Below are 72,089 nucleotides of genomic sequence, written 5' to 3'. Positions count from 1 at the left end.
CAGAAGGTCCAAGCAGGATCTGATCCTGCAGCACAAGGGGTGGTCTGAAGCTAAAACCAGTGACATGAAAAGGGAAACAGCACAGTGGTGCCACAGTACAGCAGGGCGGCATCACAGTGTTGCAGAGTGGTGGCAGAGCATGCTTGATTTCAAGAGAGAGCAAGCGGCAAAGCAGATGGAAAATGCAACAAAGCCCATAACGGCAGTGAGCGACCAAATGGAGGTATTGCACTTCATGCTGGAGCTGCACAGAGACTCCCAATGCAGCAGTTGAGAGTCCCCTGAAGACAGGTTGCCCACCCCCCATCACTGTGGTCCCCAAGTGCAGGGAGGAAGAACAAAGGCAGCCTGCTGATATAGCTCCAAGGGTCACTGCAAAAGGCTATTCTGCCATCTTTGACCATGCTTCTTTTCCCTGCCACTTAAACCTCTCTTCCATCCAAAATTTATTTTTTTGAGTTCAGTGTGATTTTTTTTGGCATGCATGAATGGTAGGGTATGCAAATCATTGTTGGGAAAAGGGTGGGGGTGGGGAGGCCAATAGCACAGCTGCCCACCACTGCGCCAAAGTCAGCAGAAGACTCGCAGCAGAGGCACCTGGGTAGGGTGTGGGGAAAGCCAAAAGCACAGTTGCCCATTTTTTCAGGAAAATAACCCTCCCTCCCCATACATTCCTCTGTCTGCAACTTAACTTTCTCCCTCCAAGTAGAAGCATTTGTGTAAGGCATAGTCTGATTTATTACTTCACATTTAGTGGGGAGCACAAATGAGTTTGGTGAGTGGGGGTTGGTTGTTATTACAGCAGAGAAACACATCACCGTCATATGCGTGACAGATCATTCATGAAGCTGTTTTTTAAAGCGTCCCTGATTGCTGCTGCTTCCACATGCTTACTGGTGAATGGCTGTGTAGGCAGCTGTGAGTACACCTTGCCTATGGCCTCAGCCTCAATATTCCAGGTGTTCAAGAAATTCTCCCACCTGGATTCACAAAAGCTACCCAAAATAATGCAAGCTGTAATCATGGTGGGGTCATCAGTTTCTTAAAGGTCCAAATGAGTCAATAAGCATCTGAGCTTCACTTTTAAAGGGCCAAAGGTGCATTAAACCACCATTTTGCTTTTGCTGAGTCTGATTGAAGTTTTCCTTGCTGTGGTCCAGTTTCCTTGCTATGGTCCAGGGCTTCTGTGCAGAGTTTCATAAGGCAAGGGAGCAGAGGGTAAGCAGGGTCGCACAATATTACAACAGGCATCTCCACGTCACCAGTCTTGATCTTCCAGTCTGGGAGAACAGTCCTACCCATGACCTTTCTGTACAGTGCAGAATTTCTGAAAATGCATGCATTGTGAATTTTCCTTGACCATCCCACAATTGATGTCGGTGACATCACCTTTGTGATCTGCCAACACTTGCAAAACCATGGAGAATGACCCCTTTCTGTTTATGTACTCAGAGGCCAGATGGGCTAGGGACATCAAGGGAATGTGCATGCCATTTATTGCCTCACCACAGTTAGGAAACCCCTGACCAGCAAAGCCATCCACTATGGCCTGTACATCTCCCAGGATCACAGTCTTGCAGAAGAGATGCCAACAGATTGAGTTGGCTGCCCACATCTCTGTGGCCCCACTGTAGGCCTGCCCACCCTGAACTGCTTTGCCACAGGCTGGTAACTATTGGGGTTGCAGACTTCCAGAGAGCAATTGCCACTTGCTTCTGAACTCCTAAGGGCAGCTTCATTCTTGTGTTGCTGCACTTCAGAGTGGGCGCCAGCACATTACAAAGTTCCATAAAAGTGGACTTGCACATGGGAAAGTTCTGCAGCCACTGCTTCTCATCCAAGGACTCCAGAACGATGTGGTCCCACCTGTGTGTGCTGGTTTCACGAGCCCAAAAATGCCACTCCACTGTCAGCAATGCATTCAGGGCAGCTAGCAGTTGTGAGTTCTTTGACCACAGTAGAAAACCTTCATCATCATCATCATCATCAGCATCATAGTCAACCATCATCTCACTTTGTAATAGACACAAAAATTGCATGACCGTTTGAGAAGTTGCCGAAATGGTTTGCATAATGACTTGAAGCACTTGAGGGTCCATGATTGCATTAGCACTGTTTCCCATTCATTTTTGCATGGTTACTGGGTGCTCTGAATTCTGGGACAGTACTTTGCATTCAGGGATAGTGACATCAAACACCCACAAACACCCACAAACAACTGGGGCTAAGGCACTGTGGGATAGGTACCCACAATGCATTGCTCATGTAGTTGAACTCAGATAAGGAAATGGGGATGCGGAAGCTCGACACAGAGAAACAGGGGGGTCAAATTTCCAGAAGGTTTGTGGACACTTAAATTCAAATTCATAATATTGAGGTTAAGAAATCAAAAGTATTAAAAGTCAGAATTATTTCATAAAGTAGACATAGCCTATGATAAGAAAGGCCTGGTAATTTTCTGTAAAACAGTGGGGTGATGTTTTTTGTGGAGAGAGTGCAGGGAACACAGAAGAAACACAGCCCAGCTCTCTCTGAGACAGTGGTTGCATTCAGTACAAAGGGAGCTGTGAGGAGGCATGAGGAGAAGGAACCAAAACCCAAAGAAAGGATAGCAGTGGTATGGAGAGGGTCCTACTCCACCTGCGTATCTGAGCAGAGGTGTCTGGTGAGGGAGGCCTGGGAGGGGCAGGGAAGGCTGGAATAAGCCTCCTCCACATTAAACCCTGCTTTTCTCTGTGCTTGCTCTGCCTTCACCTGGCCTTTCCTCACAGCTGAGGTGGCCTGAGGGACTGGAAAGGTTGGAATGCCAGCGCTGGCAGCAGGAGTCCACACAGCCCTTCTGCCCCCACCATACTCACCAGCAGAGGTGGGAACAGTGCAGCCTTGGAGCCCTAGCTTGTGCTGCACTGCTTCTTCCCAGGGAGTGGTGTGGCTGTAGAGCTGTGTGGGGCTGCCCATAGTGTGCTACTCCCACCACTGCCAGTGACTTCAGGGGAGGGGGTAGCATGAACTCCTGCTGCTGGGACTGGCCCTCTGGCCTCACTAGTATCCCCACTAGCTTCTGGTTAGCCTGTCAGGGATCAGTGCCACCCTCTACCCTGCACTCACCCTCAGTGACAGGAAAGCACAGCCAGGGGGGCTCTGCTCACGTGGCTCTCTGGATGTGCTGCTCCAGGGGAGGGGATGATACCATCCTGCACCCAAGCAGGAAGCAGAGCAGTGTGGCTGGAGAACACTTTGCTGCACTTCCTTTGTTCCTGCTGCTGGTGAGTGCAGGGGTTGGGAATAGGTGCCTGCTGCTGGTGCCAGCGCTCTAACCTTGGTTCCGCCCCCTTCCCTCCAACCCTGGGGATTCATGTGGCCCTGCATGCCCCCTGCACATTGTCCCTGTGTCCGAGCGTCTCACAAAATCTAACCTATTTTTCCTCCTAGACCCTCAATGAGGTTGAGCTTGACTGTTATCCAGTGTACAGATGGGATTTCCAGATTTTCAAAGATTGAAGATTAGGTGCTTTGTAAACACCACTAGATGACTAGCTGCATCTTTGGGTGCCCCAAACCCTTGCAATCTTGTGCCTAAAGTAGCAGCCTGAGGTCATAAAGGAAGTCTACAGTAGGGGAGAGGAGGCAGAACCCAGCTCTCTGAGAGCTAACACTCTGTCCACTAGGTCTGTGGTTCAGGCAGGAAAAGAAAAAAGATTCTGAGAGATGGGAGCAAACCTGAGCAGTCCAGTTCTCAGAGACTCCAGCTCCCAGATGGTTAGGAAGGATGTCACAGCTGACAGCATGATAAGCAGCACAGAATTCAGGAAAGAGAGAGAGAGGGAGTCAGATGAGAGGAGATCCCTTAACCCACATGGGGTGGCAGGTTCTGCCCCTTACTGAGCTGTAGACCACTGGCTGCTGTGCCATTTTATATGTTAACTGAAAACCATTTTGTTCTGAATTTGAGAAAAGGAAGGAATGAAAAAGTGTCATGTGATATCAGATGTTTAGGCCTCAAATGCTTAGGTTTTCAGTTGTATCTAGGCCAATTCCAGAACAAAGAGCAGAAATTGCATCCACAGAGTTCATAATCCTGATTGTAATTATTTGTATTATTCACTGGGCACCATCTGCGTGGTCAGGGCTGCTCAGAATATGTCAGGAAATATAGTCCCTGAGCCAGTGTGTATAAAATGTGTATCTCTGGATCAGACGGCTCAGATATTTTAAGTCTTAAGTGTATAGTAATAGAGCATTTGTTAACAGCTGTCAGTAGAGTCACTTATGGCAACAGAAGTTTAACAAGAATATAAGAACTTAAGAATGGCCATACTGGGTCAGACCAAAGGTCCATCCAGCCCAGTAGCCTCTCTGCTGACGGTGGCCAATGCCAGGTGCCCCAGAGGGAGTGGACCGAACAGGTAGCGATCAAGTGATCTTTCTCCTGACACATACGTCTCTAGCTTCAGACAAACACAGAGACTAGGGACACCATTCCTTACCCACCCTGGCTAACAGCCATTGATGGACCTCACCTCCATGCATTTATCGAGCTTTTTATAAACCCTGTTATAGCCCTAGCCTTCACAGCCTCCTCTGGCAAGGAGTTCCAGATTTTGACCGTGCACTGTGTGAAGAAGAACTACCTTTTATTTGTTTTAAGCCTGCTTCCCATTAATTTCATTTGGTGTCCTCTAGTTCTGATATTATGGGAACAAGTAAATAATTTTTCCTTGTTTACTTTCTCCACACCACTCCTAATTTTATATACCTCTAGCATATACCCCTTAGGCTGCTTCTATACTCTCCCCCTCCTCTGGGAGGGGGGCATGGCAATGAGGCAGTTTGAAGCAGCTAAAGAGGTGCTGACATGCGTATTCAGTGCCTCATTAGCATAATGGCAGCCGCATGAATTTTGAAGGGCAGACTTTGAATTGCAGATGGACAGTGTCGATGGGGGCAGCTTCAACAGAAGTGTCCCATGTGGACATTCCCTTACTCCCACAAAACTAATTGGGAGTAAGGGAATGTCAAAATTAGGGGGCTTATTTTGAAGCTGCCCCGATCTACACTGTCAGGCTGCAATACAAAGTCTCCCCTTCGAAATTCGTATGGCAACCATTGTGCTAATGAGGCACTGAATATGTCTATCAACGCCTCATTAGCCTACTTCAAACTGCCTCATTACCACGCCCCCTCTGACATGAGGGGGTGAGTGTAGAAGCAGCCATAGTCTCCTCTTTTCTAAGATGAAGTGTCCTAGTCTCTTTAATCTCTCTTCCTATTGGACCCGTTCCACACACCTGTTCATTTTAGCTGACCTTTTTTGAACCTTTTCTAATACCAATATTTCTCTTTTGAGATGAGGAGACCACAACTGTATGCAGTATTCAAGACGTGGGCATACTATGGTTTTAAATAAGGGCAATAAGATATTTTCCATCTTATTCTCTATCCCTTTTTAATGACTCCTAACATGCTGTTTGCTTTTTTGACTGCTGCTGCATACTGCATGGATGTGTTCAGAGAACTCTCCACGATGACTCCAAGATCTCTTTCCTGATGAGTTGTAGCTACATTAGCCCCCATCACACTGTACGTGTTGGTGGGGTTATTTTTTCCAGGGTGCATTACTTTACATTTATCCATATTACATTTGACCTCCCACCACTTTCTTTCAGAAAGAAGAGCTGCCCAGAACTGCTGTGCCTGATTATATTTCTTTCATGCCTGCAGTGGTCCTGACAGACTTTTGAAGTCTCAATTTGTAACTCTGGTCTAAAAGCTGGAATTTTGCAGAGATGTTTTGTTTAAAATATTCTATGAAATATAACTATCTCTGCACTATTTTGTTTAACTAGCTTTTAAACAGACGTGAACCTGCACTGTTGCCAGCTCTTATTATCATGAGTCTCATCATATTTATTGTTCTCCTCAGCTCCACAGCTCCTCCAGTTAAGTGGACATGTGGTGGTTGCAGCCTTCGTTCCTGAAGAAAAAAGAAATTTCTAGTCCTCGTGGCTGTGCAAAAAGCTTAAAAAGGACAATATTGCTCTCTAAAGTATCCCAAAGCAGAATGCACATAAAAAGAACCAAAATATTTATTACGCAGGCTATGTTTACAGTACCCCCCCTTTTGAAAGGGGGGTGCTAGTGTAGATACAGCCACAATCTCATAATTTTAAAGCCAGTCATGATTTTTGACTCCTTGGGACTGTCAATGACTCGAAAGCATCAGTTTCACACAAGTGTAAAGTCATTTTCTAGTTAGTTGTAGAGGGGTTCACACCCCTAGAGCTCCAGACAGGTGCAGAATAAACTCAAGGGAAATTGCCTTAGGAGGTTATTTTCAACAGGCACATTATCTCTGCTAAGTTTGGTGAACTGCAATAAAAAGTAGTAGACAGTAAACTAGATTTTTCTACAATTATTCCAATTGTATTTAGTCAGTAGTAAATAAAGTCAAAGTATTTATTAAAGTTTAAACCTAACACAAAATGTGACAGCATGTTTCCATTAGAGCTGAGTCATCTACTACATAGTTGGTTTTTAAAAGTAGGGATGAAATACTTCTAATACTCCTCTTCTAATTTCTGAGTTATCTGTAAAACAGAAGTTTTCAGGTAACTGAGTAGGCCCTGGATCAGGGTTGCCCTCCCCACCCGTTTCCATAGTCTGAAATGGTACCCTATCTAGAATGCTTCGACAAGGTGTTCAGAGAGTGAGGAAAGGCTCGTGTGGGGAAGACCTTGAGACCAAGAGAGTTACCTCTGGCATGGAAGCTGGGAGAAACCCTGACCAAGAAGGGAGGGGACTGCAGAGTTCTCCAGGAAGAAGGGAGAAGAAAAAAACCCTGTGAAGGTATAGGAATTGGGATTTTGAGTCTCATCTGCAGTTGCTCTCATATTAATAAATCTAGCCCCTAAAGGAAGAGAATTTTGAGCAAAAAAAAAAAATGAAGGGAAATTTATTTGACCAGCCCAAGAGAGGCAAGCCATAAGATGGCTCACAGGAGGTGACCAGTGCACACATATGTTGCAAAGATTCAGTGTTTTAGCCCTCATTTCACTCTTCACATTCCCACTTCCACTTTGGATCACTACCCATCCTAGTGAGACAATTACATAAATGGCTATTTGATAGAAACATTAATATATTAAGATATATTAAGATAAAGAGTAGCTTTATGGAGTTTCAGTCAATGAAACCCCAGTGCTCCATGACTATGTACAGATACAGAGCAAAACAGAATAGATAGGAATATTAGTTCAATTACATATATACCACATCTAAGCCGTGTCTACACGTGCACGCTACTTCGAAGTAGTGGCGCCAACTTCGAAATAGCGCCGTCACGGCTACACATGTTGGGCGCTATTTCGAAGTTAACATCAATGTTAGGTGGCGACACGTCGAAGTCGCTAACCCCATGAGGGGATGGGAATAGCGCCCTACTTCGACGTTCAACGTCGAAGTAGGGAACGTGTAGTCGTTGCGCGTCCCGCAACATCAAAATTGCAGGATCCTCCATTGCGGCCGTCAGCTGAGGGGTTGAGAGACACTCTCTCCAGCCCCTGCAGGGATCTATGGTCACCGTGGGCAACAGCCCTTAGCCCAGGGCTTCTGGCGGCTGCTGCTGCAGCTGGGGATCCATGCTGCATATACAGGGTCTGCAACCAGTTGTCGGCTCTGTGGATCTTATGCTGTTTAGTGCAAGTGTGTCTGGGAGGGGCCCTTTAAGGGAGCAGCTTGCTGTTGCCCAGGAAGTGCAACCCCGCCCTGTGACCCTGTCTGGAGCTGTTCCTGGCACCCTTATTTCGATGTGTGCTACTTTGGCGAGTAGACGTTCCCTCGCAGTGCCTATTTCGATGTGGTGCTGCACAACGTCGATGTTGAACGTCAACGTTGCCAGTCCTGGAGGACGTGTAGATGTTATTCATCGAAATAGCCTATTTCGATGTCGCTACATCAAAATAAGCTATTTCGATGTAGCGTGCACGTGTAGACGTAGCCCTATTGGCCCCAATCCCTAAATGGCCTGCTCAAGGATTGAATTCACAAACCTGGGTTGAGCAGGTTAATGTTCAAACCACTGAGCTATGCCTCCCAACTTTGAAGAGAAATCATTTCACCTTGACAACACTAGTGTCCAAGATACCTTTTGAGGTAAGAAGGAAAAAAACATCAAGCTTAAAATGGACCATTACTTTAAATTTCCTTTTGGAAAAGCTGCCTCCCCATTTAAAATAAAAGAAATAATCTTTAAGCAGAGAGGTGAGCACATTTGAACAGTCAATTCATAGCCCTCTAGAATTTGGAAAAGGCAGGATCTGGTTTTGAATTTCATGGCTTGAGCACATTTCGAAACTTTGCACTACGGAGGATGTCCTCCAGGAAGTGTAGAGGTTCCACACTTCCTGTACGCACTTCATGGTGTTGTTTTCCTGTCCGGTGCTGTCTGCTGGGTAACAAACAACAAAAAAGGTCAAAACAGGGGAGACCAGTTACAGTCTACAATAAGAGATTAGGCAGTTTTATTACTTTTTTTTTCTGAGCATAGTTTCCATCCCAATCACCTTGTCACCAGTCTTGCTTGTTACAGAGATCAAGGTAGTACGAATGAGTGAGGAAATCTTCAAATGTCTACTACATAGCTTGTTCATCTACAGTTGAACCTTGCACAAGCCCTCAGAGTCAAGGGAAGCCCTGAAGACTGATGGAAAAGGATCAAACAGTAGCTTAAACTCTTGATGCTCCATTTACAGTCTCTATATTTTTTTCTTTTTTTTTAAACTTTTGCTTTGTTTTCTCATTATTCCACTCACCATCTTACCTCCCTTTCATGTTTAGAGTGTTTCTTCTTGCATTTGCAGAGGCATCTCGTTAATGCTCAGAAACCAGCTATAATGCTGCTCATTCATTCCCTCTGCTTAGCCTCAGAGGAGGAACCACCTACTCCATGGATGTAGTCAGGTTTCCTCATCGATTGGCCAAATTAACCACGGATCTAACTGAAAAACAGAGATGTGAGATGAGAATGACTATTAGTATTTGGGTTATGGTAGTGCTCCAGCTGAGATCAGAGCTTGTTTTAATTAGGCACTGTAAAAAAATATACAGGGAGACATTTTCCGCATCGAAGAGTTCACAATTTAAATAGACAAGGCAGGAGAAGCATTGGAGGGGAAAACAGAGATGAAATTACTTGTCTGGGGTCACATAGCTGGTCAGTAACAGACCTTGAAACTAGAACTCATGTGTTTAGTCTTCCTGTCTAGTGCTTTATCCGCTGGATGGTGAATCAGCCCTCACACATTTATAACCCTGAAACATGACTAGATATCCATAGTCAGATGAAATACATCTCGACAACCTTTAATAAAATCCTTGTGTGAAAAAACTGGCGGTAAGAAAAGGGCTTTGAAAGTTAATACTCTATAGAGGACAGGAAAATCCTGTGGTAGACATTCTCTTTCACTCTATGTCTCATAGTGTGTGTCTATTCTGCACACAAATGCTTGAACATATTGCTTTCTGTGTTTGATTAGGCACAGCTGGGTGATGTATTTTTGATCATGGCATGGTGCAAAGACATTCTTCCTTCTTATGCAGTGAGAATAAATGTACCCCATGTTTCCTTGCTCCGGCAGGTTCATTAGAGGCCTGAACAAATTGAAAGCCACTTGTTTTCCCTTGGCCCTGAAATCCCAAGGGCATTTTGGTATTCATCACACTATGATTTTGCAAGAAAAAAACTGTATTCATAATGTTCATATTCCCACATTTCTCATTTTCATTGGATCAACCCTGCACACTGGTTCAAATGTAAGAAAAGTTCTTTAATTTAAAATAATATGAGAATAAATGATCAGCTACACAAACTTGAGGGTTTGACCTCCATGATCTAGTCCAGGGGTTCCCAAACTTCTCAGCATCATGTCCCCCTTTTGATTTTTGAAAAGCCCTCATGCCCCTCCACCTCATCTTTACCATCATCCAAGCCCCCTTTTAGCAAAATATTCAATTTATAATTTAAAGTAAATACACAAATTTGATGTAAAATGTTATTTAAAATTAAAAATAAGCACAAATAGTTTTCCTTGGCCCCTTCTGGGTGCCTGGTGCAGCCCTAGCTGGCCAGATGCCTGAGCCCCATGCCAGCCACCAGATCTGCTTGCACCAGTACCTGTCTGCCCGAGCCCTGTGCTGCCAGAGCCGTTCACCCACCAGCTGCTGGGGCCAGCCGCCCGCCAGCCCTCCAGCTGCCCAAGTCCCGCAAGCCAGATGCCTGCGCCGCCTGCCTGAGCCCTGCACTGCCAGGGCCAACTGCCTGCCCACCAGCTGCTCAAGCCCCACGCTTCTGGGGCCAGCTGCCAGTCTGAGACATGGGCCAGCCACCCAAGCCTCCCACCTGAGCTCCATGCTGCCAGGGCCAGCCCGAGCCGCCCAAGCACCACAAGTCAGCGGTCCGAGCCACCCACCCATCAGCCACCCAAGCCCCACCCTACTGGGGCCAGCTGCCCATCCACCAGCTACCTGCCCCAGCCATAGGCCAGTTGCCCAAGCCACCCACCTGAGCCCTGGGCCAGCCGCCCAAGCTGCCTACCTGATCCCCATGCTGCTAGGGCCAGCCTGAGCTGCCCAAGTGCCTTGAGCCAGCTGCCTGAGCTGCCCACCCACCAGCCACCCAAGCCCCACGCTGCCAGGGCCAGCCACCCACCTGCCAGCCCAAGCCGCCCGAGCGCCACCCTGCTGGGGCCAGCCTCCTGCTTGCCTGCCAGCTCCTGGGGCCAGCTGCCCGCCTGGCTACCAGCCTCCTGAGCCCTTGCTAAGCTCCACGATGCTGAAGCCAGCTGCCCAAGTCCTGCAAGCCCTGTGAGCTGCCTGCCTGAGTCCCTCCCCTTCCCCTAAGCCAGGCACCCCCAGCCCCGCATCTAACCTCATCCTACTGCTCCTCCCCCTACCCCAGCAACGCACGCTCACTCCCCTTTACAGGAGGCAGCTAGCTCCACGTGGGTCTTCGCCAGCTGCCTGTTTTTTATGGCCATGTCTACACGAGCCCCAAACTTTGAAATGGCCACGCAAATGGCCATTTCAAAGTTTACTAATGAACCGCTGAAATGCATATTCAGCTCTTCATTAGCAAGCGAGCGGCCGCGGCACTCCGAAATTGACGTGCCTCGCTGCCGCGCATCTCGTCCAGACAGGGCTCCTTTTCAAAAGGAACCTGCCTACTTCGAAGTCCCCTTATTCCCATGAGCTGATGGGAATAAGGGGACTTCAAAGTAGGCAGGGTCCTTTCGAAAAGGAGCCCCATCTGGATGAGACACGCGGCAGCGAGGCGCGTCAATTTCGAAGTGCCGCGGCCGCCCGCATGCTAATGAAGAGCTGAATATGCATTTCAGCGCTTCATTAGTAAACTTCGAAATGGCCATTTGCGTGGCCATTTCAAAGTTTGGGGCTCGTGTAGACGTAGCCTATAGCGGCAGCCAGGTCACCTGCATAAAATGGCAGGACCTGAGAGCTGGAAGCAAAGGCCAGCTCTTTCTTGGGGTGGGGGGGAATGATGAGGGGGGCTGGGTCACCTCTCATCCCCCCCTGGAATTTCTTCATGCCCCCCCAGGGGGGCACATCCCTCAGTTTGGAAAACCATGATCTAGTCTGAAGCTCTAAAAGACACATCCAGCCCATTTCCACCCTGGCAGATAAAAGGGTATTGTTCAACTGTACAAGCAGGGCTACATTTATGATTTGGATAATAATAGATTACAGCTAATTGCGGGCTGCTTGCCTGGCTGTGTGCCGAAGGTGAGCCAGAGGCTTTTCACAATTGCCATCCGCTCTGTATTTAGGGACTGTTCTTTGTGTGGAAGCATAACACCCCAAGGAGACAGAGAAGACCACACACAGGGTCCTGTCCACCCTTTCCTGTGGTGTATCAAGGTGGCAGAGAGTGGATGAAGGCTAGCTGTACCAGCCCTGTTTTTGATGTTCTGCAGCAAACATTCAGATTCAAATAGATCTTACTGAAGACATAAAATAATCCTTCATGTTGTGCAACAACTGTTGCTGACTCTAAATATCAAGGTGAGCAGTTTCAGTAATTTTCATATTACACTCATTTGACAGCCTGTGTGGCCATCTGCCCACAAGACAAAGAAGTGGCCATTTCCAGCAATGGGCTAATGATTTGCAATATTTGCAGTGTTTGCATTTTCATTCCACAGTGAAACAGCCTCCCCTATATATTTTCACTGCTGTTACCTTAATCTCTTTCTTTCTGCTCATTAAGGTTATAAATTTTCTAAGCACACATTCTTACTCTAAATGTCTTTATTCAGTGACCTTTATAGCTATTTTAAAATCTGATTATTTCTTATTTAATTTAACTGCATTCAATCAACATGTCCACCTTCAGTTCTAACAATTAAATCCCTCTGCTGGGAGAGAAAAAAATATATCTTCTCCACTGACAGCTCCAGTGTTCTTTGCCGCTTATAAATGATGCATTTTTTACAGTCAGTAATGCTGAGATTTGGACTACAATAAACCGTCTGTTAGCTATTATATATTTATAATTAATAAGGCATATGTTTCAGAGGCTTTACAGCTAATCTACAAATAAAAATCCTCTCCTTTTAAAACACATTTAGCTTTTCTGTCACCTATCCATTGGATATCCTTCATGCAATATTCTTTCTCCTGCTAAACAAAATTAAGATTGTTGTCAAAGTATTTCATGCTAGATAGATAGTAGAGCTGGAAGGGAACCTGTATTTCCATTCCTTAAGATTTTTTTTTAAAATGTTCTTTTATTATGATCAAAAAGCTGAAGTTCTGAAATTTCCTGTGAAATGAAGCATTTTTGTTTCACACCTGTGAATATCAAAATATTTCATGTTAATAGCATATTTTTAATTCATTTTGTTTCAGCTTTTGTCATATATACTATTTTAATATTTCATATGTCATTAAATATAATAGTTATGAATGCAGTAGAATAAAATTAACGTCGTAGGCTATAGCTACACTACACTCCCCTTTTGCAGGAGGAATGCAAATGAGGGAGGTTGAAAACGAAAATAAAGAATTGATTTACAAATCTTGTGCTTCATTTCATAATCTCATGAGATCACATTTTCAGAAGAGGCTTTTCTGAAAACAAAAACAGACGTAAACAGGGTTTCTTCAAAAAAAAAATCAGAAGAACCCTTCTTCCTGAAACGACATAGGAATAGGAATAGAGATCCTGTTTTAGACACCACTATGGTCTATTTCAGAGGCAAGGAAGTAGAAAGACTTAGAGAATTTATAACAACAAATTATGAAGTATCATTCTTTCAGGCCGAGGCTACACGAGCCCCTGCCTTTCGAAAGGGAGATGCTAATGAGCCACTTCGGCAGATGCTAATGAGGTGCCGCTCAGATTTTCAAAGTGTCACTTTCGAAATGCACACCACCAGTGTAGACAGGGGACTTTCCAAAGGACCCCCCAGATTTCAAAAGCCCATTCTTCTCAAAACCAAAGGGGAAGAAGGGGCTTTCAAAATCTCGGTTTTTTTTCAGAAAGTCTCCTGTCTACACTGGTGTAGTGCTTTTCGAAAGTGGCACTTTCGAAACGTGCTCAGCCGCCATTATGGTAATGAGGCTCTACATATTCACAGCAGTGACTCATTAGCATCTGCCAAAGTGGCTCATTAGTGTACCCCTTTTGAAAGGCAGGGGTTAGTGTAGCCACTGCCTCAGAGTGATCTCACAAGCTATGTCTACACAAGCATTCCTCTTTCAAAAGAGGCATGCAAATGAGGGAAATTGAAAATGCAAATGAGGTGCAGATTTACATATCTGGCACCTCATTCGCATATTCTTATTTTGAAAGAGCTTCTTTCATGAAAAGAAAAGCAGTGTAGATGCAGCTTTTTTGGAAGTAAACCCCCGTCTTCAAAAAAATTCTTCTTCCTATTTCTTTTTTAATCTAATATAAGTAAATTAGACCAAGTTATATTGTCATTAAGACTCATGCAGCTATAGTTACTGTATTTCTTAACACCTGGGCTATGCAGAGTAAAGGCACTTTGAAGCAGTGCAGGCACTTCGAAGTGCCTGCAGCTAAACGGCCTGCTGGCACTTCAAAGTTTCACACTTTGAAATTGCTTCAGAGAAGCGTTAGCCTAATGAAGTGCCTCATATTCATCGCAGCACTTCATTAGTAATTTCCCATCAACCTGATTACCATGCCCCCTTAGAAGTTCGGGGCAAGTGTAGACATAGCCCTAGTGACTTACAGAATCTGCTATTTTACTCTAACAGCATTTAGCTTCTCGAAAGCTCTAGTTTAAGTGACATATTTGTCAGTCTCTTCAACACAAGTATGTATATAGACAAACTACATATTAATAATCACATACTGGGCCTCTCTGCTTCTTGCTTTAGTCAGGTAAAATACTCAGTGAGAGCTACAAGTACACAGTGCTACTAAGCCTCAGATCTCCCATGATGGTGCCTAACTTATAGATTTAAGTGACTAACTTGACGTACCCAAGTGTGAAAATTTTGATCAGCACTATTTCCTTTCTATTTTATGTGCTTAGGGCCTAATTTTAAAGTGTACCCAGCAGGACAAATTTGCTCAGTAGGATCACTAACGTTATGAATCTCTCTGGCTAGGACTACACTGTAGCCCTATCTTGAAATAACTTACACAATTTGTGTTGTGCAAATGGTGTAAGTTATTTCAAGTAAACTTATTTAGAACTAGATGCTGTCCACACAGTGCCAACATTCGAAATAAGTGCCTATTTTGAACTTCCCACTACCCCCTCACAACAAAGGGTAGGAGGAACAAAATGCCACACACAAAATAGCCCTGCTATTTTGAGCACAGTGTTTGGCCATGGGGTTTCTATTTTGGGATACATTTGTGTCCCGAAATAGAAACCTCAGTTTAACTGTAGCCTAAGTGTTTACATCCTATTCACCACCCCTGAAAGTGTTTTTGAATTAACTATAAGATCTGCTCCAGTCTCAATGCTAGCTTTGAGAACACATTGAGGGGGAGTGTAAGGAAACAAAAGAGACTTCTATAGACACACACTAAATGGTTAACACTTCAGATCAGCCTGAACTCAACTTTTTTCCTCTTATTACTTCCCAACTTGGCTCTGGAGCTGAGGTCTGTAGCTTCATCCTGTCTCAGATTCAGAGCAGTCCTATCCATAGGATGGCTCTGGGTGGCTGCTTTAGTCAAGGGTGTCCTTAGGATTTATGGGCCCTACAGAGTACTATAAAACTGGTGCCTCTTTGCCCACTAAGCAGCTGTGGGGACAAGAAGAGAGGTGGGAGATAATGATTTTTAGCTATATGATTTTATAATCTTCAGCCACATACTAATGGAAGGATTATTCTTAAAGGGGATTTTTAACTAAAGTCCTATAACCTAACATAGTAAATTTAGAAACTGACAACGTATATGAGATTGGCAAATGTCTGTCAAATGGCTCCATTGCCACTTGAATGGCTCTTTCCCATGTTCTGCTAATAGGTCTGACAGGCTTTTTCACTTTTAAGTTAATTAGATCCTCTCCTGAAGATGTAGAGCCATAGGAAGGGGCAGATGGGTAGACATTAAGACCCAGTGGTACCCCAGATTTTCATGTGCTTTAGGCTTCTCTGTATTCTGCATATGGGGAAGGATGGCCATGGCCCCAGATTTCCCTCCCCAGGGTGGACTGGGGCATTACCTGGAGGCCTAGCGTGAAGTGGTAGCAGGGGTCATTCAACCCTCACACGCTACAGTGGCAAAACAAAAAGGCAATCCAGTAGCACTTTAAAGACTAACAAAATAATTTATTAGGTGGTGAGCTTTCGTAGGACAGACCCACTTCTTCAGACCATAGGCATCCACGCAAGATCCCACCGAACGAGACTACGTAGTATTGCTATTGTCTGAAAAAGTGGGTCTGACCCAAGGAAGCTCACCACCTAATAAATTATTTTGTTAGTCTTTAAAGTGCTACTGGACTGCTTTTTTGTTTTGATAGAATGTAGACTAACACAGATATTTCTCTGCCACCATCTCTGTGCCGACTGTACACCATTTCACTGAAGCAGTGGCAAGCAGAGCACCCTGGGACTGGCCCCTAGTTGCTCTGTGCCTCTGAATGATGCAGGGCTTGCAGGAGCAGAGGGGAGAAGGCTGAGGCTGGGGCATTTTGCTTCCCACTGCCATAGTAAAGGAGAGCACAGCAGGATGAGAGGAGCAGTGAAGCAGAGCAGGCTGCTGTGTCACTCCGGCTCCTACCACCACAGTGAGTGCAATGAGAGGGGCCCACACCCTGCTGCTATCCCATGCCTGCTCCCCCAGGTAGTCTTCGAGTCATGTAACTTGAGGTAGGGAGTTTGTGGAAAGGGACGCAATGCAGGAAGGAGGGGCCAGAGCAAGGGGAGGCAGGAGCAGGGTGAGGATGGAGCAGGGGTTTGGCTTGGTGAAGGGGGGGTGGGGGGCAGGGCCTGGAGCAGGGGGGTTGTTCCAGGCCCCATATGCCCCTAGAGATGCTTTGATATAACTAAAACAAATTAAATGTCTGAGAACCTCACTACAGGAAGGAAATTGAAAATAAAGGCTTCACATTCACAGAACTGGATACTATACTGCTGGAGTTGGAAATATTGGTCCATCTCAAATGCTGTGTTGCAATACCTCAAGAAAATGGCAGAAGTTAAGTTCGGAATCTGCAAATAGCAGGTAACGCCAATGGTAGGAGATGGGACTCGATGTGGGAAGAGCTCTGAATTGCTTCAGAGAAGTCTCTCTCAGGTGCCTGGCTGCTGGGTCTAACTCGCATGCCCAAGATCTAACTGATCACCATATTTGGTGTTGGGAACAATTTTTCCTCCAAGTTAGATCAGCAGACTGTGGGACTTTTACATTTTTTTCTCTGCATTGTGGGCCATAGGTCACTTGCTGGTTTGAGCTAGAGTAAATGATGAAGTCTCTGTAACCTGAAATCTTTAAGATCTGAAGAGTTCATTAACTGAGCCAGATGTTAAAACACCTATAGCTGAAGTGAGTGGCTAAGGATCTGTGGCCAACAATACGTAGATATGACTAGATGATCATGATAGTTCCTTCTGCCTTTATAGTCAATGAGTTGAACATAGATTGACAGTCTAGATTCCAAACTTGTGTGGTCTACTGCATTGTAAGTCAGATCCTGTGACTATTTTAACGTGTTATTTTAAAGTTTTTACCACACTTTTATTCTTTTCTTGACATTAATACCTTTCAATGCCTACACCTAATGCTTCATTCAAGATATTTATCATGCTCTTGGGATTCTCAGTTGTAAGCTTCTTATTACTTATAGCCAAACTCCGAGGCTATCTGTCTGCTTGGAGTCATGTAATCTTAATATTTCTATAATTCTGTTTTCTGTGCTGAAATTTACCCCTGAGAATACAGACCCAGATTCACTGAATGCTACGAATTCCTTAGCTACTTATAAATGAAAAATTAAGAACAGAAAATCAAATTTTAAGTTCTGATTCGATAGCCAGCATTTCAGGTAGAAGTGTCCTTCATGGTAATCTATCACTGTTTCTGGTGACAAAATTGAAATGGCTGGAATCCAGACTAAGGCTGTGTTTCTGCCAATCATTTCTTTTTTTTTCAGTCAAAACACGATTTCACTCTATAGCACTGAGCTGACTGGACGGCACTGAATCAGAATTTCTTTTTCTCCTGTTTAATGTATTGCTACAACACAGCTACAGGACCAATTTCACTGGAATAAGCTAGAAGAATTATTAGTCTTAGCAACAAAGTAGGCAAACAGAGCTGCACTGCTGTGATTTCACAACTGAAAGTTCAAAATGTAAAAAAGGTTACTCAAACATCTAGGTGCCAGGAAGGCAAACCTGTGGTTCACATGAGCTACAGGAAATTTGGGAGCAAGTTTAGATCTTTTCCATCCCAGGTTAGTAGCACTCAGGGGAATCAAAGTACTCTTGTTCTTCGCCTTCACAGAGGAAACAAAACTGTCATTTGCTGTATTAAATGTCTGTTGCCAGTACATATGCCTAAAACTGTGTGGGTATCAACGGGGATTAATTTCCTCTATACCCACTCTTCTGGTAGCATTTAGCCAGGAGCAAAGAAATGTAAAGCTTCAAAGGGGCAAAAGAAGTTGAAATAAATGGTTGTTGCATACTTCTTGGAAAACACATTTTATACCTCTTTAAAAGCTCTGTTCACCTTGCCTACACCAGTTGCATTTTAAACTTATTTCATATTAAGGTTCTTTTATAGCAAAGAAAAACTAGATAACAGAAGTGCAGGAAGAAATTAGATAGATCAGCATTTCTCAAAAACAACTTGTATGAACCATGTCAAACAAATGGCCAATGAAATCTTTGTATCTCTCCAAAAGGTATTGCGTAAGACATGTTTTGTAGAAAATCTTATTCTGGAAATGTTTACAACTTTTTCAGAAATTATTGGCGGACTATATATATCATACCAGTTACTGTGATTCCAACAGACCTCTGAAGGACAGTAAAAATATAAAGCTAATATATTAAAAACGTCTATTGAATGATCTTTACACAGGGTTTTGACACCTGGAGGGGGAAATGGGGATCACTGGGGGCCAAAGGGCAGGTGACATGGCCTGAGGTACATGATATATGCAATTATGATATGACTGAATTATATCACATGCCTCCATAGTTTATCTCATGGATAAATACATATTCCTGAGATCCAGTAAAACTTCTGTGATACAAAATTGGCATCTGCATCTGCAAAAATAATCGGTGAATACCTGCATCCATATCCGCAGATGTGGAATACCCAGGGATAGACAGTGTGTATCTGTGGATTTTGCAGGGCTTTACCTATTTGTTCTATTCAAACACAAAAGAAAGAGGCAGGCCCCATCTCAAAGAATGTACAAGATAAGTATGAGACAAGAGGTTGGAGGTGGATACAGACAGGATTGCAGGGAAACGTTGAGGTAATCTGAGTCAGCATGATAGGTAGTGGTCTTCATACCAATGGCTTAATGGTTATCAGTTCTTTGTACAGATCATACCAAAGGAGATTTTAAGGAGGTGTTTGAAGGTTGGGAAAGTAATAGCTTTCTGAGTGTTTATGAGCAGGTCCTCTCAAGTAGGAGAGGGGAGCACAGGAAAAAGCAGGTAGGTACTTATTTGAACATTGCTAGTAAAACCAAGATGAAGAATTGTGGAATATGAGTGCTTCACCACTGAGCAATGCTTTTCTGCAGTATTGTACTTTAATACTAGAGAAACAAAAACATACAGTGCAATAGCTGTGAAAAATGAAGCATGAAGCAGACAAGCCAGTCAGGATACTAATGCATAAGAGGAATAGACAGAGACAGAAAGAGAGAGAGAGAGATCCTCTGAGCAACAAATATAATTTAGTTCTCTCTGGATTCCCTTTTAAGTGAAGCCCTAAAGGAACCCTAGAAGGACCATCCCATTTATCATTATATGACACTTGGTTTTCACTATTTATAATCTAACTTGGAGTATTTAATAACTGTCCATTTTATCATCTTACCTTACAGGAGAAAGCAAAGCTTAAACATAAAAGACAAAAGACAGAAAGTATAATGGCTGTGATCTCAACCAATAAGAAATTAATGCATTTCTATACCAATATGTCCCCACTAAATAACTGGAAGAAGGAACAGACACACATCCACCAATAATTCATAAACTAGGTCTCCAGGGCACAAAGCTAGTAACTTTTACATTACAAATAGATGTGTACAGTGTACAGGAATTTTTAATAATTAGTTCTAATTACAGTGGATGCTTTTACAGATAACAAATCTCTGCTGGGAAAAATATCATGTGTAGCATTAATGTGATATAAAATCAATTGTATAACAATCAATACATTGTATTTAGAAACTGATAAGTGTGCCTTTTATGGTACTGAGCCAGTACTGCCTCTTTCAGCAAACATCCATTAACTTACTGACAGATGAAGAAATATGGTCTTTCTCAAGATGCAATATCCCTGCTTGTAGAGTTTAAGTAAATAAATATAGTTGCACCTGCTGGAAGATAGGTACGGCCAGTGAGAGCAAGCTGTCTGCCCTGTGTGTGGGTTGAAGTGAGAACTCCCAGCATATGACTTTTATTCACATACTCATAGGTTTATCCTGAGCTGGCTACAAAGCCTGACTTCTCTTCAACATATTATTTCTAGTTACTTACTACTGCTAATTTAACCATGGAACATGCTGCATGCGTGTAGCCTATCTTAAGCGTAGCTGCACTGCCTCAGAGATGCACCTGGAAGCATTTTGTCCTCTAGCGCTAGGGACAGAGTCATCTGTCACTTGACTAGAAATGGTGAGCATACCCACTCTGCTTGCTAGTGTGTGTGTGTGTGTGTGTGTATTATGGGATGGAAGCAGAGCAATGTCCATCTGTTCTTTATTCCTCCTAATTCACGTGCTCCCAAAAGAGGTATATGGATACAGAGTCTAAGCTTCTTTAAATGCTCGTTTAGCCATTCTGACTGATCCTTTTGCAACTACTTACAATGGTGGGGGAAATTCTTACTTCCACCTAGTTTCCTGTGTGGCCAAGCATAAACTGCCCCTTAGTTTGTGAAACAAAAGCTAGGAAATACAAATGACAACAAAGCTGTTGTGTAACGAGCTCAGGAGGTGACAGTATTTACCTCTGCCGTAAAGCGCACCTGCTGGAACATGGCAGTAGCTGAGGGTCAGTCAGAGTACTGTGAGTGCCTCTGTCCACTTTGCACATCTGCCATGCAGGTGTGGGGAAATGGGCCCTATCCTGGCTCTGTGGAACCCAAACATTCTGCTGCATTTACAGAAGCTTCAGGGCTTGTTTGTACTGGATCATCCAGGACATTTAATCTGAATGAACTAAGAGCATGAATTTGAAGTGGATTTCTTGAACTTCATTCAAACCCAATGCGGACACTGCCAGTCAGAAATTATTCAGTTTATCTTAGTTCACTTCCACATGGGACAGACTGCCAGAATCAGGCCCTACTGGGATTCCCAAAAAAGGCCTGATCAGCTATGGCAAAATCCTGTAGATGCCTAAACTCTCCCAGCACCTAAATGTTTGCTGTAAAAGTTCTCTGTGAGCCTATTGCAGCAGTAGAAACATAAGCCCCAGAGTGATTCATGAACCAGGGAAGGTTAAGTGTTCCTCCAACGAACCCAATTATGGGGCCTGATTTGGTATTGAGCTCACAGATTGTCTTCTACATCAAGGCCCATAGATGAGCTTACCTAAAACAGCAGGGGTCAAGACTTTAAGCCATTGCTTAGATATTCCAGTGGGATAGGAACAGACACCTATCTGCTCCAGTCTCCACTCGCTCTGTGATTATGTCACGTTCTGATGAGGCACTCCCCCAGCCTCTTCTGTTAAATCTTTTCCACTGTGGTCTCCTCTCTGCTCAAAGTAGGATCTTTGGCCCCCTGAGTCAGAATGTGTCTATAGCCTGCGGAATCTCCATTCCAAACGGCTAAATATAGTGCCCTGCATGTTGAATAGTAACAGAGAGGTAGTTGTGTTAGTCTGTTAGCTGTTTCTATAGCCTGATGATTAAAGTACTCACCCAGCATACTGGAGATCCATTCCCAGCCTGCTCTAATGACTTTTTAAAATTATTAATTCACAGTACAACATCTTCACCTAGAGAGACTGTGGCCACCTCCGAGACTGGATATCTGATGGCCCAGATCACTGATCAGAGCTATGATAGCACCCTGTTCAAAGTCCTTGTACCTTTCAGGGATATGGGGACATGAACCCCATCACAGATGAGTTCCCTAACCAAGTTACAAGGATGGTCCTGCTTTTTCTCCTCATGCTATCTTTCTACCAATTTCTTGAAAAAAATTGTGTAAACACCTAACACAAAGAGATTTACTTGCCTTGTGGGTGGTTGGCCACATTCTAATATGACTCCCATAGCCTAAGTGGTGGGGAGCCACTGGACTCAGGTTTCAAATAAATGCAGGGGGCAAATAATGAGAAAATAGTGATGGGAATGGGGGTCAAAACAAGTAGACAGAGGGAGACATTGAGCAGAGCATTCTGGGCAGTACCTACTGCACCTTGAAGGTATCCAGAGAGCCAATTGACATGGCCCAAAGGAGCTATGTATGGATGAGTGACTTTATGGATGAGCTGATGTAACACCCACAGTCACAGAGCACCTCCCTATCCATCATCCTTCTCCTGATACAGTGGACAACCACCTTGGTGAGTGCCAAGAGGAGGCTGACAAGGAGGTCTTGCAACTTTGTGAGACTGCAGATGGAAAGTGCAAAAATCAGGAGGAGTGAGGAAACGTGCATCTAGTACCTAATGAGAAGATTCTGGAGGAGCCAGAAAAGGGGCTACAACATGACACATTTAATGTAAACATGCTCCCGAGTCTCCCTCTCACTATAGAAGGGACAGGTGTCAAGAGAGAGGTGAACTGTGCCAGGCACATGCCCATGTTCATGTGTCCAGGAAAGAACCACCAACTAATGACCCCAATAGGCTGTGGGACCAAGGTGGAATCCCAACAGATCCACTGGGGTTCCTCTGAGTTCATGGGCGGTGGAAAATACCACTATGTGGTGTTGAAGTGGGGCAACAGGGCAAGGAAAAGAAAGGCATGAATTGGGACCACACATGTGTACTGTTGTTTCCTTGGCACAGTTCAGAGATCAAGTGGCTGCAGGTTCCACATCTGGCTGGGTGGTGAGGAGCAGGCTCACAGAGTAGAGTGTTGATGGTGAGTTCCAGAGGTAAGGGGGGGCAGGGAAAGCTCTCACCCCAAAAACCCACTTGAGGAAAGCCCATGATGTGGGTGGTAAGGGTGCACTCACCTAGAATATATGGCAGGGGGCACAAGGCGTGGAGAGCACTCTGCTGACAGCGTGCTAGAGGGCACACCCAGTCCTTCAGATCATAATCCATCATGTCTCTGATCCAGGTAGTACCTGTCTTTGCTTGAAGCTGAGACTCTCAAGCAGAGGATGGTGCCAAACTCCCTGAGAGGGGTAGGATTTAGCACACCTGCCTTTCATCATCACCTTCCAGGCCTAGATTAGGCAAGGAGCTGCCTTGTGTGCTAGCTTTAGTTAATTCCATTCTGAGGTGCCTGACTTGCCCTATTCATTGCATAAGAACCCTATCACCTCACTCAAGCATTATGAGTCCTCATAATTTTACAGGTACCTAACAGCTAGTGTGGCAATGTCCAGTAGCACCAAGCCCAGGTTCCCTTGAGAATCGCTCTGTGATTCCCTTTGGTTCATACAATGCCATATATTTTGACTATTATGATTTTTTAAAGATGTTGGACCAAATCATGCCACCAGTCTACATCATTTTTCCAGGCTTGTGCTCACTAGTGTGGAAGAGATGGAGAGAAAGACAGACAACCATCACTCCAGAAAGGCTTTCCATTCCAAGTGATGGTTAGCGCAATGCCATTGTTTTTGTTTCTTTCTACTTCCTAGTTTCTAGCTGCCTGCACAACTTTTCTCCTGGGACCATTGCTACAATTAAAACACAAACAAACACTAGAATTAGTGTCTTCTGGAAACAAAAGTATCATAGCATCACACTTTAAATAAATGATTACATTTATTTCAAAAGGGATATCTTTTGTGTGTATTGCCTCCAAATAGTAAAACAAAATTACGAGGAGTACTTGCGTACATATAATATGGGCAGTATACCTCCTGGACCAACTTTATCATATTTTTAGTTGTCATCTTCCCAGACCTATGAGATACTGTGAAAAAAACCAAAACAAAACAGCTATTTCAGTACTCATTAATTTCTAATACTAAAGATGTGTTTATAGGCTTAATAAATACATGAAATATTATTGAATCATAGAGCACCTAATTAGTTTGGTAAATTTAAAGTGCTGTGTTTGCACATTAAAACTAATTAATGATTATATGCATTCCTGAATTAAGGATGCTTCCTTTTGCTTTCCCTTTGATTGCAAAATTACATTGAAAAGAGAATGATGGGCTCTTATTTTAAGGCAAGAGTATGAGCTTACAGTCAGTAAATAATCCTACTGTCTATGACCTATGAGTCTTCTTTTGTCTCACAAGACTCATCAACTGCAATTCTTATTTTAAATCATCACAAACAATTCAAATTTTATCTAGCATTACACACTAATGGGGAGATTTGTCTCACCTTTGTGCATGAGATGTTAGCTGAATAGCTGATACCAACAGGATTCAAGCAATTAATTCCTTGAGAAGTAAAGGCTAGATTCTGCCTGGCCCAGGTTCTTACTGTATAGATGAATAAGAAACAGTTAGAGTTCCCGTATCTCCTTATGTGGTTGCATTAGCAGTACACATGGCTGGCAGCTGGTGGAGAACAGGTATGCATGCCAGATGCTACCCCTACCAGCCAATGAATAAAAATAGGTAGGATAGGGTAGGTAAGATGGGGTGAGGAGTAGGTAGAGCTACTCTTCTGATCATGACCCTATGGGCAAGCAGGAATTCATCACTGGTGTAACAGACAATTATTCTCCTGCAGGGTATTAGGAAATCCAAAGTAATAATCATACCTGCAAAGAATTTCTCTGAATCCTCCTTGGGTGAATCTAAATCAGTCCTTGGTTTGTGCAGTTTGTAGCTGACAATAAATTAGCCCTTTGCAGAAAATGCATCCTCATGGTAGAGGCATTTTCATTTACATCACTCGTATAATTCCAGCAACATACCACACACCATAAAAACAAACCAATTAAAGTAGACCGTATTCTTACTCTATGTACATACACACACATATTTCATTAACAGAACAATGTAAAAGGAAGTTAAAGTGACAAGGAATTAAGTTACTATTAAGTTGAAAATGGAAAGTCAGGCTCAAAATTCATTATGTAGAAAGAAAGTATGGTGTAATTAGGGTCCCACAATGGCCAGTGAAGGTCTGGGTTCAGTTCCTGAGTATATCAAAGATTTACTATGTGAACTCTGACTAGTTACATGAGGTTGAATTCCTCCAAATTCCCTTACTGACAGTGACTAGTACCTTAGGCTGCAAGGAGTTCTAATGATTGCCATTGGGGCAGGTCAGTGAATAACATATATTAACATGAGGAGAGGTGACATAATTTGACTTTAATGATCTCCTCATGCTTCAATTCTCAATCTTCAAAAAGAGGGGATAATAATATTTCCCTGCCTCAGAAGGACATTGTGAGGATAAAGTCATTAATATTGGTGGGATTCTGACATATGGCATCCATAGGAGCCCTAGATAAATAGCAGATTGTAGATTAAATATCTGATAGTGATTAATGCAAATACTAACAAGCACAAATTATCAAGATATCTATGAATGACATACAAGTCAACAGAATTTTATAAAGCACATTTCACACAGGCTGTATCCTCAGACTTCTCACAGTTAGATTACATGTTTACAGATTTAGAGTGAATACCCCCCTCAGATACACAGACAATTTTAAATTGTACTCTATTCTGAGAGTAGAATTGGTCTCATAAATAATAAATGGTTGCCAGTGGAAAAAAATTAAGAAGTACAGGCAAGGGAGCAAAGATATGCCCTTAGCTGAGATCTGAAACTTGATAGAGAGTCAGTGAAGCAGAGAAGCATAGGACAGCTGTTTCAGACAGCAGGAGCTGGAGAGGAGAAGATGATCATTCACAAAAGTGGCAAAATAATGTTTTAGAGACAAAGAAGTTTACTGCAGCATTAGCTTCGCCTTCATGATCTCTTGCCCCCTTAGCAGTGGTTGAGAAGGCACAAGGTTGGATTCAAGAGAAAAAACTTGAATGACTCCCGCTTCTATGGAGAGTGGTGCCCAGGGAATAACACTGATCAGCTGTTTGGGCAGATGCATGAAGATCCACAGAGATGGATGCAGGATCCCCTATGAATCATTGTTAAAATAATGAATTGGAGTCCATTATTGCTACTCCTTCCATGGACCTGTAAGGCAACCCATATTTCTGTTCCATGGGTGATAAATCATAACAGTTAATTTTCCCATCTCATTTTTTCCATTAGAAGGAGTGATATAATATTGCATGTATGAATCTGTAATATTTTGAGAGTCCATCAAAATACAGACTGTTAATATAGAAGACGTAACTGGTTATGGTGGTAGGATGTGCTAGTTACAGTGGATAATGGACTAAATATGAGTCAACAATGTAAGTGTTGCAGAGAAGGAAAATATGAATTAGTAATAATGAGAGTATATGTAAAACATGAGTGTGAAGGGGTGGACTGAGCCCTGATGCCCCCAACAGGAGTCCAGAGGCCTTGCCACATCCCATCCCAGTGAGAAGAGAAGACAAGAGGTCATCCAGGCAGAATAGAACATCTTTCTCTGCTGCAGCCAGTCAGGGCCCAGCAGACCAATATAAAAGAAGTTGCTGAGCTAGGATGTGGCAGTTCCTCTAAGGAGCTTGACCCAGGCAGATCTCAGTATGATCTGAGAGACCTGCAGCACTTTGGACAACACTGAGGGTGAGCTGAACTTAGACCTGGGCACAGCTCAGGCCCAAGTGACCAAACACTGGCCAGGAGCCTAACCCAAGAACTGACAGCACCATGGACAGGGCTAGTCAGATGCTATTCCCAGGGCTTTGGAGACAGTCAGGTAAAGACCTTATATGGCAATCCTTTGCCACAGAGGGGCACTTACAAGTGGGTGACCCCAGTACAATCAGACATAATTATTTCACTCTAAGCCCAGTCCAACAACACCACCGTCACACTGGGAGGGGATGAACTGGAAGATCTGGAGCAGTTCACCTACTTGGGGAGTATTATGAGCAGAGATGGAGGAACACATAAGGGTATCAATGCCAGGGTAGCGAAAGCAACAGACTCACTCAAGAGTCTTCATCCTATATGGAGTTCACACATAATGTCTGTGAAGACAAAACAGCAGACCTTCAACACGAATGTGAAGAGTGTACTCTTGTATGAATGTAAGACCTGGCATACTTAAAAGTCTTTAAATCACAGGTGATAGTCATTCATAAACAGATGCCTGAGGTACATTCTTTACATCAAATGGCAAGATTTGGTAACAAATAAGGAGCTTTGGAACAGAGCAGGATAAGAACCAATTGACACTGAAATCAAGAGAAGAAAGTGGAGATGCCTAGGCCACACTCTCGGACTATACTGGCTGATGGTTTTCTGTCAAGCTCTCACATGGAACCCTCAAGGTAAACTCAAAAGAGGAAGACCTCGGGCAACATGGAGAAGGTCTACTGAGATTGAAGGACAACAACAACTGGGGTACTCCTCGAGCCAGCTAGAAGTTTTTATAGATTTGCTTATAAATTCTATGAAATTATAAATAGCTAGTAAGTGACTGATTAATTCACTTGTAAATCAATGATACAGGTACATCATAGGTGATTAGAACTAAATCATAACCATGTAACTTCTTTCAACCTGCCTCTTCAAGTCCCTGATATAAAATGAGGCAACTAATAAACAAGAGACAACAGTGGATAGGATGATATAATGATTATTAAATATGTGCATTGTCCCACCATGTATGCATATGCAGATATTTAAAAGGAATTGTTCCTGCCTCAAAGAGTTTACAATCTAAGAATATGAAGTTACTGGAGAAAGCAGAGAGGTAGCGAAAGAAATGATGAGTGATGAGAGAAATTAAAAGTAATGTGAACTTAATACATAGCTATCAAACATTAAACATTCTGCTATTGTTAAATAATGGCAGAGATAGAACAAGAATGGAAGAACAAACAGTAAAACATAACAAAATGTTTTAGCCCAACAGTGGGAGACAAGCAGAAAGGAAGGTCAAATTATATATATTGAGCCCTGTTGGCTGAAATTCTTACATTTTAAAAACATGGTGAAAATATCTTTTGCAAATATTTTCCAGAAAAAATACAAGTTGAACCTCTCCAGTCTGGCACCCTTGGAACCTGATTGGTGCCAAAAGGGAGAATTTGCTGGACCATGAGAGGTCAATATTGTTTAACACATTACCAACACTTCCACTGTTTCCTGGGCTCTTAGAGCACATTTTAGGGGTAAATTAGAACTAAATAAAAGCACAGAACATTGAGAGCCAGGACTGGTGACTGCAAAGAAACATTATGGGATCACAGAAAACTTGGCCACATCCATGTTAAGTGATTGTCTGACTAACTAAAATCATGCCAGATTACGGATGCTGAAGTATGAGAGAGTTCTAGATTACAGACGTTCAGCCTGTGTCATTTTAATCAAAATTTCCTGGTCTTTCACTGAGAAAGTGAAGGTCAGAATTTTTCAGCAACTAATTACCCCCAAAATAAATTAAAATTATTTTAAAAGACAATGTTTGATACGCTCAAGAGGACTCTGATTATATAAGCTAATAAATTCAATCTACATTCTATAGTCTAGTTTAATGTATGAAAATCTAGTTCTAATACTATTTACATTCTTTAACAGAAAATTATGCTCTTATTAAACAATCCAGAAGCCCAAAAGTTTAGACACATTTCTCAGAATGATTAAACTATGAAAAAATATTTGAAAATAATTGCTCATGACAACCGTCATTAGGCACATATTTGCAGATATGTTTCGTAGTTCATTAATGGTGGGAAGTGCTTTCTCTCTTTGAACTTGTAGATATCTGGATTAAGCAAGCTGAGATTTTTTTTTAAATTGACCGCCATGTATAAAAACACAATGGTTTGGGAATTACTTTACAAAATAATTGAGTAGCTACTGGCCAAACAAATTATGCTCGCAGTTTGTATGTAATTTCCATAAGTACAAGGTTTTTTGAATGTTCAAATGTGGGGTTTATGTTCACCTCTGGTGTAGATTTTTATAATTACAAATTAGCTAGGCATGAGAAAAATTGCAGACTTTGGCATGTTTTACCTTGACTGGAGCAGATTACTTTGAAATCAACCATCTGTGATGTGAGGGATGTTACAAGAACTGCAAACTGCCTAAACTGGCTCACAATGAAATAGTCTTCTGCACTAGAGGTTTAAGAGTGGACAGCACACTTGTTTTTGCTTCTGTGAACTGAGCTCGTTCAGTAAACCAGGGTTCCTTGCATTCTTCAATTTTCACCTGAAAGTTCCTGCTTTAAATATCCAGCTATTTCTGGAATTTAGTACTACTCCCTCAACCCCTCTTTCATGCCAGTGTCTCTGTGCAGCCACCATTCCTTCGTTCACCCATTCCTGTGCTCTAATTCTCTTATGATACCAAAAAAACCCCTCATATTGGTCAATAAAGGATTAAAGAGGTGCTTCAGGCTCAGCAACACTGCCCCACTACCTCTTTAAAAGATGCAAACACTAGAAGTGTCATTACAAAGGAGCAGAAGAGCTCCCTTGGGTAGCTGTCCAGGGGAAAGAAAGGACTGTCACCTGGTAGCTCCTCAGGAAAGGACTGAAGAAAGGCAGGACCTCTTCCATCAACCACTGCCTGAAGGTCCCTCACTGAGTGATATATCCAGAGGGGAGGCAGTTCCCCCACTAACACACTAGGCCGGTTAATTTGTTTGATTCCCTGTGTTTATTTTATAGACTACCCTGCACTTGGACCTTAATGTGTCTGAAAGTTAAAGGCACAAAAGAAGGGAACTTCTGCCCCAAGCATGAGATAGCTGCTAAGCCATGCCTGGTCACAAAGAAGTGCCAAGTGATGTGTTGTCCCCTTTACATTGCCCTGTCACAGACATCAAACTGTGAACAATACCAGCGTGGTAGGAAATGGCTGAAGGAAAGCAGCCTTAACGTGTTCCTGTGTACCAGAACTGATTGTTGCCCTCACAGGGCCTTGGGCTAGATTCTAATAGAGTTGGAGGTGGGGGCTGGAATCCGCTCCCTAAATCTCCCCCCTGCGTGTGGAAGGGTCTGACCACTAAGCAATACTCCCTGTGAGCAAAGACTATCATTCTTCCCATCTATAACAAGAAGCTTTGTATAGCTCCATTTCCCACTACATACCAAGACTTCTGTGTGCTTTGTTGCTTCTATGCCAGGGTCCCCTCTGCTCACATCCATGCTGTGTCATTAGCAAAGAACAAAGCTGAATGCAAGTTAATCTGAAGAAGCAGAAATTAACTGAACTCTGTGCACTGCCCTCTCTAAGAGCTATATTGTCCAACATTAAAAACAAATAATTGATATGCCCACACACAGTCCTTTTGGCCAAAAGTTGGACTTTGAGATATTTTGGTATTTTTAAGAGACAACCACATGAGGACTGATCCGCATATGTCTTCCTGTTACCTGAGTCTACCAAACTAACTCTGAAGTCTCCTCCTTCCCAGTGGGGCTGGCGTTGGAATGGCTCTCTGGCTCTCTGTTCTGGCATGATTTCTGTATTTGTAGGATTTCTTTGTTGTTTTTATTTCCTGATGAATTTTGTTTTTATGTGCTGGTTCACATCTCCTGTTCATTCATATTACTTGTCTTTCTTGCACACCTGTTTCATGATCTACTGCAGGCAGGTGCAGACAGAACTTGGACTGAACACCTTCCATTCCTATAAAGTAGTATGCGCTTTTCATATCAGTGGACCTGATACGTCTTTGACTACATGGACCTTGTGGAGGGTATGCTTTCAGTCCTTCTGCTGTGAGTAAATGCTCAATGTAAGTCCAATCTTGCTGTCTGACTAACATTTTTTATGGATTTAGTTTTATGCTTTTGTCCCTGAATTACTTCAGAAGAGCTCCTTGTTTTCGGTCATGGTTTCAGCAAACTTCTTTGTCCTTGCTCCATTCGCTTGCATAAAGGGTAACAAAGAGGTAGCCATGTTAGTCTGCATCCTAACAAAAAAAATGCAGTAATATAGCATTTTAAAGATGAACAAAATAATTTATTAGGTGGTAAGCTTTTGTGGGACAGACCCATTTCTTCTCCCCCATCTATCTCCATATCTTAAGAAGTGGGTCTGTCTCACGAAAGCTCATTACCTAATAAATTATTTTGTTCATCTTTAAAGTGCTACATGACTGCTGATTTGTTTTGCAATAAAGAGATCATCTACAATTATTTTCACCAGTCAGCTTTTCTAGTACATGGGTGAGTGTTCTCTGGAACATCTCTGCTTCTGGGATTTTGCCCATTGACATACACAGTCATCTGTAGTGACCACATGGTTTTGCAAATGTTGCCAGTGTGCTGGGCTCTTTATCCAGGTTTATGTGACAAAACCCATTCTTCATATGTCACAGATGCAGACTTTTTGTCTTTGGGGAGCTCTGGTAAGATGTCATCAATTGTGGGAAATAAATAGAGGATTTTTTGAAAGCTCAGCTCAGAGCCTGTAGGTCTGTGCAGATGTATAATTTGCATGATGCCTTATTTAGCACCATGATGCTACTTACTCCACCTCTACTGGTATCTGTAGGTGCTGTGAAACCCTTGCTCTGCAGACCTCTGAGGTCCTAGTGCACTGAATTCCACCACAGGAATTGTTTTTCCTGGTAAGCACACAGGGTCCAAGCTGGGGCCTCTTTCCTGATACAGCTTTCCTTTAAGCCACCCATAGCCTTTGAAAAAAGTCCTCATATGGTTTTAAATTGTCTCCATTGTCCATGGGGGTCCGCTTTTGTTTCCTATACAGCAACTTTAAAATTCTGACATGGCATCCTGAACAGATCCCTGGCTTCAACAGCTATATTCTGAAAGCTGGGTCTGTGGTGCTACCAGCCACAACCAAAAGCTTCAGTCTGTATCCTCTATTATTGGTGTGTATGTGCAGTCACATTTTCCTACAGACTGCATTATACATTCATAACCCATAGAACTTCTGTGTGGAGTGCTCTGCCTCATCTAGGACCACGAAGCCCACTTAGAGAGAGATGAATGAGTTTGCTAAGGGCCATGTGGTTTTTAGCTCCAGATGCTCCAGGTTTGATCCTGACCGCTGATGACCAAGGTCCATTGGCATTATGCATTCATAAATTATCAATAAATTCTCTGTAATGGCTGTGTTAGAGTCCAAGTCACTCCAAGAGATCCAATTGAAGAGGCTCCTGTGTTCAGCCAAAGTCACACAAGGTATTCTCTGTCAACATTCTTGCATGCATGGAGGATGCTATTATTTCTTCCTCTCCCTCTTACCAGAACCTGATATGCTCTCAGGTTCAAGGAGAGAGATATGATGTCATCACTACTCTCTGCTGTACTATTCCCTTCTTTAACAAGTCTGACTGAAACTTTCTGGGTCCTTTGCTCATACACACACTGCTAAAATGGTTCAAGTTGCCACATCCTTTGCAATAGACTCATAGTTCAGGGCACTTCCACTTTCCTGTAGGTCCTGCTTCCCATAGTAAATGCTTCTCTGTGTGGGTACGGAATGCTGGCCATGCCCTCATTTGCTGTTGTACTGCAAGTGCTTCTGGGTATGTAGTGACTTCTGGGGCTTTCATTCTTTCTCTTTGGACTTCCACTGCATTCTCCACGACAAAGCATCAATTTAATGTGAGATTGTCTTCCCAATTGTCACAGACAATCCTGCTCCAAATCAGGGAGTCTGTCAAGTCTTCAGTTGCTTGTAGCAGCCAGGTAAGTGAAAGGCAGCAACAGAAGGGTGTATTCCTCAGTTTGGCTCTGCATAGTTTCATTTGATTTTAGGAAGCAACAGGTCCTCAGGGCTCCTAGGAACACCTTTTCTGTGTCTCTACTAGCCCCCTCCTTTCAGAAGGGGCATGGTAATGAGGGATTTTGGTAAATGCTGATGAGGTGCTTCCATGAATTTCGAAAGGACCCCCCAGACTTCAAAAGCCCCTTCTCCCAAAACTAAATGGGAAGAAGGGGCTTTCAAAATTAGGGGGTCCTTTAGAAAGGGCCCCATCTACACAGGGCTACATGCATTTCAAAAGCAGTACTTTCGAATCGCATGCAGCTGCCATTATGCTAATGTGGCATATTCATTGCAGTACCTCATTAGCATCTGACGGAATCGCTCATTAGCATGCCCGTTCCGAAAGGATGGGGCTAGTGTAGACTCGGCCTTTGAGGCTTGAGGCAGGGGCGAGATACAGAGGGGTGCCGATCTCTCTGCCTTGTGCCCCAGTAAGGTAAAATAAGCATATTACTTTCCTTCTATTGTCTTCCTGCATGGCCAGGTCCATGCACAGCATGAACTCCTCTGTCCACAAGGATCATCACTGAGTTATTTTGTGTTGGCAGAATCCAGGTTTCAGACTAAGTTCCAATGCTTATGGTGCAGCTGCTGCACTCAACAGAACTTACAGCTCAGCTGCTACCTTCATGTTTCATGTAACAACTTGTGAAGTTGAATGCTGGTTAAGTTGAACTGGAAGCAATTTATTAATTCCTGTGCATTCTTCTGTCTATGTAGCAGAGCTGATTCCAGCTGAACTCAACCCATTCCCCATGTTCCTTGTGTTCCATCAGTTACGGTCCCTCCAAGAAGCATGTGCTCTCTGACTCAAATTCACTGATTATGATACGTGTTCTAGGGGCTTTCTGTACAGGCCACTGTTCCAGTTCCCCATTTCCCATCCATACCAGCATCCCTCATCCTTCCTTTTATCAAGGGTTCTGTGAGGCTCCATGCACTGCTATGCCAGTCTGCCATTCTCCCTCCAAGTCTAGGGTTCAGTGTGTGTCCCCCTCCTCCCCTTTCCCATTTCTTAATCTTCTCTTTCTCTGTCAGGATGGCACTATTTTTAAACTCTATCAGAAAGACGGATAAAGCTAAAAAGAGAGAGGTTGTTTGGCAGGCATGTGTTATAGGCTGCCATCAACTAGCTTTTTGATCTATAGACAATTACACAGATGCTTGAAGCTGCTTACCAGATGCTAGAGGCTCCATATGTCACCTCTTTCCCACTTCCAGTTTTCAGTTCTTTAACAAAATCAAGAGGGTTCTGCCCATTGGTGTCTAATACATTCCCTGAAATGTTGGAATTGATCATAGGCGGCATTCAAAAGTTACCATATTACAATCAAACAGCTAAATAAATATATGCCCTCAAGGTCCACGTAAATTTTGCAAGCTTTTGTCCCAGAATATTTTTTGACAATGAACCCATCTGCTCCTAAATATCAGTAAAACATAGTTCATGTGGCTTGTGAAATATTGCAACCCCATTTGTAGCATATTGTCTGTCAGAGCTGAGGATTTTTCTTTCCTCTCACTAATACTGATCACTATAGTACGAAATCCAACTGTTTCCCAAGGAGGATCGTTCCTTTTCTCTCTTCTCATCACTAGTCTTCTCAAAGTGCCTCTCCCCGAAACTCATTTGTCTTTGCCAACTTTATAGAGGCAAAATATCTAACCGATGCATCTTGTTTCTGGCTCGTTCACTGTGTATTATAAAAGTGAAGTAACTTCAGCAGGAAAAAATGACAACACTATCAGACGGGCTTTATGAAATCTATTAAAGTGAGAATAATCATTATACTTGAATGTAAACAAGCCAGTGCCCTGGATTCATTGCAAATAAATACTCAACACGACAGTTTTTCCTCTTCCTACCACATTGAAGTAAATGCACGGCTTGATCCACTTTGGTGTTTCATAAAATAGAGAGGAGGGAGTGGTAATTAAATTATTTACTGAAACAACATGCAGGTTTGACCAATGATAAATTAATCTGTATTTATCCAATGTCTTATTGGTCAAACAATGAAGTTCTTAAACTCCATTTAACCTCATTTTCTTGTCATCAACAATCAGTAGAATTTCAAAATATTTCAGATTCTTTTGTCAAATTCATAACATGTAGATTTCTGTTTGGAATGTTAAATCTCTCCGATGTCCTGTATGCTCTGTCTTTTCTTGTCTAGATAACTAAGCATTAGCGATGTAAAAATGTCAGATTAATTGGATTTCAGGTTGTTCACAAAAGACTGCTGATAGCTCCCTTGTGAATATGCCTTTTCTCTAAATGTGCCTGGCTGTTGCTTTTAATAAGCATATGAATACATGTATTTTGCATATAGAAGCTATATTTATATCTTTATGGGGAGGAAATTGGCAAGGGTGGAGGGCAAAAATAAGACTCTGGAAGGCAAAAGGTAATTCCCTAAGTTCCAAGGCCATCATATGTCCATGATGACTAATCTTATCTTTCCATGTTGACCCACCCAGAGATCTCTGCACACAAGGATGATCAGTTGAAGGTGCTAGGGCCACATTTCAATAAATCTGTATGCAGAGGTTTGGGTAACTACGTTAACAGCATTTGATTAGGAAAGTATACTTATATTGGTTTCTGGAAAGTCAGATTGCCATCATTTAATTGGTCAGTCTAAATAAGGCATAACAATGCTATAATCCTGTTTACTAAACTATGTCATAGATTATGAATAAACATGACATATAGCACCTTTTGAGCAAGAACTGAGTTTAAGTGTGATTTACTAAAGAAGTGCTAAAAGAGTTTACCCAACTAGTCTAGATAGGGACTCAGAGATGAGAGAAGATGCATTTTCCTCCATTTCATGCAGCTCAGCAAGCCACAGTTCCCCTGGGAAACTCCAGCCTGTATGTTTCATGCTTTTAGGAATGTCATTATCAGTTTTCCACTGTTTGAGAGATTATTCTACTGTCCTGCATGCTGTTATTTTTTATGACAGTCTCATACAGAGACTGTATACAGAGCTGTTGTACTTTTGCAGTATGTTTCCATATCTGCCCTCCTCTTCTTTCTGATGTTTGCATCCTACCTTTCCTCCATTCTTCTTCCTTCAGCCTTTACTCACTCTAATTCAGATTTTTCTCTGCTCTTCTTTTCTATTGTTCTATTCTCTTCACACTTCGTGCCACCCATTATTCATATTCTTTTTCTGTTCTGTTATAAACTTTTTCTGTTCACTGACCTGAAATCCCATTTACTGCAGTTGCTGCTGTCACCATTATTCCTCGAGTCCTTCCTTCCTTTCTTTTTCTGAACCAGTCCCCATGCTATCAAACACAAAAATTAACATGACTCATAGTCAGTCAGGTAGAACCTTCTTCTCTGCATCTCCATTAGTGTTGGCTTACTGCCAATGCATCTTCTCTTCAGGAAAGAATAGGTCAGAATATATCAGACTTCAAAGAGAGGAGGCCCTTGGAAAGCCATTTATGTCTTAAAACCTGCTCTGAAGCATCCCATTTATGCATTTGTCTGAATTCCTACAGTGATATTCATTTCTTCCTTACTGTGGATGTGCCCTGAGATCTTGTGAAGGGTCTTGGAACATGGCAGAGTGAACTCCTCAGTGTTCTGTGGCAATCCCTCAGCAGGCACAACCATGTGCATCTGGGTACCACTCTATCCCCATCACAGACTGAAACCCATGCAGCTTAAACTGTGCTGAAGCTGACAGGGGATTCAGAAGTAATGGCAAGCTCCTCTTTGATGGTCAAATTCAAAGGAAAGGAGACTGCTCTCCTTGGCCCCAGCTGAATAGCCACTGCTGAGGATAGTTCAGATGTGTTGACTCAGCTCAAAAAAGCTATCTTCAGACATCAGCACAATTAAAGCTACAGTCACTAGTCTCCAAACAATGTCTGCTAGTGAATATTCCTTGAAGCTATTATTAAGTGAGATGTCACAGACCAATGGCTGTATTTCTTCAGCACAAGATCAAATGCAGGGCATGGCTGCCCAAACTGAAAGACGCCTGAGACACAGAAAATTAATTTAAGCTAAATTGGCTGTTCTGGAAGGCAGACACTATGCTATAATCAGAGGAGATCTTGAGGGAACAGAACAAGGATTTTAGGAATTTCTTCCCAGACTTTTTCATAGAAAATCTTGATCTGCCTGAAAGCTTCATATTTGAAATTGAAAGAGCTCACCAGTCTCTGTCCCTCAAGCTTTCCCAGGAGGCTAAACACAGAGCCCTGATAATCAAACATCTCAGGTTTACAGTAGCCTTTCAAGGTAAGGCAAGGGGAAAAGAATTTCACTGGGGCAATTCCCCATCTAAGAGAAAGAATTTTCAAGATTTTGCAAAGGAAGATGTAGAGCAGAGGGTAGCTTTTGTCAGAGTCAGACAACTGCCAAAGCAAAAAGGGCTAAAACTGTCACAAGAGTTTCCAGCATTCTTTCAGCGAATATCTGGAGAAGTGATCCATTCAGTCCAAAAGAACTTAGATGGAGAACTTCATAAATATTATTTGGTGTGATTTGCTCCTGGTTAATCCAACTGCTGGAACTTTGTTTCCCTCTCCAACCATGCAGATCTAACTATTCCCCATTGTGTTTAAACCTCTCCCTGAGCCTCTGACTTTGAGACATGGGATCCTGTATGTGTGTGGTGAATTGGAGTCCATGTATATGCTTTGTGTTTTCTATAGAGGTGTTTTGAATTATGATAATAACATAGCATGGACGTGAATTAACTGTTCCACTACTGAATTCTTAATGCCACACCTTTGCTAACTGAATCATTGTGGTCGCAATGGCTTTAATGAGCTGCCTGGTGCTGAAAGAAAAGTAAAATAAAACTACTCCACCCACATCACGTGGTGGTGGTCCACAGCAGACCCAATCTAATTTCTAAGCAACTGCTAGGTGGTTCTATTCATAGCGGTGGGCCTCTCTTAAAGCAGGAAATGCTTCCACACCAAAGAGGAGCTGAGCATTATGAAGAGGTACACGGACTACAGGGAACAGCACAGGCAGTGTACACATTTCTGGGAACCCTCGAAATGGAGAATTGTTTCCTGTGATTTAGATTGGACTATCCACTCTAAATCCTACAGACCTGGGATTATGTGATCTGGCTTATCATTCATCTGAGTTAGGACTATTCATACTTCACCCAGTACAGTAGTCCTTCAGGCAAGAGGGAGGGGGCGGGGCTTGGGCAGTGGGTTGCGGCCAAGGAGTTAAGTCTGGGGTGAGTTACGCTGTAGTGCACTGGGGGCTGGGAACCCCATGAAGGGGTTGGGGTAGGAAGCTCCCCTGCCTGGGTTGGGGCTGATCTGGGGCTGTCGGGGGGGGGGTGATCCTTGGGGTTTAGTCCCCTAGCTGCCTGCAAGTTGTGAGTAGTGTGCAACCTGAAGATGCACAAAGCAAGGGTTTACTGTACATTGGTCCTAAACCCCTAAGGATCCTTTTTGAGCTTCAGGGACTTGGTTAATTCTATAATTGACTTCTCCATTGCTATTTTTCTCTGATTGTACCCTTATAACCCTCTGAATAACAACAGACCTGAGTAAGAAATTGACATGTACTTGCAAATTTAATTCTTCTCCTTTGTTAGACCTCTGTTGCGATTTTTTTTATTCTCAAAGAAAACGGTCCATTTCTGCAGACAAATGAACCCTCAGAATCTAGCATATTATTGTAGGAAACATTGACAGCCTATTTGAAGGGTAGAATTATTAGTTTTGCATCTGCTGAAAAGATGGAATGTGCAAAAATATGATAGCTCTTGGGAAAAAAGCAAAAGCAAAAGGGTTTGATTTGTCTTATTCCACAGCACCATCTCCAGATTTGTTGCAGTCCCAGCTCAGTTGTAGCTACACTCAGCTCAATTGTAGTTACACTCAGCACAAGCTGACTTTGACCTATTTTGACTCAGGCATGATTGTTGGGAATCAGTGAAAATGCTGTCAAGCTGCTGGCATATTGCCTAAGACAAAAGGCCTTTGTGTGTAGAATCAATCATCTGTGAAACATACTAAATTATGTACATCATTTAAAGATATTAATAAAGAGTTCTTTAATTACTATAATGATCTGTACAGATTAGAAACAAACCCCTCCACGGGTGCTTTGGATGAGTTTCTCAAAAATATTACATTAGAGTAAATTACTGTAGCCAAGTGTGGAAACCTTTACACTTCCCTAACAGGGCAGAGTTAATTGAGATGATTAAGAATCTGAAAGTGAAAGAGCTGAGCAGGGGCATCATATAGATTTCTCAGTATGGCAGTGTTGAGGGCTTTTGTCCCTCTTCTGACCCTAATGAAATTATTGGATAAGTACTTACAGAATCATTGGGCATCAAGGAAGAGAGGGAGTATGGTGCAATAGCCTGGTTGATAGGACAGAGACATTGAAGATTAAGATTTCAGTTCCACTTCTTGAAACACTAATGATTTATCAAAAGTGGAACAGGTTCAAAAGAAGAGACTGAGATAGCCTCACATCAGAATATCCCCTCATCCCTCTGTAGCTACATCAGTGCCTTGAGGGATGGGAACCTACTCAATTCATCTCCCTCTCAGCAAGCAAAGAAACTGAAGCTGTGTCTTCCACATCCCAAGAGAGAAGTCTAAGGGTTATAAGGTGGACTCCACCAGCAGCCACATTGTGTGGAATGAGACAGGTGTCTAACCTGTCCTGACAAAAACCAATATCTATACCTAAGCCACCTGACTTCAAGAGAGGGACTCATGGTTGTGGTGTCTACCTCTGTGAAAGGTAGCTTAGGGCATTCCTCTCTTAACAGCATGTCCCTTTGTCTAATTTAGGCAGCGCTCCACCTTGCATGGTGTTTTTTGTGAATCTCATTCTACAGCATCTAGTCCTCTCAATTCATTGAGTTAGGTGCCTAGGCTCACTATTCAGGCTTTTGAGAATCACTGTGTTCTTCCTGTCATTTTTTAGGTACCTACTACTTAAACATTGCAGCACTCACAATTACAGACTTTTCCTTCGTGTATCTGGGTCCTACTAGTAGTGAAAAGAGGTGGTTTTTGATAGCACCAATTCAACAGAGCATAGGTAAGCAAACAGAACAAGAGAATGTTCAAAACTGGTTCAATATCAGGCAGGCAAAAATTTAAAATACCATGTGTTGAAAAAAACAGTGGCAGAATAGGGTAGATAGCCACTAAAAATATATAGTGTTTGAATAGGGTAGGTAGCCACTAAAAATATATTGTGTTTATTGTTTCTGACAAGCAAGGCTAGACCTCTACTCCATTAATAGGCAAGTGTCTTCCTTGTGGTGAGTACTTATCTATTCCTTATTTACCTTCTTGTCTGACTGTGAAAGGGAGTTTTACCGCCTCAGAAGATAATACTGTATTTCTAATTCAGAGAGCTCCCACAATAACTTACATTTTGACATCAGAGCTTAAAATATTTGCATCTTATCCTTTCATCATAGGAATGCACATGGACATACTGTGTTTGCAACAGCATTAACAGCTGTGCTGCTTTATTCTGATAGTGTGACAGAGATGCACATATCCAGCTGTCAGATATATGCCATATTTATTGCTACAGAATGCAGCAGAGCTCCTTCAAACAATGGTGCACCTGAGCAAACCATAGCTCCCCAGGGAGCCTCTGACATATGTGTTTCAAGGTCTACTCATGACTCTTCAGGATTTAATTATTGGGTTTCTATGATTTTTTGGAAGTTGGTTTATGGTGGTCTGTTCCTGTAGAAGTCTTCCTTTCATGTAAGAATATTTACTACCAACTCAAATCATGTTTGCTATATACTACCCCAGTGTAGTTCCGATATAAATACATGACTCTATTTTCACATTCCTTGATTCCAATCTGCCCGAGTTCATACACATATTAAATTCACCTAATCAAAGCTGCAATAAAATAAAACATTTTGGCTGTTACATTAACATTAAGAATTCCACATTTAATAGAAAAGGAGATCATGCATGAGGTGGTTTGTGAATCTGTAGAAGCCTGTAATGGAAATGAACCTGGCTCTCTGAGGCCCGCGATGAAAGCCTTACAGTCTGATTACACTCCTGTCCAGGACAGAGGAGTAGAGGTTGGTCCTCCAGGACTGACTGGAGAGGCCTCATGGAAGCACCCAGAGTCCAGTAGATTCCAATAAAGGAAACTTCAGGGCTTTAGAAGATCAGTTCAGGGAGTCAACTAGAGTGATGTTAAAGATTGCCGAAAGGGCTGGATGGGCTGTGTTTGGTAAATCTAGGATTGAGAGGACTCAAGAATTCTAGTCTCGAGGTAATGGGTACAGTTAAAGAAAACAGGTGGGAAGATGCCCAGAGAATATTAAAGTAACTAATTCAAAGAAGCAGAAGGTGACTGCTTTTGATAGGATCGCTGAGTTAAAATTTGGTATAGTGGGAGACTGATGTGAAGGGCTGTATTTAAAGATCTCAGAAGCTGCGTCTACACGTGCACGCTACTTCGAAGTAGCGGTACCAACTTCGAAATAGTGCCCGTCGCGTCTACACGCGTCGGGCGCTATTTCGAAGTTAACTTCGACGTTAGGCGGCGAGACGTCGAAGTCGCTAACCTCATGAGGAGATAGGAATAGCGCCCTACTTCGACGCTGAACGTCGAAGTAGGGACCGTGTAGACGATCCACGTCCCGCAACGTCGAAATTGCTGGGTCCTCCATGGCGGCCATCAGCTGGGGGGTTGAGAGATGCTCTCTCTCCAGCCCCTGCGGGGCTCTATGGTCACCGTGGGCAGCAGCCCTTAGCCCAGGGCTTCTGGCTGCTTCTGCGGCAGCTGGGGATCTATGCTGCAGGCACAGGGTCTGCAACCAGTTGTCGGCTCTGTGTATCTTGTGTTGTTTAGTGCAACTGTGTCTGGGAGGGGCCCTTTAAGGGAGCGGCTTGCTGTTGAGTCCGCCCTGTGACCCTGTCTGCAGCTGTGCCTGGCATCCCTATTTCGATGTGTGCTACTTTGACGTGTAGACGTTCCCTCGCTGCGCCTATTTCGATGTTGGGCTGAGCAACGTCGAAGTTGAACATCGACGTTGCTGGCCCTGGAGGACATGTAGACGTTATTCATCGAAATTGACTATTTCGATGTCGCAACATCGAAATAAGCTATTTCGATGTTGGCTGCACGTGTAGACGTAGCCAGAGTTATGTATGAAGACCCTAAGGCAGGCAGACAATTTATTGAACTCTTTGCTACTCTGAAGGGATCTATTTTTGACTACATAAATGAACTGGACAGATAAGCAACTGAAGACCCACCTAGCAAGGCTGGCAACATAAAGGGGGCATGTGGTGTGGGAAAAATATTCAATACCATGCTCAGCTACTAGGAGTCACTTCAGAATGAACCCTTCTTGTTACAGAGGCACTTTACTTTGCCGATCTGCAGGGAACCAAATAGAGCGTGGTGGAATGGATTCAAAGTCCGAAATCAAATCCAAATTTCTCAAAGGGGATCTACCATTTATCTCAAAGACAGGATCTTGAATATAGAGGTTATTTGCCTGTGACTGGAAGTGTTTTCAAGAGGTGAGGTCCCTGTCTATATTCCATATATGGGCACACATTCATGTCATCCACCAGAGACCAGAAATTCTCAACAAGCCCTGTCTGTTAGCTCACTGACTGATGCTTTTCTTATACTCTAGCCTGGGGGCATAAGTGATAGTGTGGGCTGTTGCCTCTCCAGTTCCTTTGATTACATGACTACAATGGGATCTGAAGCAAAGGGAATGGAGGCTGCACACTGGAATACATGTAGGGACCATATATCACAAAGAATTTCCAGCTACAGATACGTAATTTCCATTTGTCCTTTGATTGCTGCTTCCCAATGTATGTGCTGAACAGGGGTGGTAAACAAATTGAATTCAGATGGGAAGGAAGTGAAGATGTGTGAAGAACTGCAGTATCCTCCACTGCACATTAAGTGGAGGCCTGAACTAGTGCATAATATTTTAAGAATGGAACTCCAGCTGTCTGCTTTGCATATGTTCAGTCTTGGTAGGTTCTTCAGAGATTCTGTGGAAGCAGCTTGTCACTCATCATGTGTGCAATTAAGACATCCAGGGAGACCAGGATATGCCTTCACTGGTATCATATGGTGGTGCCACCAGGAAATCCATTAAGAAATTCTCTGAGAGGATATTTCTTATCATCATGGCTAGTCTCGGTAATTTTTTTGATTTTGCCTTTTGTATCTAGGATGTAGGGACATCTGACATCCAGTGAATGCAGTATTTTCTCCACAATGGAAGCAGGGGATTTTGGGCAAAAACACATTATTGACATAGCATTCAGAAATTACCTGAGGGAGGAACTTGAGATGAAGAGAGACCCATGTCTTCTGAAAAATGGCATGTGGTGAATCTGTTCTGAGTGTTCCCATATCTCATCCTTTTGGGCCGAAGTAAAAGCAACTACAACTGATCACCAGGTAAACTGGACAAAAGTATAAATGATTGTCTGGTGAGTATTGGCAGATCAAGGTTGAGGTCCTGTTGACATGCAGGCTTGGCCACTGTCAGAAAGGTCCTGACTCAGACACTCCTGCATCTAACTTTTGGGCAAGTAAAAATGGAATACTCATCTGCTGGAGAAAAGGTAGCAAGATGGCTCAGCAGTGAACTAATCGAAACACCTGTGTTCTTCAGTGAAAAGATACAATCTAAAATGACTGGGATACTTGTTTAATCTGAAGAATACTGGTTGCATTGTGCCCACATGGAGGACCATCTCCACTGAGCTAGGCAGCAGTCCCTAGTTAAGTATTTCTTAGTCTGATTTAGAATGACCTGGGCAGCCCATGAACATTAGCGTTCTAGATCAAATTCCCAGGCAAAAGTCCAGGCTTTGAGGTGATGTGGGACTGAATTGGGCCATCTGAGTTTGCTATTTTCCTGAGTAAAATGATCAAGGATATACAAATTGTGATAGGAGGATAGGTTGACATTCCAGGAACTAAAGCTTGTCCATCTGGGTGCTATGAGAATTATACTGGCCCATTTATGACAGATCTTTCTGGGTATCTCTTGTGGGAGGGGATGGACTCAGATATATCTGAGCTGATCTAACAATTATAGCAGGAAAGCATTCCCCTACAAATCATGAACCATAGCTTCTCTAGAGCAGTACAGGGAAGTTTCCTATTTCTTTAGGATAAGAAGAGTTACTATTCATGTGTTACCTACTGACTGAATATCTGACTTAGGGCAATGTTGTGTATTTCCCCCTTGTGGTCTGCAGAGAAATGCCCACATAGGTTATCCACTGGAGAATTTTGAACATTGGATATGTGTGTGGCTTGGACAGTCATGTGATTACTGATGCATCAAATACAAAGCTTGGCACTTGCAGGAAGCATGAAGGGGATTTTGTGCCATGTTGCTTATTTATACAGTGATTCTGTGAGGCACTACTGGGTCACTGAGTGAATGTGTTATTCGAAAAAGTCCTTGCAGACCAGACAGACCACTCTCAGTTCCAGGTGGTCGAAGTCCAATGTGTAGCCCAAGTACCTGATACAGTGTGGCTTTTTCAGGTGAGGGTCTCCATTCTAGATGGGACAAATCAGTTACAATGGTGGTGCTAGGAGTGACTGTAATAAAGAAAATTCCCACTCCTACTGTTTCTAGGTTCAACCATCAGGTAGGAGAGATAGTGACCCTGGCAGCAATGGTCACACCGGTGTTTATTGGATCTTTGTCTGGAGGGTAGATGCACCTTAGCCACATTGGAAGACAGAACAGATGAAGTCATGTGAAGGGTGTCACATGTACAGGACCATATGGTTTAGTAGAGTTAAAAAAACTTGTTTGTTATCTTTGTTTTGTGACTAATCTGTGTTATCAGATTGCTCACTGACTTACTGAAATTGTTTTCTGAGGAGATGTCTTACTGGTATTGAGTCTGGTGTCACTGATTTGGGGTTTCTTTTTTTTTTGGTCTGTGTGGTCAAAATGGACTTTTCTTTGTTCAGCAGAGCAAGAATAAAGTTACTGACTTGACCTTGTGTTTGGCACTGACTGTTAGGAGTCATATCCTTTCAGGTGTCAATACTTTTGCCAAATGCATGTTTTTACACAATTAATGTATTAACTGCAAATTAGTAAATGAAAATAGAAGTCTAAAGGGCAGCCAGACCCAGGGTAGTGTGTAGACACCAAAAGGCCCTAAAAGCAATTGCTAAAAAAAATGCAAAAACAAAATAAATATGTAATATACATTTAGATTAATATGGTATAGAAAAAGTGCCCCCTACTACCTGTTTTATAACTAATGATTTGTTAAAATAAATGGACCTGCTCTAAATAGTGCATTTTAAGACTATGTAAGATCTGGAGGACATTTACATAAGCAGGTTTAAAGTCTTACCCTACATCTACACTACAGAGTTTTGTAGAGAAAATGGGGTTTTGTCAACAAAACTCACAGAGCATCTATATACCAAATGCATTTTGTTGATAGAAACTGTTGATAAAAAAAGCCATGTGGACATTCCAGGAGGGGCTCTTTTGTCAGCAGAATGGATCACTTTTATGTGTAGACACAATCTGTTGACAGAAATTGTGACACAACATCTTTTCTGACAATAACTTCTGTTGACAGATACTTCCATTGTAGACATAGCCTTATTGATAATTGCCAGCATGGGAGTCCCATTTGGGTGAACAGTCTCCAAACTGCACTCCAAAATTAATCACCTGGAATACTGGTAAAGTAAAAACTGCCTATGCTGACGATTAGAAATATCGTGTGCTGGTTGAAGACAACTACTTCTTATATGGACCCAGAAAAGTGTTATTTTAATTGACCTATTTTGATTTCCCACTTTGATTTCATACAGTAATAAATGGAAGGATTTTACAGTTTTGTACCAGCTTTTTATAATGTAATAAAAGCAAAGCAAACTCATAGAAAAATGTCTTAAAGTCAAAACAAACTTATAATAGAATTACGTGCTGGTGGAGTATGCTGGAGAAGGCAGACTAGCACCCACTCACTTGTACTTTAAGCCGTGTTTAGGGTTGTTCAAATGATTACAGTTACTGTGGTCTTGGAGTATGTTGCTAGGTAATAAACATAAAAAGAAAGAACAAAAATCCCAGACATATAATGCAAATAGAATGAATACTAACATAGGAAACTAACAGACAAGTAAAATACAGGCTCAGAATGAGTAATTGGAAAGGGCTGAGGTCTCAGTTCTTGGGAGACTGGATTAGGGAGGTGAATGAATCAGTATCCTGAAAACAGAAACTCTATAGATTAGCTAAACTAATGGGAAATACACAGCAAAACATTTATAATAGTCAAGAAAACAATGCATAAACTAATCCTGGAATGAAAGATGAAGTAAAAAGTAAATCATACAGGGAGAGTCTATTGATAGGGCATACTGTACAAGGCTTACTTGCTCCTATAATGTAACCAAGTCAATCCCCCAACTTGTGACAGTTAAAGGAGTTGATCCGCTGTGTCACTCTGCATGTGTGGTTAATTACTATACTTGTCAGTTATCCTTAAATCTGGTCAACTAAGAGTCGTCTTCCTCTGTGTCAAATAAAGAACAAACAAGACTAGAGATGAGCTGAATTGCTGGACAGTCAAGTGGAAGAACCATAGAACTAATTCCCAGATAATGTTTTGAAAGCCAAAACTATAACTGGTTTCAAAAAATAATTTGAAAAAAAAATAGAACATAGGTCCATGAATGGCTAGATGGTCAGGTATTCAACCCCATGCTCCAGGTGTCCATAAACTTCTGACTGCTAGAAGCTGGGACTGGATACCAAAGGATGCATCACTCCACAAATGCACTGTTCTGTTCATTCAGTCTAGAGCCTCTACCACTGTGTACTTTTGGAAGACAATATACTGAACAAGATGGACTACTGGTTTGACCCACTGTGGCCCTTCTTATGTTGCTATTTCAGTCTTTAGGGGTAAGAGTTGGAGCTACCAACAGAACTGACATTCTTTTTCTTTGGTATTTTGCCAGACAGACTGTTGACAAAACAGATTTTGTGTGTAGACTGTTGCCAAAACTCTCTAGTGTATACGTAGCCTAGGAATGTTATCAGACCACGAATGGAGCCATTATAATATGTATTAACAATTTATGCTCATAATCTGTTACACCTTAAATTTTGCTGTAATACTGGGAGTACCTTTCTCAGAAAAAATCTTTTCATGTATTGAAACCATGTCTTTCTCACCAATAGAAGTTGGTCCAATAAGAGATATTACCACCCCTGCACCTCCTGAAAAAATATACTATCATGTGCCCTGAAGAAATTTCAGTTTGAATATATTTTGTAAAAAAAGCTATCACATATCAACCCAAAGCAATGAAAAGGAGGCAAGCCATTGAATACAGCTTGGAGACAGCTGAGTGCATTGTTAAACACAGCAACTGTGTATCCAGACATTCTTGAGTGATACTACAAATAGCAGTGCTGCAAGATCTTCTAAATCAATTGGTATGACTGATGCACCAAGATCAGTATTTGGTCCCAAGTCTTTCACCACTGAAGCTATCATCATGTACCACCAACTCAGCTGGGCTGGTCAGATTCTTTGAATGCCAGAAAACTGACCCCTGAAGTATATCATGCTCTCTGATCCATTGCCAATGGACAAAGGAAGGGAGGAAAAAGCTTCAAAGACACCATCAAAGCCAACAGGAAGTAGTATTATATTTACATAATCTCACAGGAAACACAAACCCTCAGTCACCCAAATGGAAAAGGACCTTGAGTCAACAATCCTATTATTTCAAAATCCAGCAGAGACATGGAGAAATGGGAAAGGAGGAAAGCACATGCCACAATCTGACTCAGCAATCCAGGCCCTTCCCCTCAATTACTCCAGTTACGACAAGACCTGTGGATTCCAGCTCTGTCTCATTAGCAACCTGTGGCTACACCAGCCATCATCTTATGGAAGACTCTGAAGGATTGCTGACATTCTACTGCAAAGTGAAACTCAGTGGCACAAGAGCCAAAATAGTGATCCATATTACTCATAAAAGCAATAGCAATGTGAATTCATTGTTGTGACACATAAAGAAAGGTACACATAATCATAGTAAAAACATCCAGATCAGCTAGTAACAGATTGGTTAATTAAATAAAACCATTTTAATATCATTTGAAGCAAAGGTCTGCGGGTGACACATTAAATGGCTTCGATGGCTATTAACCAGGATGAGAAGAGATCATGTCCCTGGCCTCTGTTTCTCAGAGCTGTGAATAGGATGGGTCACTTGATGATTACCTGTTCTGTTCTTTCCCTCTGGGACACCTGTTCTGTTCTTTCCCTCTTTCCCAATAGACAGCCATTGACCACTGTCAAAAGACTGGATACTGGGCTAGACGGACGTTTGGTCTGACCTAGTATGGCTGTTCTTATGTGCTAAAGAGCCACATGCATCCCGCAAGCCTCAGCCGGGATATCACTGCTCTAGCTTAAGTCCTGATAACCTAAGGCCAGTCCTCCCCCAGCAAACACAGTGTGTGGCCACACCTCATAACATCTTATTTTAGTGAATGGGGTTCATGTTGGAATAAGGGTACTCTGATGTGAACCTGTTTGAATGAATACACGCTTAGATTATAAAGTCAGGAGCAGGCACATAATGCATAATTATGGATGCCATGCATAGTTATGGAACAACTGAAAATATTAATAGTTATACTTAGAGAAGCTATTCTGCTATTAACACAAAATAGTTTTAGTCATGCTCTGCATGATATAAGAAATTGTCATGAGTGTTCAGAGAAGGAGATGGGTAGCTGATTCCTAACTAAACCCCTTAGAGCAAAATAACTTTCCAAAGTAATTTACATACCTGAGTATGAATCAAACATTGAGATTATGAAGTATTGAGGTACGTTAACCCCCATTTCTGAGTTTCTAGCCAAGACCAAGCTGGAATTATCACAAAATGATGAGACAGGTTGTTATTAAATTATTGAAAGATGTTCACCAACTGAAAATGAAATAGTCAAGCTAGCCCCTGCATTAGATTGCTGTCTACCAGAAGCAATTTAAAGAACACAAGGGCATTTTTCAAAAGCCAGAGACAGGCAGCAGGTCTGTGAAGCTATATACCAGACTGGAGTAGAGGAAAATATTCCCTGAATTCCCTCTCAGAACATTCCAGAGAGAATTTTAGGTTATTACGTCTCTCCTCATAGAAAGACAATACCACTTAGGAGTTGTATTATCTGTTTCAGGAAGGGAGCTCATCTTTCAGCATATGCTTGATGCACTTTATTATGGCAATTGTAGTTTTCACAACACCTCAGCTAGAGCACCCACTGTAGTATTAGCCCAACTCAAAGATTTAAATATAAATAGACTATCAGCATCCTTACCAGAGAAAAAGGACTTTATGAACCCATGAACAAACCCTAACTAGCGTTTGTAAAAATATAGATAAGTACCTTGTAGACAAAAAGTGGCAATGGATAAACTGCAATGGGTTTGTGTAAGGAGCTCATTCTAGTTTTAGCAGTATTATTTATTCGAGTATCCATTTTAAATAGAATGATATATCACTGGAGTCAACAGCACTTATGAAATCAGAAAAAAACATTTAAGTATATCTATTGTGCCCACTGTATTTTCCTGAGGTCTCTGCATATTCATAGGTATTCTAGCAGTTTCTTATTACACAGCCTCCCTGATAAATCTTTCCGAATACAGCTTTACCTATTTAAATGCTAAAGTGCATCCAAATAGCCACTTCAGACACATATCCAACCTCATGCATTTAATCCTCTCCCATGATGATTTAACATTCAACATATACACTTTGTTTGAGCTAAGGAAATACGATGGCTCACCAATATGCCAGCATCTTCATGGGCCACCTCAAAGAAGAGTTTCTGGACAAAAAACAATGAAATACCTGTCAGATATATTGATTATATTTTCATCCTTTAGACTGACAGCTTAAACTCTTTCATAGGTTGCCACCACATATTTAACAATCACTACTCAACAAAGTTGATGCGGGTTGGGAACACTCAGGCAAACACACCACTAGTGGTCAGACGCTAACCCGTAGAAGAAGTACAGAGGTTCACCTATCTTGGCAGCACTCTGTCTAACAACGGAAGTGTCGAGGCAGATGTTACCTGCAGAATTGGTAAGGCGTCAACAGTGTTCCAAAGACTGCGCCCAATTTGGTCTGCACCAACAATTGACACTGCAACAAAAGTTCAACTGTATAACACCATCGTCATGCCAGTCTCCATTTACTCTAGTGAAACATGGAAAATAACGTCAAGAATAGCACACAAGCTCAGTGTATTACACCAGCATTGCTTACGAAAGGTCCTGGGTGTCACCTACCACGATTGCGTTACCAGTGAGGAGATACTACAAAGATGCGGGTCATGGGCACTGCAGGATATCGTGACAGAGCGCACAGAGCGGTTTGCTGGACACATTCTGCGCCTGCCAGATCAACTGCACCCAAAGACTTCGATGAGATGGATACCGGCAGAGGGAAGAAGGAAGAGAGGCAGGCCACTCAAGACCTGGTGCACCACATTTCAGGAAGACTTATTAAACATTGGCATATCATGGGAGGAGGCAGAATTATTTGCAGCCGACCGAAATCGCTGGCGAGCACTTGTTGCCCAATGTGACCAGATGCACAAGTCTAAGTGGAGCTAAATCTAAGTAACTAAGACTCAACCATTAAACTCTCTGTGGATCATTTCAATACCAACATGAATTTCCTCAACATGTCACATTCAACAATGGAACCCTATACACAGCCACGTTCAAGAAACCCATTAGTCACCATACCTGCCTTTACAGATATGGTAACCACCTCAAACACACCAAGAAATCTACACCAGAGCCATATCACATCATGGAATGGGCCACCCAAACACCCCAACAGAATCTGTTTCATTACAGAAATAAAACCACTTCTGACCACACCCTGCTAGTTATAATATACTATTGCACACTGGAACACACAGGGGCACCATAAAACCCCCAGCCTGAAAGAAAACTTTCTGAAACCCCTCTTCTGTCCTTCAAACAAATGCCCAATCACTCCAAGCTCATCATCAGAAACAAGCTCCCTGCAGACCAGAAATCAAGTATTCAAAATGGCATCAGACCTGGCCAGAACATCAGATGCAACACCTACAGATATTGTGTTTCTGACTATTACAGTGGTCACCACCCTCTCCCCAACAAACTGTTCAATACCCTGGATTCTAGACAGACCTATCACAACATGTGGTATACTTCAGCAAGTGCACTAAAAGGCTCAATCACAACTATGTGGGTGAAACCAGACACAATCACAACTATCAGGAATGAACTTGCAAAGGAAAATGATAAAAGATAAACGTGCCCTGTCACATGTGGATTAACACTTTTCACAGAGCAATCACCCTCTGTCTGACCCATTAGTTCTCATCCTCACAGGAACCTTGCACAACACGTTCAAAAGATGAGCCTGAGAGTTTAAATTCATTACTCTGCAAGACACCAAAAACAATGGACTGAACAGAGACACTGGACTTATGGCTTATTAAAACATTCTGTTACCCACTAACTTCCACTGTTTTGCCTATGACCGAAGAGGTTTTAATTGTCTACTCTACCTTATCTCTGTCACCAATATAAGTTGATCCAATTAAAAATGTTACCTCTCCCATATTGTTTTTTTTTCTAATATCTTTGTATGCAGTGTAATTGTGGCCATGCAGGACCAGTTATTTCATAGCAGTCCCTCATTAGAGGGATTTTCCTGATTGTATACTTAGGTTTCCCTAATTCTACAGTTTCAGCATAGGGTTGGGCCTGTTTACAGTCATTGTTTGCTTCTCCCTTCTTGCACTACAAAACTTTTCCCACACTTTCCCTAAGCAAGTTTCCACGACTAACTTTTATACTCATGCACCAGTAATGGGATCTGGACCTTTCTGATGTCCATATATACGAGGTTCCCCAGAGACTCAGTTCTACCCATTCAAGAAAATCTTTCTTCAGAGCAGGTCCATCCTGAAGGGACAGTATTTGAATGACTCCCAAAAATTTTCCTTAAGTTTTTTGGACCCTAGATATTCAGTTATGCATTTAGTACAGTAATGTAGTACTATATATCTTTTTTATGGCAATTAGTTTGCAAAATATTTTGCAAAGCAGTTTGAAATCATTCTGGAGGAAAAGCACTATATTCATATAAATAATGAATATTATTCCTGCCTATTATTGGAGACAACGGGGGATGCACAAAGAAAATATTTAGAATGTGTGTCTTTGTAGGTGATTTAGTGCATAGTATGTGATTTATTTAAAATTCCAAAGTAAACTGTGAATTAAATCATGTTGGTATCAGACAATGCCAGGCACATGCAATGTGGAAAAAAGCAACATTATATACAGCAAAAATAAATCCCGTAGAAGATTTTTTATTATTATTTTCAGCTCTCAGAATCTGTATTTTAGTGAGCAATTGAGTAAGCCTGGTTGCCTGTACATCAGCTCACAAGCCTTCTTGAGTACTATCTTATCAGTATTCTGGTCACTAAAGCTGCCAACAGATGAAGAAAAATATACAAACAGAAGGAGAGAAGATAACTGGCAGGGAAATGAGCATAAAAACAGTCGTTAACTCTGTGCTGCAGATTTTCTTAATCTCTTATGGATTCCTTTTCCCAGCCCACCCTAGAGCAACTGTATGTAAGAGTGGGCTGTGATCTGCAGTCCCACATGTTCTGCTGTACTTATCAGATACCTACACATTGAAGCTGGTATTTGCTACGTAGCCAGAAAAAAATGTTAGCAGTTAATGCCAAAAAAAGGAAGGAAAAGGGAAGGCAAGAACAGAAAGGCTCATATCCTCTGGCACTAATTTGGCACTAATCTGGCACTAGTACAATGCAATAACCATTTATATGACCTTTTATTGTGTAAGCATTGTAAGGCGCCTTACAATAAAAATCAATAAAACTAGCTGTGAAATACAGCTCAACTTTAGGGAAATTTTGAAAGAAAACTCCTAGACTTAAACTAGAAGACAGCATGAGAAAGTTTAAATGATCTCACATAGCAGCAGTGGTGGAGGATACACAATCATCAAAAAGACTGAAATCCAGTCTTTGGAGATGAAAGGATATCTGACCGAAGAATTCAGAGGTGGCATATATGCCATGTAAGTCATAAGTAGCTAAACATACTGCCTGCATGATAACTGGAAAGGATTACTTGTTTTCATTCCTTTGTGACACTTAATAGATTTGTGCATAAGCAAAATGAAATGTATCCAACTTGTTTTTCAAATGGCAGTGAATTTTTACCAGTTAGTGTGGTTATTTTGCTTTGGAAGGAAAACTACTCATATATAGTTTGGTTATAACTTACATTTGTAAAAAATGAGACAATAGTTCCTCACTTTTGGAGCTACAACTATTACGTTGGCTGGATCCTTTAATTGGCAACACAGATATAGTCTAAAATACACAAATGGCATCAGGAGTGCTATGATGGTTGTGAGTGAACCTATCAGAAGAAAGAATCAAATCTCCAACAATGTCTGCATAAGTAAAATGGCATCCTAACCTGTTTCTGTCCACACTCTTGTTTTTGGACAGCTAAAGCTTCACCCTTAAACATAAATCTCCATTCTTTTAAACAGTACATGCTTGTTATAATGGGGAAACTGGGAAATATTCTCTTTCTGATGTTCATGTAAAATGCTTGTCTTATTAGTGTTATTTGGAATGAAATCAGAATGGAAATATTATTTCTACTTTTATTAGTAATGTGGCTATTCTATGTAGCTGTGTTGACAAGACATTATTTTGCATGCATTGTAACAGGCAAAATAATGTCACAGCATGACCTTAGAGAAACTTTTTTTAAACTATAAAATTAATTAACAAGCCAAGTTCACTGATCCTTTCTTTGAGAATATTTTATGAAGTCATTTATTAGTAGATTTTCTAAAATAGCTGCCACAGATGCTAAACTCGCTGTCACAGATGTCTCTGGTAGCTTGGCTGATAATAGGCTTGTGTCATAACATGACCTTCTTTTGCCAAAGAATCTAAGCATGCTAATTAGACCTTTAAAAAGGGAAAAATCTTCTATTTCAAAACTCCTATGGCCCTTTGCTATCTCTGAACAAAACATGGTGTGGGCATGTGTGTGTTCTTTCTAACTAAATGCAGCGTGCCACTCATATTACATGGCAGTCATGTTCATGGGTGTGGAATCTCCAATGGGAGAATGCAGATATATCATGTAATATATTAGGTTATATGCATGTCATTTCACTCACATTATGATTTAAAATCTCACTTTATAAAAATGGCTAGCTTATTGACCATTTTACATTTACCTCTGAGAACATTAATGCATTTGCAGTACTCCTGCTTGAACTGACACCTGAAGAGATTGTAATTGGCATTTACCAATCTCTTTTGTGGGAGCAGTAAATTCTGCAAGACTACAGGCATTGATCATTAGCACAATGATCCATGTCACAAGCTCCTCAGTTTATCACAGCCTCGTTTTCCCTCATGACACAGTAAGCTTTTTTAATTCAGGGCATATGCCAATATATCAGCATGATACTGGAAGTGAATGCTGTCACTGAGATCCCATTTTACAGGAAAAGTAAGTGGAATACTGGGTGAAAAAGTGGGAAAAATATTTTATTAAGTAGGTTTGCTAAATCTACAGTTTTGTCCAATTGAATCACATTTGTCCCTCTTGTATTTTTCTGTGACCCTTTGGAGAACTCACTAATGTTTGGGGAGCCATTTTTTTGTTTGTATGCAGTCAACTGCTTATGTGAAAATGAATGCAGTTGCTTGAGAACAAATATACTAGCACCAGAAATATTTGCTCAGATAGTCCTTCATATACTTGCTTTCTGTATGTATTTGGTGTTAGGAGGCAGAAGGAGAGCAGAGAAATAAAAACCAATGTTTTAAAAACAAGTTATCACTAAGCATGACCAGTGAGGAGGAGCAGAGGTTAAAACAGCAGAAAGTTTCCTTCTCTGGAGTCAGTGAACATAGTCAGCCCCCAAAGTATTTTATTTGTTGAGCAAATTGTTTGCATTGTGGTCTGGTATTAAGGAGAAGATCAGTTCTTCACAACCTCCCTGTAGGGTATTGAGGATGTCTGGTACACAGATGCATCCTGCTATGGACTTTGGCTGAAGTAGGAGTTTGCACTGATGTCATGTTGAAGAGCTGCTCATAGGGAAGACAGCCTGTTATGAGGAAGAATGTGGGAGTTAGCAACCCTCAAGAAGAGAGGGCAAGGCACAACAAAAGTCACCACAGGTGTAAGGAAACAGTTGGTCTCAGGTGATCTAAAATGTCCAATAAAAATAAGCTATAAATTTTCTGATGGAAAAGAGCACCATGAGAAAACACTAATTAATTGAAAGCAAACTATTCTGTGGAAACAAATTGTTGGTGAAATTTAATTTAGGAATTGTTAACAGGAGAATTTTGGTAAGCTCTAATCAGAATGTTTCATTTTTCCATTTTAAAATCACTTAATATACTTTTATAACAACATGAACATTTTATATTGGAATTTTTATTTCAAATGAAACATTATGAATTATCCAAAAAGACTTTTTTGTCTTTCACAATTTTAATTTGAATTAAATTTCTAGTTTTAAAATTTTGTTTCATAGTAGGAAAAATTTAGAAGTCAGGAATGAGTTCCATAAAACAAAATCAGTTCCATTCAGCTCTAGTCCTATCCATCTTGTCTCTAGAAAATACTTCTCAGATAGTCTGTACACAAAGTAAATTGTCATGTTTTATAAATGTCTAGAGCATCCAGTTGGAACTGAAAACATGTCATGTATCTTGGATAATTAGTCACACAAAACAAATACTGGATTCTAAATAATGGATGAAAATGTGGCCCTCTTGGAATCAATGCCTAACCTCCCATCTAACTTCAAGGAAATGAAGACCTCTGCCACTGAAGCTTTCCAGAAACACTTGCTTTGATCAGCTTATGATAACTGTTACAAATAATGTTTTTATTACTACGTGTTTTCAGTCACTTCATAAATATTTACAAACAGCAGAAATGGCCAGATTCACTCAATAAGTATTTTGCAATGAATAGATCAAACACCCAGTTCTGACACATAAAGGCGCAGTTTGATAAAATGAAAAGGAGATAATGGGAAACTATGTAAAGCAGACGCCTGAAATAAACAAACAACAATAATTCTTATCTTAAACTTAATGACACAGATTTCCAATTGCCTGTGTTATTGAAAACTTGTTTCCTTCTAAGAAGCTTTAAAGCAAACAGAATTAGAACATGTTGAAATTAAGAAATCAAGGACAGCCATCATATGCTCAAATAATATGATTTTAATGGTGGTTGCACAGAGTTAGAACAATAACAGCTTTCTTGGCTACTGATTTCTGTATGCTTGTCCATTAAATCTTAAAAGGTATTTTGAAGCCTTGTAGTCTGAAGTTCACATTATAATTGTGGAGTGATACTAGAAACCTTTGCAATAGTTAAAAATGAACTTGTGAAGTTAGAAGTTCAACAGAAACTTGTTCACCTGAAGGGGGAATAATTTAGTAACTAAAAAGTAAGGAAAATGAAGCATAGTACAAGGTCCTGTTTTATGTGCCTCTGAAAGACTCAGAATGCCATTAAGGTAGCACTTATCTTGTAATATGAAAACATAAATGGCAGATCCTTATTTTCAATTCAGCATAACTTTTAAGATCTGTCTTTTTCACTGTATGGCTGACATTTAAATGAATTGTCTGAAGGAATAACCATTTTTTTTCTATGCATACTACAAAAGGGAGTAAATTATGTTTAGCAATATTGTTCTGAACGATGGCAATCTTTTCATCTATATTTTCAAAATGACTTACATGCACAGTACATACCTAAGGCTCTATTCTTAATTTCTTGAGGCTCACACACTTCTCATGTCATTCTACAGTTTTCTTTTTCAACAAACATCTATATGTATTGGGATGGAAAACTAAATGTGGGAATAGTAGCAGAGAGAAAGTTGTGAGAGTTTATATACTATCAAAACAAAAAAAACAGTCAAGTAGCACTTTAAAGACTAACAAAATAATTTATTAGGTTAGCTTTTGTGGGACAGACCCACTTCTTCAGACCATAGCCATACCAGAACAGACTCAATATTTAAGGCACAGAGAACATAGTAATCAAGGTTGACAAATCATTAAAAAAAAATTATCAAGGTGAGCAAATGAGAGAGTAGAGGGGCAGAAGGGCCGGGGGCGGGGGTGCAGTCAAGAATTAGATTAAACCATATATGCCATCATGTGCCAACAATATCCAGATGCTTTGTATGTAGGACAGACTTCAAACTCTCTTAGATAAAGAGTTAATGGGCACAAAACAGACATAAAAACACTTCTGATCCACAAACCTGTCAGCCAGCATTTTAATGGAGTGGACCATTCTGTTAATGACTTAAACGTTTGTATCTTCCTAAAGAGGAATTTTCACAACAGTCTTGAAACAGAAGCTGCTGAACTCTCTTTTATATTCAAATTCGACACATTAACATGTAGTTTGAACCAGGATGTGAATTTTCTGGATCATTGTAGGGGCTCTTTTGCATACTTGGCTTAATCTAATTCTTGACTCCCCTCCTCCCCACTTCTGCCCCTCTACTCTCTGATTTGCTCACCTTGATAATTTTTTTCTGATTTGTCAACCTTGATTACTATTTTTGGTTATCTCTGTGCCTTAAATATTGAGTCTGATCTGTTATGGCTATGGTCTGAAGAAGTGGGTTTGTCCCACAAAAACTCACCCTATAAATTATTTCATTTGTCTTTAAAGTGCTACTTGACTGATTTTTTGTTTTAAATGTAGGAATATGCATATAAAATTAAAATGGAACAAGGAATCCCCCCATATATGACAAACTAGAGAGGAAGGCTGTCCCATGGTTAGGTGTCTGGACACTAGCTTAGAATTTGAAAGACATGAATTTTATTCCCTGCTCTACCATAGGTTTCCTGTGTGACTTTTGGCAATTCACTATGACTCAGTTCTCCATCCATAAAATGGATATAATAGCACTTCCCAACTGAAAGGGTGTAGTGTGAATAAATACATTAAAATTGACAGACTCTGAGATGGTGCAGTAAGGAAGGCTATATACGTACCTAAGACAGACAGAACTCATATGAAAAGTCTCTTTCTAAATTTTCTCTTTTGCTTTAGTTACTGATGAGTGTACAATCTCTGTCAATTCAATGTATTTCAATAAGAATTGTGACACCCATTTGCTGGTAATGCCTTAAATGTTGTAACCAGGATTGGCAGCCATGTCACACATAGATATTTAGCCATACTTGGCAGATAACAAGAAACTGCATTTCCTTTATTGTAATTGTCAAAACTTATATGCTTTAGAACGATGCTACCATACAATATGGCAATGCAGATGTCTGGCTCAGCCTGACTACAATATGGATGTCTGGGTGCATTTATTATTTAATGTTGGTTTGGAAATGCAATTGACAGTCTTCAATCTCTGTGCCTACTCATGTTTATTGCACTAAAAACTTAATAGCCAAGAATTAAAGTCATCATAAGAGCAGACTCAAAAAATCCACCCAAAGGAAAATACACTGTGTCCCAGCCCAGTGCCTTGTTCAATCCAAAATCGAAGACTCTCAGGTCATGAGCCATTTCTCTTCATTCATTACTCTAAGGGGATGTCTACGCTATGAACTAACTTTGAAGTTAACATCGAAGTTAGGCACTACATCGAAGTAGGCAGCATAGAGTCTGCACACATTTTCTCTTATTTCAAAGTTAAATTCGAAGAAGGAAGCCCAACTTCGAAGTCCTTACTCCATTCCCAGGAATGGAGTAGTGCCCTACTTCGAGGTTTAACTTGGAAGAAGGGTGTGTGTAGACACTGAACTTCGAATTTGCTTACTTCAGAATTGTACTTGGTACAAGTAAGCAACAAAGTCAGCAACTTCAAAGTTATTTTTGTAGTGTAGACAGAATCTAAGTGTCTCTAAAGAACATTTCTTAGTAAAAGTTCCTGCAGACTTTTCTAGGAGTAGGATTCCATAACCCTAGCACGCATAACATGTGGCATTCACCTTTCTTTACACCTCGAAAATGTAATAGAAGAAGCTATCACACCTCTTGTCTAGCACGGCTTCCTCTCTGCTACTCTTGACAATCCGTGGTCCTTTGCAAATTTGGCTGACTGCTGCTATCACCTTCAATACTGAACCGTCCCTTTGTTAACTTTCTAAAATGTCCTTATGACCTCTCCTTTGTAATCTTGCATTCCTTTATGAAATCTTTTGCCCCACAACACCAAGTAATTCTTTCATTCTGCTGCATACAAATTTCCCGAAAAAGAACACACTGGACTGTTCTTGAGCAAGTCCTAACATTCCTTCTAGGAGCCAAATACAGATATTTAGTTTCTAAACTCATTATCCCATACCCACCAAGTTCAACGCAAACAAAGCAATAGTGAGAGACCTCTGTAGACTGCATTGCATAATACCTAGTCATTTCAGGAATTTAAAAAGTATATCCATCTAACTGATTCTTCTGCATTGGCTCTATCTTTTCTTAAATGAGGATGCCCCAAATCATCCTATTACCCTCTGGCATCACCTACAGCCTGTCAAATTTTATCAGCTGTTTACCTTGTCAATCCTCCTGCCACATGAGTCACTTCATCCAAAAGCAATTAAAATTCACCCTTGAAAAAAAGTTTTTAAGCTGTTAATAAGAAAGGAACATTTTTGTAAAGATGTTTCCTCAGATTCTGACATTGTGGGCCATGAATTGACCTGACTTCTCACACCAAATAGCAGGCATCCATTATAACACACTTCCTGATTGATAGTTTATTGTCCTCTGTCCTGATACTGAAAAATTAAACCTAGTGTCCCTACTTCATCATAGGGCCTACTGCATGCAAATGTTGGAGTCATCCAGCCGTCCATCACAGCTTCCAAAACATATTTCTTGGATATGCTCTATATCCATATCCTGCCTCTCCACAAACTGAAAGATGATCTGTCCCCATCAACACTCCACGTGGAGACACATTTCAAGTTTGTATGCATGGCAAGTGTCAGAGAGGTAGCCATGTTAGTCTGTATCTTCAAAAACAACAAGAAGCTCTGTGGCACCTTATAGACTTACAGATATTTTGGAGCATAAGCTTTTGTGGGCAAAGACCAGCTTCGTCATGCATCTGATGAAGTGGGTCTTTGCCCACAAAAGCTTATGCTCCAAAATATCTGTTAATCTGTAAGGTGCCACAGGACTTCTTGTTTATGTGTGGCAAAGCACCTTTTTTTATCTCACCAGCCTCAGTGTTTCTCCCTGTAGAGAGATGGGCCTGAAGTAAATCAACCCATAACAGGCAATCATCCTCGTCTCTCTCTTCTATGGGGGAGAGACTTCTCTGCTGCCACTAGCCAAGTTTGTTCTTCAACCATATCACAATGGGGGAGGGATTTAAGAAGGTCTCAGGCGGTACTTCATTGTATTCAGCTGATCCTATTTGGCCTCTGGCAACTCTTTCTCAGGTTATCCTAATTGGCCTGTGACACCTCCTTCTCAGTTGTTAGGGAAGAGGGACTTTAGCATTCTAGAACTTACATAATTTCTTTCGTATGCCCTCTTCCAGCTGGCTGGTTTGACTTTGTCACATATGTTTAACGCCATCTATCATACGCTAATGTCTGAGATTCAACATTTAACAAATAACTGCCCTGCTCACTTGAAAGCCTTTACCAGTTCCTTCAACTGCCTTTTATTCCTGTCACCCTTTTCCCTTATCTTTAATAATTTTTCTTGCTTCTTTACTGTAATCTGGAATGTTTTTTGATTCTCTCGATCCTGATCCTATGTAAAGTAGCCTTTCCTTAAGTTCTTCAAGCAGGTTAACTTGCTGTTCACTTCCACTTAATGTGCTTGTAATGAATCCACCAATTCCTCTCTCTTCTCTCCCTTGCCTGGGCAGTGTATAATCCACAGTATCAATTATTAGTTGGAACAGTAAAAATATGATTCTGAGAGAAGTAGACCACCCTGCGGAGCAACATGGTCTCTTCCTGCCCCCATCACCCTGACTGCAGAAAGAGAATAAATAAGACAGAAGATGGGAGAGAGAAGCAAGATGATTTGGAGTTGAGGTAGAGTGATAATTAAGCAACATGCCCAATATGGCAGGAATCAAAGCCAGTGGTACAGCCAATCTCTGGACAACCTTACGAGCACATCAGGCTTACAGGAGGTTGCCCAGCTGACTACCTACTTGGATAGATGATTCAGCAGGACAACACTGAAGCCCATCTGTATCAGAAATTTGATGACTTCTCAGTATTTATCCATGGCTGTGATAGTTCTTGTCCCTGCTTGTTCCAAGCCTTCTCCCCACCTGTAAGTCTTGCTCACACTTCCTGACCTCTGATTTCAACTCTGACCCTAGACTCTGGCATCTGATCTCTGATTCCAGGTTCCTATTCCTGGCTACCAATTATAATCCTAACCATGAACTTGAGTCTGGTACCACTGACTAGGCCCAGTCTGTCTCTTTGTCTCTGAAACAAGGTCACATGGAACTTCTATGGCTAAGCATGACATTAAACACAGATCAATCAAGTCTCCATTCAATACTATCCTTCATACTACTAGTATATATCCATGAAATTCTATTAATTAAAAACTGAGTATTTCCAGGAAACATTTAATTTTTTTCTAGCCAACTTGACAAACAGTAAGAACATGTTTGGTTCTGCTATGAGGATAGGGAACTCGACTTGATGACCTCTTGAGGTCTCTTCTAGTTCTAGAGTTCTATGATTCTATGAAAATGCGTTAGATGATAGCCAGATAAAAATCTTCTTAAGAAAACTTTTCATGTTTTTCAACCAGTTGTAGTGTTAGGTAATTTTTAATTTAAGTCTGGCAAAACAATCGCATGAGATTAACTTCTCATACTGTTTCATTACTTGTGTTTTCCAGTTGATCCACAAACTCATGAAAAGAAAGATTCCTTTTAAATTAGTTAACTGAAATTTTTGTACCTCACATGAGGTTTGGCTGACTGGTGAGGGAAGAGCTTTGTTTTTTTTGTTTTTTTTTTGTTCCCTCGCTGAGGGAAGAGTTGTTTTATTCGAACCCCTACCTAACCAAGGCTACACCATGCTTATTAGATAACTGCATTAAGTACCGTTATCAGAGATACTTAGCAAGAGATTCTCCCTTAGGATGACACAAGGTCTCCACAAACAGCCCTTTGTTCAAGTGGAATGTTCAGACTAATTGTCTTTAGAATCATGGTCCCATCCACCTGTTTTGAATCATCATGTGGAACTAGCCTTGTGCCTCAGTCTGTCTTCTCTTCACATTCTTTGGCTGTTATACTGGACAATGAGTTATAGAAACAATTCATGACTTCATTTGATTTTCATGGAACCACACAGATTAAAACCAGCTGACGTTCAGGCCCCACATACATTAACAGCAAATGATAAGATGCCTTCAAGGGAAGCAGACTATAGCTGATACCATTATTGGAATTCTGATTTAATGCTATCCAATATTCTTTTGCAATATCCATATATTGCTAATGATCTTTGCTTTCCTTTATGTGACTTCAGCTATAGAGGGACGTTGCTTTTTTCCACTTTTGCTCCCTTTGAAACTATCAGTGCATTACAATGATTTGAAAACAATCTTAATGGAAGTAAGTGACATAAAATACAATTGATTTCTTTGCAAGTTAACAAGAATCTCCTCAATACTTGTTAAAAGTGTTAGCGATCATGCAATGCTTTGTCTTTTAATTCTGCTAACTAACCATACACTGCTTTTCATAATGTTATTCTTAAGTTCCTGACCTTACTTCCACATGCAAAGTAGTGCTATGGTTGTGGAGTATATATTTAGCTTAAGCCTCTATTCTAATACTTATTCTGGAATGTATTCTTGTCTCTTAGGTAAATGCTAAGGATTTTACAAACCTAACTACTTATGTTTACTCAACAGACTGGAATTCTCAGAAAAAATATTTCCTTTTTTTCAGAAAATATGTGCTTTATAATTATCCTTATATATAATATATATAATTAGGATAATTACAAATAAATATATTATACATAAAATTTAGGTCAGAAACACAAATGGAACACATGTGCAGACACTGATTAAAAATATGGTGCACTGTATTTTAATTGTATGAAGGTAAATATTCTCCACTTAGTCCATACCTTAAAATCCCAAGATGAACAAATAGAATGAATATCTAACATTAAGGGTCAAGATCCTTGAAATGCAGTTGTTCTTTTTGTTCCCTTTACATGGAAACAATAATAATATGAAAGTCAGTCTTCACTTTGATATTTTTGTCTGCTGTCCCCTTATATTATTTTAACAACTTTTTCCCCACTTGTATAATATGAACATTGTCAGGAAAAGGATTGTAAAGATGCAATATTTTCCTGAATTCATGACATAAGCATGCCTAGCTGAGATAACAAATCTCTTTACTCTAGTAGTTAAATCAGTTCTGAGCTGGCAGGCTAATATTAACAGTATTTCCCCTTCCCTTCCAGCAGACTGATTCAGTTCTTTTAATGCTGTGACAATCCCATTTGCCTCAGCTATTGGCATTATACACAAGAAGCCAAAGTTCTAAAACACAAGGATACTTTGGCTGTAAAATGTGCCAGGAACAAAACAAAAACAAAACACAAAACAAAAAAACACCAAAAAATTGAAAACCAGCAAGAATAGACACAACTAATACATAAACCAGCCAGTTGTGCATTTATTTTTATGTATAATATTTAGAAAGAAATACTTTACAGAGGATGTTGATGTTATCAGCTAGCTAAATTATACAGTGTTATGTTACTTCCTTTTTCCATTAAATTTTCACTATCTTCCCTGTACAAAGAATTCAACCTCTTGCTTTTGATTTAGAGCTCTGTCCTTCCCCACACCAAGATACCACATCTCCCAGTGGACTTGGTACTACAGGTAGCTCTGAAGAAGCTATGGAAGGATTCCTTTCTTTGCCAAAAACGATAGTCTTGTGGTACCTAGCAGACTAAGGCTACAGTTACACTACAGTGGCCTGTTGACAGAAATCACTGTCAGAAAAGATTTCCTCAAAGAACTTCTGTCGACAGAGAGCAGTCACACACAAAAGCCAATCAGAAGAGCACTCAGCTCTGTTGACAAAGTGGACAGACTGTTTTTTTGACAAAACAGGCTCCTGGAAGCACAGCAGACAGGGCTGCCAAATGTTCTGGATGCCCTGTTTGTTGAGAGAAGGCCTACCAGAGCATCCACATAGCTTCTACCATTGACATAACGCATTTTGTGTGTGGATGTTCCACCAGTTGTGCAGACAAAACCAAGGTTTGGTCAACAAAACTCGCTAGTGTAGCCTAACAGATTTATTTGGTCATAAGCTTTCATGACAAAATGGATTTTTGTTCACAAAGGCTAACATATTTATTTGGACATAAGCTTTTAAGTGCGACAGGACTCCTTTTTGTTTTGACAGATACAGACTAACCTGGCTGCCCCATTGACGCTTTCTTCTTCAAGCTCCAGTGCTGCTCCCTGGCTGCTTCTCCAGTTCTGGGACTGCATTTAGAGCCTGGCATTTCTGAGCCCAACTCTGCTGGTGTAATTCCTTTGAGATCAGTGGAGATAAGCCTCTAGAGAATTCCTTGGCTCCTCTGGGGACAGTAATGACTGACAGGTCTGCACTATGTTAATGCCACTAAGTCTTACTCCTTCCCAAGCCTCCTCCTGACCTACCCATAATCCCCTCCTGAGTGAAATATTCAGGAAACCTAAATGGAAGTAAACTCTGCAGTTCAACCAATATCCTGTGCCTTTGTATAGCAGACTCACATCATTCCTGTTGTATCTGGGAACCTGTAGGGTTATAGAGAATGGAGCAGTATGTGCCTCTTCTGCTCTTTTTACGCAGGGGATGTAATAAAAAGAAGACATTTCAAACTGTTACTATAACATCGAGTACATGTGGCCTATAGGAGCATTAGTAAGACAATAGCTTTAGAGAAGAAAATGCAATTTCTGAGCAAAAGCTAAAGCTGACTTCACTTGTAACTAGTGAGAAAGCAATAAAATAAGTTAAAAGAAAACAGACAGCATTGTCAATAAAGGTCAAAGGTCTATATATGCTGAGGTTTAGGGGCAAGGATCTTACGTTTTGGGCCCAGTGTATATAATGAATCATACCCCATTGACAGAGCACTGTAAAATACTGTCTTTTTGTATTTCAGTTATTTCAGTTTCTCCATAGCAAAAAGTCTTACAAGTGATTGCACCTAGTACTCTTAAAGGGAACCATGGAGATGGCACTATGACGAAGCTATGTTGAGACAGTTGCGACCCGCTGGGACAATACAGATCACAAAGCCCAGAAACAATGAGAAATCACATGACACCTTATCGACTAAAAGATTTATTGGAGCATAAGCTTTCATGGGCAAAGAGCCTCTTCATCAGATGCATATAAAGTAAACATAAACTGGGTGTTTGTCCACAAAAGCTTATACTTCAATAAATCTGTTTTTCTATAAGGTGCCAGAGGACTTCTAATTTTTTGTGGGTACAGACTAACATGACTACCCCTCTGATACTGAAACGTGAGAGGTACAGACAAATCATTAGGCGCAAAAGCGGATCCAGTTAAGGAACAACCTTGTAGATGAATCCAGAATCTCGGACCATTGTCAGGAAACTGAAAAATCTTCCATGTCATGAAGGCCTTTCCACCACACAAATGATATTCAAACCTCAAACTCTACCCCAAAAAATCCTTACCCAGCTCCCTGGCCATCAAAATAGGAGCTAATCTGATGTTAGGTTTCCCTATACAACACAAAGTGTAAGACAAAAATCTGTCTCAGTGTTGTGCATGTCTGTCAGCTGACAAACGTTTTCAGTCAGTGACTCAATAGCATCTGCATTGCATCTGCCGAGTCATTCTATAGACCTCAATTCAACCTCAGCAATTTGTTTGTGTGAAGTTTTCCTGCAGTCATTTTTTAATCCAGTATCACCTGGCCATTTATTTTGAGTATGTGGGTGGCAGAGCATAGAGTTTTCTGATACCAGCAGTGATAAACTCAACACATTGTCCTGGGAGTAATAGAACATAGAAAATGGGGTACCAGAAAACGCCATAACCTTAAAACCCTGCCAGTGGTCTAAAGTACTTCTTCTTTCTTGTTGAAGTCTCTTCCACCCCGGATCCATTTGCAGAGATACTTATACTGACTTCCACAGACCTAAGTCCTAACTCAAAATTCTTAGTCAAGAATGGGATCCTTTTATGTAAAGATTGCATTTGTGTACCTGATGGTCAACCACACCAGCAATGTCATGATTTGTTTCTGGCCAATTTAGCCAATGGAAAAGTTGGTGTCTTGAAATTTCTGCTGGACCAAACAGCATTTATTCATTGAATCGTATGCCAATAACGTGTCAAAGTAAGACTCAGGACTCACAAATTTGTCAGACCACTCTGTATATTAGCAAAGCTGCTCTGCTAACGCACCCAGAAAATGTGCATGCCATACAGGGCTCAAACCCCTTGATTTATACATATGAAAGAAAGCAAAATTAACAAGATTACAAAAGGGGGCAGGACTCACATGTTTCCCAAGAGACTAGTCACGTATCTTCATTTCCATATCAAGCCTCTGCCATCTCCTGTCCATATCTCCCTGGTTATCTCAATTACTTTCTGTCTAACTCCTAATGTTCCTTTTTCTGTTATCCCAGACACACCTGGCTCTACTCCGATCCATCCTACATACCTACAAACAACATTAACATAATGTTCTCTTTCCTGTTCTTGATCTTATACTATGATTACAGTATAATTCATCTCTTTCTCTTACAATATAGTTCTTTCTACTTTCACACATGTACTTGAAAAAATACTATCTATGCCAGACTCCTGGGTTCTTTGATTTCTCTGCCAATGATATCTCAACCCTGGTCATCAGTTTTTCCAATTCCCAGGGTCCACACAACCACACTGTCAACTTACTTACCAAAATGTCCCATTTTGTGTTAAACATCCAGGTGAAGTTGAGCAACCATCTAGAATAAGGTAAAAAAGATTGCAAATACCATGCCAACCTCTGTCAGCAGGGAACCCCTCACATCAGAGTTGGAGATAAGGTATGCATCTCCACACAGCACCTTTTCTGTATGTGACCAATCCACAAGCAGGAGTCTAACAAAGCAATCTCCAGGAAGGTATATAGGCTCCTAAAGCAATATCACCACTTTGTTGGGAATGTTCCCTGTTACCTAATAGTTCAGATGGGCTATGCGAGCTCCAGCTTCTGCTCCTACAATGACCAGTCACTCAGGTGTCCTCAGACAGTGTTCAAGGGAAGAGTGTTAGTTGATAGCATTTTCACAGCATGCTTGGTCTAAAGTTGAAAGTCTAACTGCAAATGTTAATATAATTACACTTGGGGACATGGATGATCTTTATTAGGACAATAAAACAATGATTATCCCCTAGCAAATACATGTTCTGACTTTTCTAGTGAGCTCAAATAATGTACTGAAGTGCAGAACCTACAGAAATGCATCCATGTAACTGCAAATAGATATTGACTGCATGTGTTGTGTCCTGCACTGCAATAAACCACTGTTGTGTGATGATTTATACAAAAGATGAGAGAACATTCTTGTAAGCACATTTATCACATGACTTAATTCAATTTTGGAATAACCAGATCATGACAATATGGAAGTTGTTCCCTTATTAGTTGGTTCAAACCTCAGATCATATACTGAAACCACGCTAGTTCTTTTATCTGAATGTGTGATTAAAATAGTGTTTCTTGATGGGTAAAAAAAATAATAAAAAAAATCAAATGGAACCCCCCATACTCATCAAACAAACTTCCTGAATCGTGGGATACTTGTAATCATGTGGAGCAGTTAAAACACTAATCAAATAATGCAGTAATAGCAAATATTTAACTTTCAAAATATTCTTTCTGAATAACGAACACACAGGTTCATGTCTTTTTTGCTATAGGTAGCATGAACTGTGCAAAGCTGAAGAACCATTTTGAGCCTCAATATTTACTTAGAAAGCTGACAAAATTATCTTTGGGGCAGAGCATTCTTTGTGAAAAATGAGATGTGACTGTTATTGTTGTTGAAGTAGTTTTTTTGGAAAGTTTTGATAAAATCAATTTGGCATTAATAAATTAGAAGCTCAAGTTATTAATGTGGGAGGGGTAACATATTAACTTAAGAAATTAAAAATGGCCTTCCAGGTAACATATGAAAAGACTCTTAATTCCTCTGCAGTTAATCTCTACTACCTGGATGAGAAACACTGGGAGTAATGATACTAGGATAATAATGATTTTCATGCAGTTTGCACTGAAGTAAGTTTACTACACAAAGAGGTGCAGAGGAATGAAAGTATAGCACTCACACTTGGTCTCTGTAACCCAGGGGTTAAAGTGTGTTGTGTCCTCCTCTGTGCCTGATCCCCTTCAAAATGTGGGTGAACTTATAGCTCCAATGAAACAACTTTTTTTTTAGCTCAAAATGAAGACATTTATGCTTTTAGCTCTGGCTCCCAAAACAGTCCCCAGTATTTGTCAAGACAGTGGTAATTCCACATGTATTTACTACAGTTCTTAGTGAGGCATGGTTGAGCATTTGAAATAAAAAAGATGAAAGTGTATGCTGCTATGCCTTATTTTCCAGCTGCTATATCTATTTGGTGCAATTTCTATATGTTTGCATGTCTGGTTTTATAAAAATTTTCCATCACACAGCCTCTGACAATTCTGTAAGAGGAGATAAGCTTCAGCTCTTCCTGCTAATATTAGAAAGATTCAAAGGCAAGCATTTAGTGTTGAATGAGTAAATATTTTTGTCTGGAATTCATGTCATAAATGGCATATTTTCAATGTTTCTCTCTATTGCCATCAGAAATCTATTGTGAGAACACCAACGAAATATTGACATTGGTTAATTACTTATTCTGTGATGAGGGTAGCTAGTGGAGGGTTAAAGTAAGAGTGGCAGGGGAGAGAGGACAGATGCTTATCCTCACTAATCACACAGGTCAAATTCCCAGTCCTATGACTGGCAAGTGGTGTAAAACCATCTACTGAATGTGCTGGATATTAATCCCTCCCACATGACAAAGATACAACATTTTGTAACCAGGGCCAATGTCATCCAACTACGGCTAACAAATAAAGACCAATGTCTCATCATCATGCCTGTGGGTCACACCTCCATTAAATACTAACAGATTTAAACTAAATCATTGGCAGGAAATGGAGCAAATGAAGTCACCTGAATTATACAGTAGAAGGAAACCATTCATTATTAATTATTATTACTACCATAGTGCCTAGGATCTAGTTAAGGACTGAGCACCCTGTTGAGCTAGGTACTGTACAAAGACAGAGCAAGACAATCTTTTCCTCAAAGAGACTTTTAACCAAAGCAAATTCAAATAACTTGCCCAAGAAATAAAGGTTAGTTTTTCACGTGAGTCACACATTCATTGAATTAGGGAGTTCAGCTCCACCTCCTTCTCCACTGGTGCAGTGAATACCCAGTGGGAAGGGTCTTGAACTCACACGATTACATCAGAATCTTAATTTAATAAGGGGCGCCATTGAAGCCTATAGTTTACACTATTAAATTTCAATAATTGCCATTTCATCCAGACTATTTAAATATAATCTTTGTTTGACAGTTATTTGTTTTAATATGAAATGATTTGTCATTTACTATAAAGAAATATGAACTCCTCACAGGACTGTGAAACCAGAGAACCACAAAACGGATGCATGATTTTGCTCGCTAGGGTGGGAAGTAGGGGGGATAAAAAATAAAGCACATAGAAGCTCTTGCAACCTAATGTATGTGTCACTGAGCTTCTAATGTGATAATGAAATAATATGAATAGATTGATTTGAATAATAAGATTGTAGGGTTCATAGTGTGAGAAAGTCCCATGCTGTGCATATTTAGTCTTAATATTTTCTATAAAAAATTTTACTGTAAGAATCATTTTCACTTCTAAGAAAATATACTGAAGGGAGGAGAGAACATTTGCCTAACATCCATTTCCCGCCCCCCTCCCTTTGATGGCATGTTGAAGATCAGACAAGGGTTGTTGTGCAATATGAAGATGTCAATTGTTAGTTTATCGATGTAGATGTTTTATTTAATCATCATTATTCCAATTGAATTAGGAAAGAAGCATAGATGGTAGTAGGAAGGCAGAAAAATGCTTTGTTTTTAAAAGGACAGTTTAGTTTTTATGTGAAAATTGACGTTGGTGGTTTTATAACCTACCTACCCAACGAGTACTTTGTTTCTTAGCAATTAATTAATGAGCCAATTGTTTGGTGTAACTGGAACATATTCTTTTCCACCAAGGGGCCACATGAAATAAGCTTTCTGCTCTGGCCCTAGCTCAGACAGTCATCTTCTTTCCAATCATTATTGCTGCATCTATCTGCATAATGCACTGAACTGTCGCAAGCTTCTCTACTTTCATTGCAAGTTTACTTAAAATTTTAATGCCCTACAAAAAGCATTGAAATCTTCAGCAAAACTTGAATATATTAATTTTCATTAAGTGGAAGTTTAATTGAGAAAACATGCTTAAATCACTTCTACTCCCCCTCGTTGCCATCCAGCATAGTAGTTCAACAGTTTCTGCTTGAAAAACAAGGGAGGGGGTGAACATGGATTACATTTCAAGGGTATATCATTAGGCTAAACCCATTAGCCATACCTAAAAAAATCCATTAAGCAAATTTTGATCTTTCTAAAAGATAACTCCTCTGGAGAGCTGAGGTCTTTGTTGTGACAAAACTTGTTTAGTGCAAACTAAGATGAATAGATCAGGATGCTGGCAAAAAAGGTCTCCAGGGCTTAAGCCCCTGAAATATGTCTCAACAAATTTATCTAAAATCATATTAAATTTAAATTGTGACTTTCTTCTGGAATGGTTATAGTCATTCCTTTCCACAGGCAGACTAGTTAAAAAGCCTTGACTCAGTTTTCCTAAACCTGATGTGTCATTCATTTAACTACAGAAAACATCCTTCCCAAATATTAGCAGAGGGGTAGCCCTGTTAGTGTGTATCTGCAAAAACAAGAAGAAGTCCTGTGACACCTTATAGATTAAAAGATTTTTTGGAACATAAGCTTTTGTGGGCAAAGACCCACTTTGTCAGATGCATCTGATGAACTTTGCCCATGAAAGCTTAAGCTCCAAAAAATCTGTTAGTCTATAAGGTGCCACAGGACTTCTTGTTGTTTTTCCCAGATATTAAAATTGTTTATCAGGATATTTAATGGGTTTGAATTTAATTGTTTAATATTTTAAAGGATGACTCAGTGTTGTCTTGTTTAGAGATAAATGGGAGATACCCTAAATTCATATGCATTTTCCCCAAAATCTTCAGCAGACCTTGTTTAATGTGAGACTAAGTTCATTCCCACTATAAAATTTAAACATACTTGGGCCAGTTCTTCAACTGATGACAATCAGTGTGGGTCAATTGAGGTCAATGACCTTTTACCTGGGCAGCACAGACAGGGAGTCTGATTCTGAAAACTGTTACAAACTTGTTCTAAAACTCTGCTATGAATGAGCTCAGAGTATTTGCTCTGGTTATCTTAGCTCTCAGGTGGGGGGATGGAGGGAGGAAGCCATGCATACTTTGTTAAAGGAAACCAGGCATGAACAAAGGCCAAGTCCATGTGCATTCCTAAGAGCATTGCTTGTCTGGTTCTACCACCACCTGACTGAATTTAGTCACTCGGTTTTATTACCGTGGAGTGTGGGACAGGCCTCAGCTTCATCCATTCAGTCTGCTGTATCATTCCTTGCCATAAAGGAGCAACAGCTCATGCAGCAAAGTCATTGTGCTGCATTTTCTCAGGCAGTGGAGTCACGAAGGGTGTGAGATTTTGATGGGAACAGCAGCTCAGATTGCTTGCCCACCTCCATGCAGTTGTCTGGAAGCCATGATGCATTCTCATACAGGCCCCATGAAGATTAACACAAGATGTATCACTTCACAAAACAGCTTCCCTTGAAACCTAATTCAGACCCCAACCCCTGGCTTCAGTACTGGGACTCTGCCTCCAACTTTAACTCATGGCTTTAGCTCCTGAACAGTCACCTAGGCACGCATACATGAGCACTAGGCATCGCTTCACAAGCTTAATTAATTATAATGGGCGAGGAGGCAAGAATATTTAAGATTCTTTAGCAGAGTCCTGAC

Source organism: Carettochelys insculpta, chromosome 1 (assembly GCF_033958435.1).
Source record: "Carettochelys insculpta isolate YL-2023 chromosome 1, ASM3395843v1, whole genome shotgun sequence".
In the NCBI taxonomy this organism is placed as follows: Eukaryota; Metazoa; Chordata; order Testudines; family Carettochelyidae; genus Carettochelys; species Carettochelys insculpta.
The sequence above is the reverse complement of the archived record's forward strand: the minus strand, read 5'-3'. Positions refer to the sequence as shown.